At 51.0% G+C, this 71,304-nt stretch overlaps 1 protein-coding gene and 2 pseudogenes across 1 annotated transcript; 1 reads left to right on the top strand and 2 right to left on the bottom strand.

Moving 5' to 3' along the window:
* The first annotated feature begins 4,916 nt into the window (after positions 1–4,916).
* LOC139828668 (olfactory receptor 14C36-like) lies at positions 4,917–5,873 on the top strand. Its single transcript, XM_071812810.1, has one exon. The coding sequence runs from the start codon at positions 4,917–4,919 to the stop codon at positions 5,871–5,873; it is 957 nt and encodes a 318-aa protein (XP_071668911.1).
* Positions 5,874–42,983: 37,110 nt separating this feature from the next.
* Positions 42,984–44,166, bottom strand: LOC136105089 (olfactory receptor 14J1-like; annotated as a pseudogene).
* Positions 44,167–61,564: 17,398 nt separating this feature from the next.
* On the bottom strand, positions 61,565–62,496 carry LOC139828667 (olfactory receptor 14J1-like; annotated as a pseudogene).
* Positions 62,497–71,304: the final 8,808 nt, after the last annotated feature.

Below are 71,304 nucleotides of genomic sequence, written 5' to 3'. Positions count from 1 at the left end.
GGACAGGGACCTGCACTGGTTGTTTCCTTCACAGCTGTGTCAGTGATGGCCCTTCGTGGGGTCCCAAACACCCACAGAACTTGGGTTTTGCTTCTGCCTTTCACTTCATCAGAGGTTTCTTCATTCTTTCAGCGTCTGCAGTTCGGGATCACGGCAGCAGAGGGCTCACTAACATCTAAAATGCTCTTACAAGCCAAGGCTCTGTGATCACTTTCCTAAAGGCTTCAAGTCTGGTGCGGATGATTAGGGGGATTTCAGAAACAGCCAAAGAGTGAGCATTTCCATAATAAACAGCAACAAAGCAGTATTTCCTCTATTTCATTCCCTGCTCACCCTTCCCTCCCTTCCCAGAACGGGTGGTTTCAGCAGTCTGATGTTCATATTGATCTGGAGTGTCTCCTGATAAAGACTGAATATATCGGAAAAGCGGGTACCTAAATCACCACGTGGGTGAGGAGACAGGCCAAGACACCTCAAGAGGAGTCACACACCTCTGGACTGAGAGGTGGGTGTTCCTGGGAATCTCAGGTGCTGTGCACAGTGATACTTGTGTTCAGGGACCTGGTCAAATGACCCATCTCCTGTTCTATAATTTTGTCTGAGTTTCTGAAGTAACACTTGACTTGAGCCTCATCCACTCCTGGGTGTTCTTCAGTTATGTACAAGACTTCTCTGGATTCCACCAGCCTGTGCTCTGCTACTGGCCTTCTTCCCTCCTCTCTGGTGCCTGGGACCCCACTGTGTCCTGGTCACAACAGCCAAGCTGGACACTGATGTTCACATCCCTCACCAGCTCTTTCTTGTTTCCCAGTTTCAGAACCAGGTGAGCAGCCATGTCAAGAAGATGACTCAACATCCTGGACTGTTGTCACCCACTGCTTTGCCTGGCCAGTGAAAGTCAGGGCAATTACAGTTCCCCACAGGAACCTGCTCACTGACAGAAGACTTTGTCAGGTTGCTGACAGAAGATCTTTTCCATTTCTTCTCCATGATCAAGTAGTTTGTAACATCTGACACGTTGCCACCCTGTACTGGATTTACATAGTCTTGGAACAGGGGGTGAGTGTGGCTGTGCTACAGTTGTCGCCTCTCTAAGAGGACAACAGGAGTTTGAGCAATCTCAGAAAGAGTCGATTTCAGCTGATCCCACTCCTTGCCAAATCTGAGCCACTCAGTGCTGCTGGCAGCATCTTTGTGATATTGTATTTGAGAAAGGGTAAAAAATGCTGCACAACAGCTGTGCTCTTTGCCTTGTGATCATCTCCCAGGAGCCTCAGCTCCACTTTCCCATCCCTGACTGTTCCATCCTGACAAACTCTTTGTGGTTTGTAAGTGTGAAGTCTCACAGGGCACCTCACCCCACTGACTCCTCAGTCACCCGTGTCAGGAAGATGTTGTCAATGAGCTCCAGCCCCTCCTGGATGGCTGGTACCTTGCAGATACTGGGATATCTCAGGCCTGCCACAAGTACAGGGCCCTGAAAACATGAGGCTTCTTTCATTTGTCTGAAGGAGGCCTCATCTCATTCCTCTCCCTCATCAGTGAGTCTGTAGCTGATGTCCAGTCACCACAACATCGCCCATGTTGTTCTGCCCTCTCATGCTGACTCAACCTTCAGCTGATATTGTCTGTCCCCAGGCAGAGCTCCACCCATTCCTACTGCACAAAGGGAAACTTCAGAAACTCCAGACCTCAGGCATTATGAGTATCAGACCGCCAAGACCAAACAGTTTCTTTAGGGGATGGTATTTATACTGTCCCTAAACTCCTCATGGTGTTATGTTGGGAGAAACAGCCTCATCAGGATAAGCCATCTACAGGCAAACATTAAGAGCTGATCAAATGGAGCTTCATTCAAGGGAGAGTCCAGACCTTGAAAAACGTTTGCGGTCACCCCTCAGAAAGCTCTGAGAGTCCTGGAGGTTGGGGCCCCTTATATTTTGTGGCACAAGGGACTCCCAAGGCGAGTGGTCTCTGCCCTGGTAACAAGTGGAGGAGCTACAGCTGCAGCAAACGGAGAGTCCAGACCTTGAGAAAATTTGGGGTTCCACCATCACAGATGCACAGGGCAGGAAAAAAACATCATGCATCAGGACAGAGCAGGACCTGACACGCTGAGCAGTGACCCCGAGGAGAAGGGCCTGGACACGCCAAGGTCCCGACACCAGCCCGTGGTGCACGCTCACCATGAACAAGGCAGCTGCACACGGGGCTGCATGAGGAGGAGCGTGGGGACCCAGACACCTGGAGTTCTCATCCCATTCGGTTCAGCACTGGTGTGACCCCACACACACGGGGGTGTGCCAGTGTGCGGCTTCCCAGTTTGGAGAAGCAGGGAGGAACTGGAGAGTGCAGGGCTCTGCCAAGGCAGGTTCAGCACCTTGTGCACATGGTGTGGGATGCTGAGGGACCTGGGCTGCTTTGGCCCAGCAGCGCTGGGGAGGCTGCAGCACTGCAGGAGTAGCCTGAGAGTGCTTGAAGGGTGGTTTCAGAGGTGGTGGAGGTTTTCTTCCTAGTGGGAAAGAGCGTGAGAAAGAAATAATGGCCCAAAGTGCAACAGAAAGGAATGTGACTGGAAGGGCAGTGCTGTGGTGGAGCAGGTCAGCAGAGGGAGTCTGCATCAGCCCAGGGCTTTGTGCTTCAAGGAACAGCTGGGGAGGATGCAGAGATCTCAGCAAAGGAAGGAAGATGCTCAGACAAGAGCAAGGTGGGGCAGCAGGGGGGATGTCTGCAGCCTGCAGGGAAAGAGGTGCAGGGGATGCCACAGCACAGGACAGGCTTTCGTGGAGATGACCAAGGGATGTAAAGAGGCGGAAAGCCCCCACCAGACATGAGCTCCTTCTCCCCTTGGCTATGGTTGTTGTCTCCACCTCTTATGCCTGTGAGGAGACACCGTGTCCTTCCAGCCCAGGGGCCTCATGGCCTCCTTGTCCCCAGCCAGGAACCTGGGAGCTGTGGGACCATAATCTTGCCCTTGGCCTTGCAGAGCCCCACATCACACTGTCCAGGAAGGGGCCTGGGCAACGTGGGAGGGACAGGATCTGACTTCCCAGGGCGGGGGTTAGGGCTTGGCCCTTTGGTTAATGAAACGCATTCAGGTTTACTCAGCATCAGAGCCACCTTTCACTTGCTTACCCTTTGTTCTGCTTCAAGTTATCTGTCCCAGCTGCCCTGGGGATGGTTTCTCAGTTGTGTCCCTCAGTGGGATTCATTAACATTACAAGAAACTTTGAAGTTTAGATCTGAGTTTGACTTCTTCAACTTGCCCTCAGGGTCTGAGATTCATGGACTCTGCACCAAAGCCACCAGAGGGGTCATTAAAGCGCCTTGGGCTGCTCCTGTGCTGCTGAGCTGGGCTGGGCTCCTGGGACAGAGGGAGCTCCTGGCAAGCGGCAGCGCTGCAGAGAGACAGCTCTGCCCAGGAGCAGCTCCTCTGCACACGCAGCAGGGCTGAGGGCTCTGCCTGGGGATCTCAGGGAGAGGAGCAAGGCAGAGAGAGATTAAAGATGGTCAGGACTGGGAGGATGACTGAGAGCTCACTGGAGGAGAAACCTTTGCAGCCCTTGCCATGGTAAGTCTCTGGGTGCAGGGCAATGTATCTGTGGCTTCTCCTAACACTGGCACAGGCACAGCTGATGGTATCTGTAAGGACAGGGATCTTTTTCAGCAACTTACAAAATCTGAGAAGCAAGTTGTGCACCCAGGGGTGCCCAGGGCTGTCCTGCAGAGCAGGGTCCCTGCACCCCAGGGCTGTGCCAGGGCAGGGACTCTGCCGCCTGCCAGGGTCAGCGCTCAGCCTGCCCGGGGAAATCCCATGGCAGCAGCTGTGAGTGGAAGGAGCGACCCCCAGCCGGGCAGGCAGGGAGCTTGTGGGGTTGAAGGGTGCTGTGTGGGTCAGGGCTGCTCAGAGCTCCAGATCAACCCCACAGACATGGCAGAGGGTCCTTCTGAACAACGACATCAAGACAGGAACAGCTGCAAGGGAAGGAGTCTGTGCTTTCAGTTTTCCACTCTTGGTTGTCTGGTGTGCAGTGGGAGATGGGGATTTATTTCTCTCTTTGGAGAAGACACTGAGACCCCAGTACTTGTTAGGAGTTGTCTGAGCTGCTCCTGAGCCCTGCACACACAGAGCTGCCCCTGGGCAGTGCCAGGAGGTGTGAGCAGGACAGAGCTGAGCACACAGCGGGTGGGACGGGGTCTGTGACACTGACAGGGAGCAGACCCAGGGACAGAGACACAGCTGCAGGCAGCACAGGTATGGGCAGGAAGAGTTAACTGCTACCAGAAATGCTGGAGATGTGATTTAGGAACCTCTTTCACATCCTCTCGACTGCAGACACATTTCCCAGTGCAACCCCCTTGTCTTCTCCCCAGCAGAGCCTCTATCCCAAAGCCATGGGGTCCAGGTCACGAGTCTCCACCTCAGCAGCTGGACCTCCAGGTGAAGGGTTCCTGGAACGTGGTACACAAAAAAGGTGCTAAAAGTACTTGCTCTACAGTGTCATTAAGTGAGTGGGAGCAGCACAGTCGGGTAAGGAGAAGGTTCCAGAGCATGCCCGTCTGCCTTTCTGTCCTTGCTCTATTTTCTGGTAGCACTACAGTGTCCTTCCCTGTTTCTACACCTGTCCCTGGTACTCTTGCTCTCTGGAGTTGGGGTGGGAGTTTTTGTTCTGACATCAACTCAGGCGGTTTTGCCCCAGAGCTGTGTTCATGGAAACGAGATGTCCAAGCTGCATTTTAAACTGTGATGAGCTGTTTTTCTCACTTGGTAGAAAGAGAGAATGAGCAGAAACATCCCTCCATCAGGGAGGGGTTTTTCCATGAGAAACAGCCTGTTCATTTTCTTCAGAGAAGTCTCCCCTAACTTGTCACTGTCTTTTCCTCCTTGAACAGGTCCTCATACCCACAGGCAGCAAATGTCCAACAGCAGCTCCATCACCCAGTTCCTCCTCCTGGCGTTCACAGACACCCGGGAGCTGCAGCTCTTGCACTTCTGGCTCTTCCTGGGCATCTACCTGGCTGCCCTCCTGGGCAACGGCCTCATCATCACCACCATAGCCTGGGACCAGCATCTCCACACCCCCATGTACTTCTTCCTGCTCAACCTCTCCCTCCTCGACCTGGGCTCCATCTCTACCATTGTCCCCAAATCCATGGTCAACTCTCTGTGGGATACCAAGGTCATTTCCTACGCAGGATGTGCTGCACAGGTCTTCTTTTTTTGTTTCTTGTTTGGTGCAGAGTATTCTCTTCTCACCATCATGTCCTACGACCGCTACGTTGCCATCTGCAAACCCCTGCACTACGGGACCCTCCTGGGCAGCAGAGCTTGTGTCCACATGGCAGCAGCTGCCTGGGCCACTGGGTTTCTCTATGCTCTGCTGCACACAGCCAATACATTTTCACTGCCACTGTGCAAGGGCAATGCCCTGGACCAGTTCTTCTGTGAAATCCCCCAGATCTTCAAGCTCTCATGCTCCAACACCTACATCAAGGAACTTGGGCTTATTGTGGTTAGTCTTTTAGTAGCATTTGGGTGTTTTGTGTTCATTGTGCTGTCCTATGTGCAGATCTTCAGGGCCGTGCTGAGGATCCCCTCTGAGCAGGGACGGCACAAAGCCTTTTCCACCTGCCTCCCTCACCTGGCCGTGGTCTCCCTGTTTGTCAGCACTGCCATGTTTGCCTACCTGAAGCCCCCCTCCATCTCCTCCCCATCCCTGGACGTGATGATGGCCGTTCTGTACTCGGTGGTGCCTCCAGCAGTGAACCCCGTCATTTACAGCATGAGGAACCAGGAGCTCAAGGATGCCCTGTGGAAACTGATGACTGGATTTTTTTGTGAAACAACAAATTTCCCATCTCCTTCTGCATAGCAGTTTTAATGTAACTAATTTTAGGCCTGGCCTGTCATCTCTATTTTTTGTTGTTGGTGGTGTTTCTATTGTGATAATGTTGTCATCCCCTTTCAAATTCACTGTCTGCTGTTCTTATAACCACTGACTGTGCCCTTTGTGTATTTAAAGAAAATAAAGAGCCCTGTAGTGACTTTTTTTCATGAGATCCTTTCACCAAGGCCTGTTTGGAGCTGCAGGGAGAGTTCCTGTGCACGGGAGGAGGGGAAATGAGTCCAGCCTGGCAGCCCTGCCAGGGAGCACCAATGCTTGTTCTTCCAGAGCTGTTCTGGTTCCACTGCCACACTCTCCTTCTCATCCCTTGTGTTGGTGCAAGGCCTGAGTGCTCTGGCAGCTTGGTCCCCGCCCTGCCGTGTGTCAGTTTTGTGAGCGCAGGCAGGGACAGGCAATGGGCACTGCTGTGACAGAGCTGGTCTTTGTAAAAGTACTTTTATAAAGACAGATTTTCTTCTTAGGGTGGTGTCAGAAGACTTAGGTCTTCCTGAAGTTTCTGTCAAGAACATGCCCAAGAAAGTGGCCACAGATGAGACACGAGTGTACATCTGAACAGTGTGTGTGTGCAGGGCTGGCACACAGCAGTGTCCTCTCACAGCCAGGCCTCCTGCCAGAGACCTGCAGGACCAGCAGAGCAGGGGCTGGGCTGTGCCCCTGTGCACTGGATACCCCATGGATGGAGCCTCTTGTCAATCATCATGGACTGGCCCCTCACAACCACCATTCCCAGCACTGGCCTCTCACCCACAAAGGTTTTTCTTCCGTCCACAGAGGGACTCTGAATGAGTAGTTCAGCAGTCCATGTTTGCTTTGTACAGGTGTTGAGGTTTTGATTGTGGGATGGCAACTGTGGCAGATGTAGTGTTATCCCACTCTCCTCCCCCTTCCTTTTTCAGCTCTTTCCTCTCCCCCATTCCCACTAAGGACAGGTGATCAGGAGAGAAAGGAGGACAGAGAAAAGAGAGATGGAAAAATTATAAATGTTTTATTAATAAAAATAGAGAAAATACAAAATATACAAAACCAATCTTTAAAGTCCCAGCAACTGCTCAGGCAGATGAGGGGCTGACAGCCGACATCCTGGCCTGGACTGTGCAGCTGACCGGAGCTGGATTCAGTCTGTCACTAGGCCTCAGTTCACACGGACTACTAGCAAGGTCCTCTCCTAATGTTGGCCATCAGCAAAAGGGACGAGATCCTTGTGATTTCCCACTTTTATATGAAGTATTCACATGAACGGAATGTTATGCTCCATTGGTCGGTTTCTTGGTCACTTGTTTCACAGAATCAGAGAATCACAGAATGTCAGGGATTGGAAGGGACCTGGAAAGCTCATCCAGTCCAGTCCCCCTGCTGGAGCAGGAACACCCAGATGAGGTTCCACAGGAAGGGGTCCAGGCGGGTTTGAATGTCTGCAGAGAAGGAGACTCCTCAACCTCCCTGGGCAGCCTGGACCAGGCTCTGACACCCTCACCATGAAGAAGTTTCTTCTCATAGTTAAGTGGAAACTCTTGTGTTACAGTTTGTATCCACTACCCCTTGTCTTACCATTGGCTGTCACTGAGAAGAGCCTGGTTCCATCCTCCTGACACTCACCCTTTATGTATCTGTAAACATTCATGGGGTCACCCCTCAGTCTCCTCTTCTCCAGCTCCAGAGCCCCAGCTCCCTCAGCCTTTCCTCACACAGGAGATGCTCCACTCCCTTCAGCATCTTGGTGGCTGCGCTGGACTCTCTCCAGCAGTTCCCTGTCCTTCTGGAACTGAGGGACCACAACTGGACACAATATTCCAGGTGTGGTCTCCCCAGGGCAGAGCAGAGGGGCAGGAGAACCTCTCTGACCCACTGACCACCCCCTTCTAATCCACCCCAGGTACCATTGGCCTTCCTGGTCACAAGGGCCCAGTGCTGGCTCATGGTCACCCTGCTGTCCCCAGGCCCCCAGGTCCCTTTCCCCTGCACTGCTCTCTAGCAGGCTGTTTCCAAACTTCTACTGGAACCTGGGGTTGTTTCTGCCCAGATTCAAGACTCTACATTTGCCCTTGTTATATTTCATTAGGTTTTTCCCTGCCCAACTCTCCAGCCTGTCCAGGTCTCTGGATGGCAGGATTACTGGGAAAAATGTGGGATTCTGGGAGCACGGGGAGAGTTACTGGGAACATAGGTAGTTGGTGGGGCCTTATTGGGAGCACTAGGTTGTTACTGGGAGCACTGTGGGGGCTTGATGGGAGCACTGGGCGAGTTACTGGGAGCATTTGGGTTCCTTGGCAGTTATTGGAGGATTACTGGGAAAGATACTGGGAGCACCGCGGGGTTGCTGGGAGTTATTGAAGGGTTAGTGGGAACAATGGGGGTTGCTGGGAGCACTGGAAGGGTTTGTGGCAGGGTTACTGGGAGCACTGGGAGGGGTTACTGGGAACACTGAGGGTTGCTGGGGGCTCACATGAAAGCACTAGGTGGTTACTGGGATCAGTGGGAGGGCTAGCAGGGGATTACTGGGAGCAATGAGAGGTTGCTGGGGCTCACTGTGAGCACTGGGGAGGTTGCTGGGAGCACTGGGATTTTTAATGGCAGGATTACTGGAAACAGTAGGATGGTTAGTGGGGCTTAATGGAAACACTACATGGTTACTGGGAGCACTGTGGGGGCTTGCTGGGAGCATGGGGAGGGTTACTGGAAGCACTGAGGTTTAACTGGGTGTTCTTGGAGGATTACTGGGAACAATGGGGGCTGCTGGGATCACTGGAAAGGTTAGTTGGGGGTTACTGGGAACACTGGAGGGGTTAATGGAAGGGTTACTGGGAGCACTGTGGGGGTTACTGGGAGCACTGGAGGGGTCAGTGGGAGGGTTTCTGGGAGCACTGGGAGCATGAGGGTGATACTGCTGTGGGTGTCTATCACAATCCACCAGTTCAGGGTGAGCACATTGCCAAGGCCTCTCCAGCAGCTGAGAGCAGCCTCAGTCACAGGCCCTGGTTGCCGTGGGGGTTTGAACTCCCCTGTGTTTCTGGAAGGACGACTCAGCCAGACACAGTCCAGGAGGTTCACCAAGTGCATCCATGAGAACTTCCTGATGCAAAAAGTGGAGGAGCCAACTAGGAGAGGAACTGCTGGACCTCACCCTCACTAACAAGGAGGGGCTGGTTGAAGCGGTAAAGGTTGAGGGCTGCCTTGGCTACAGCAGCCATGAGATGGTGGAGTTCAGGATCTCATGTGGCAGGAACAGAATAACAAGCAGAATTGCAACCGTGGACTTCAGCAGAACAAACTTTGGCCTTTTCATGCAATTGCTGGGAGAAATCCCATGGACAAGGCTGCTTGAAGGTAAAGGGGCCCAAGATAGTTGGTTGGTGTTCAGGGACTGTTTCTGCCGGGCACAAGATCAGAGCATCCCGACACGTAGGAAGTCAAGGAAGGGAGCCAGGAGACCTGCGTGGTTAAACAGGGAACTACTGGGTGTGCTCAAGTGGAAAAGGAGAGCTTATAGATCATGGAAGGAGGGGCTGACCACTTGGGGAGGATATAAGGCTGTTGTCAGAGGGTGTAGGGAGGCAACTAGGAAAGCTAAGGCCTCCTTAGAATTAAACCTGGCGAGAGGGGTCAAGGACAACAGGAAGAGCTTTTTCCAATACGTGGCAGATAAAACTAACACCAGAGGCAATGTAGGTCCACTGATGAACGAGGTGGATGCCCTTGTGACAGAAGACACAGAGAAGGCAGAGTTACTGAATGCCTTCTTTGTCTCTGTCTGCTCTGCCGTGGCTGTCCTGAGGAGCCCCGCATCGCTGAGGCCCCAGAGGAAGGCAGGACAATGGAGGAGTTTGCCTGGGTTGATGAGGACTGGGTTAGGGAGCAGTTGGGCAACCTGGACATCCATAAATCCATGGGTCTGGATGGGATGCACCCACAGGTGCTGAGGGAGCTGGCTGAGGTCATTGCTGGACTGCTCTCCATCATCTTTGCATATCAGGGAGAAGAGGGTCATTAGGGGCTGTCAGCATGGCTTCACCAAGGGGAAGTCGTGCTTGATCAACCTCATAGACTTATATGAAGACAAAACAAGGTGGATAGATGATGACAAAGCAGTGGATGTGGTCTACATTGACTTGAGTAAGGCATTTGACACAGTCTCCCACAGCATCCTCACAGCTAAACTGAGGGAGTGCGGTCTGGATGAGCGGGTAGTGAGGTGGACTGGGAACTGGCTGAAGGGAAGAAGCCGGAGAGTCGTGGTCAATGGGGCAGAGTCCACTTGAGGCCTGGATCCAGTGCAGTGCCCCAGGGGTCAGTACTGGGGCCTGTATTATTCTATATCTTCATTAATGATTTGGATGAGGGAATAGAGTGACTGTCAGCAAGTTTGCTGGTGACACCAAGCTGGGAGGAGTGGCTGACACTGGAAGGTGTGCTGCCATCAGAGACCTGGACAGGCTGGAGAGCTGGGCAGGGAACAATTTCATGAAACAATTTCATGATACACCTGCAGGACCAGCAGAGCAGGGTCTGGGCTGTGCTTGTGGGTGCTGGACACTCCATGGAATCTGCCCCAATCATCATGGACTAATCCCTTGCAATCTTCATTTCCAGCCCAGACCTCTCACCCCAGTTCAGAGAGGTTCTTTGTCCCTACCTGAAAAGACCCTGAATGAGTAGATCAGAAGTCCACATGTGCATTGTACAGATGTGAGCGTGAATATCATGTACGAGAGGTGGGATGAACCCAAGTGAGCACCAATGCTGTCAGATATTCTGGGCTGCCATTTTGCACCTGGGACACGTCAACCCTGGTTGTACAGAGAGACTGGGGGACAAGATGCTGGAGAGCAGCTCTGCAGAGAGGGATCTGGGGGTCTGGTCAAAAGCAAGTTGAACATGAGTCAACAGTGTTCCTGGAGCCAAGAGGGACCCATGTCCTGGTGCATCCAGCACAGCACAGCCAGCCAAGCAGGGAGGGGATTGTCCCGCTCTGCTCTGCGCTGGGGCGGCCTCACCTGGAGCATTCGCTGTGTGCAGGGCTGGGGACACAGGGTAAAAATGAGATAAAGCTATTGAAGAGCGTCCAGGAGAGACTACGAATTTGGTGAAGGGTTTGGAGGAAAAGCCATATGAGGAGCGGCTGAAGTCCCTGGGTTTGTTCAGCTGGAGCAGAGGAGACTGAAGGCAGAGCTCATGGGGCTGCAGGTTCCTCAGCAGGGGAGCAGGAGGGGCAGGGCTGAGCTCTTCTCTCTGTGACAGTGACAGAACCCAGGGAATGGCAGAAGATGTGCCAGGGAGGGTCAGTGGGACATGAGGAAAAGGTTCTTCACCCAGAGGTGCTGGACGCTGGAACAGGCTCCCAGGGAGGTGTCACGGCCCCAAGCCTGGGCCCCTGAATGATGTGACAGAGTGAACCTTCAGCTCCTTTGTGGATGGTGCAAAGCTGGGCAGAGGCCTTGGACAACCTCAGCTGTTTCACGCTGCCCTGAGCAGGACACTGAGACAAGATGATGTTCAACCTGAGTTACTCTGTGATTCAAGGAATCTTTCCCTTGGAAAGGTTTTGGGAGAAGGAATAGGTGGAGGAACAAGAAAATAAAAAATAAACAGAGCAGTTCCTGTGAAGAATGTTTCTCTACTCAGATTGTTAGCAGGAAATCTATAATCAGCTCCCCAAACTCCCTGTTCTGCTCATTGGCCCCTGGGATTTACAGCACATTTCTTTACATCAGATTCTGCACTGAAGTTTGCACTGATTGTTACAGCTTCTTCGCAGGAATTGCTTCATCTTTCCTTAGAGAACTGGACGTAAACAGGCACCGGGGAATTTTTAATTAGAGGAAACAAAAAAGGAGGAAAAAAAAAAAAAAAAACACAATAGAACTTAATGATGTTTACCAGTAGTATGGTTAAATTAAGTAGTTTCCATCGAGGTCCATTGCCATAATTGAAGAGTTGCCTATCGGGAGTATGAGAGCAACTTCTGAAAGACTTTACCTGCCTGAAGCTCAAAGCAGAGTGAGAGCTGAGAGGCTCTGAATGAGCAAAGAGTGAGAGGTGAAGAACCTCTGGGGAGTGATGGAAAGTGCAAATGTCCAGACAGGCTTCTGAAAATTCATATTTTGGCAGGACAGAAATTCCACAGACATTTTATTGGAAATACTGAATTATTTCACCTGATAAAAAAATAAGAGTGGGTAGTTTTTTGTTGTTGTTGTCATTGTTGGTTTGGTTTTGTTTTTCAGTTTTGAGGGGAGCTCTCAGGATTTCAGGCTGAGCTCCATGGTCTCACTATAAGCACCCAGTGCAAACCTCGAGAGGCCCCCGTGTACCTGAGGTGTTTGCCTGGGACTGGCAGGGATCAGACCAGACTGAAGGAGCCACATCAGTTTTGTCATTTACATCTAGTGTTCAAGAATTGTGTACTTAATTAGAGAAGTTTCAGGAGTATGGGTAAGGAGGCAGGTGTGTGAAGAAGTGATAGAAGAATTTTCCAGTTTATATCATAGAATCATAGAAACATTTCAGTTGGAAAAGACTCTCAGAATCAGTGAGTCCAAAAATAACCTTACTCTATCCCTAAACCATGTCCCTAAGAACCTCATCCAAACTCCTTTTAAACCCCTGCAGGCATGGCGACTCCACCACTGCCCTGGGCAGCCTGTTCCAATGCCTGAAAACCATTTTTGTGAATTATTTTTTCCTAATATCCTATCTGTACCTCCTCTGGTGCAATTTGGGACCATTTCCTCTTCTCCGATCACTTGCTACTTGGGAGAAGAGAACAACATCTCCCATGCCCCATCCTCCTCCCAGGCAGTGCAGAGAACGAGAAGGTCTCCCCTCAGTTCCTGTTCTCCAGGCTGAACAGTCCCAGTTCCGTCAACTGCTCCTCATCACACTTGTGCTCCAGCCCCTCAGCGGCTTCATCACCTCCTCTGCACTCTCTCTAGTGCCTCAATGTCCATCTTACGATGAGGGGCCCAAAACTGAACACAGGAGTCAAGGTGCGGCCCCACCAGTTCCAAGTACAGTGGCACAATCACTTCCCTCGTCCCGCTGGCAACACTATTCCTGATACAAGCCAGGATGTTGGTGGCCTTTTTGGCCACCTGGGCACATGCTGGCTCATGTTCAGCTGTTGTCAATCAACACCCCCAGGTCTTTTTCCAACAGCAGCTTTCCAGCCGCTCTTCCCCAAGCCTGTAGTGTTGCAGGAGGTTGTTATGACCCATGTGCCTGACCCAGCACTTGGCCTCGTTGAACCTCAGACAAATGGTCTCAGTCATCCAAGATGCCTCTGTATGGCCTTCCCACCCTCCAGCAGATCAACACTCCCACACAATTTGGTTTCACCTGCAAACTTACCAAGGGTGCACTCAATCCCCTCATCCAGATGACTGATAAAGAGATTTAACAGAACTGGCCCCAGTACTGAGCCCTGGGGACACCACTCATGACCGGCCACCAACTGGATTTGGCTCCATTCACCACAACTCTCTGGGTCCGTCCTTCCAGCCAGTTCTTTACCCATCGCAGATGCACCATCCAGGCCATGAGCTGCAGCTTCTCCCGGAGATGCTGTGCGATACGGTGTCAAAGGCTTTACTGCAATCTAAGGACACAACACCCACAGCCTGTGTGGCGGATTCACTCCCCACCACAGACTTTCCCTCATCTGCTCAGCTGGTCACCTTGTCATAGAAGGAGATCAGGGTGGTCAAGCAGGACCTGCCTTTCACAAAGCCATGCTGATTGGGCCCAATTGCTCGTCTCGTATGGGTGACCTCACAGTCCTTTCCCAGCCATGTTCCTGCTGTTGGCCTATCCCCTGCAGAGGCAGAAGTGACCTTACAGTCCCCTTCACAGTATTTCATAGAATCATAGAATGTCCTGAGTTGGAAGGACCCACAAGGATCATGGAGTCCAACTCCTGTCCCTGCACAGGACACCCGACAGTTCACACTGTGTGTCTGAGGACATTGTCCAGTCTCTTCTTGAACACTGTCAGGTTGGGGCCGTGACACCTCCCTGGGAGCCTGTTCAGTGTCCTGCACCTCTGGGTGAAGAACCTTTTCTGCATGTCCAACTTTAAACTCACCTGAGACATCTTTCTTCCTTTCCTTTGGGTTCTGTCATTGGTCACTACAGAGTAGAGATAAGTACCTTCCCTTCTCCCCTTGTGAAGAAGCTGTAGCCACCATGAGGTCTCCTTTTAGTCTTTTCTTCAACTCTGATGCTCAGAAACCCCTTGATTTTCTTTCTGAATCAGAAAGAAGAAGTCGTCATGACCTCCAGGCACTGGGAAGGGGGATCTTGTCCCTCACACACGGTTCAGGGCTCTTCCTGGGACCGTGGGATGTAGGTGTGCAAGGCCGAGGGAAGGATAACACTGGTACAACAACTTCCAGCTTCCCCAAGAGGCTGCAAGGAGGCAACAAGACCCCAGTGCCATGAGGACAACATGGCTTCTCCTGGGCCTCAGTGGCAGAGACAGCTGCCATGGCCAAGGGGACAGAGACCTGGGTTCTGTGAGTCCCTTCCAGCCTTGCCAGCACCCTTTGCCATCTCCACCACAGGCTGTTCTACACGGTCCTACCCCTGCCCCTCTTTCCCTGCAGGCTGCAGACACCCATCTCACTTCCCCACCTGCTCTCACCCCAGCATTTCTTGTGGTCTTTTGCCTGACAGGAGAGAAGTAACCTCACCATGATCTTCTGAACCCCATGGCTGCTGCTGGCCTTTCAGCTTCTCTGACAGACACGACCATGTCCCTGCTGCTGTCCCGTCATGTACTCAGGTGGGATGGACATGACAACAAGTCTTCAAGGCCTCTTCCTGGGTAGGGCCTGTAGGTTCTTAGGCAGAAGTTCCTTCCCAGCTCTGTTCCTGTTTCTGGCCTGCCACCTCCAGAGACAGAACTGACCTCACAGTCCCCTTCACAGCCAAAGTCTTTGAACTCAATTATGAGTTTCTGAGACACAAGTGACCTCGTAATCCCACACCCATCCATCAGCCTCCTTATGAGCCAGGACCTGACTAGATAAAGCATGCTTGTTTTATCAAATTGATCAAATTTTTTTCCTACTAAAAACCTGAGTGGAGAAGTATTATTTAAGGGAATGTGAAATGTTGACATCCTTTCTATGTCCTCTCCTGCCTCTTTTATTTTTTGATTTTTTACCTTCTTCCTGGTTGCTAATTGCAAATTCACTAACTGAAGTGCAAAGCCAATCCCACACCCAGAGATGAGATTTTGTTTATTCCAGAGCTGTGCAAGTCTGGATGCTGGAATAAAACCAGCACAACAGGTAGAGAAGGAACATCTATTATATCCAAAATCTTATCCCTACATTCAGACCCTCACTGCAGTCCTAAAGAGCCAAGTGTTTACACATTGGCATATTGGTTACATAATCATTTTATCACCACGCAAGCTTGTTGAGAAAGGGTCCCGGGCTGACCCCGGTCTCCTATCCTAGGGATGCATATGAGTGTATAAGGAGCAAAGTTCAGCTAAAGGACACTTTATGTAACAGTCTTGAGACAGATATTAAAACAAGACTCAACCAACTGTGCAGGCTCCAGAGTGTCTGCGCTGCAAGGACAGAATTCTTTGCAGGTTCTGTTTTGGTGTTTTAAAAGTCACTTTTATCTTTGGTAGCAGGGCAGACCGACCAAAACGGAGAGGATTTACATATTTTAGTTTAGCAATTACAGGCAGGATTTGTTCTTTTAACTGGTAAGGACTACATCTTCTGTCTTCAAACACCTCTCCAAGGTAAAGATTCATTGACTCATAGAATAACTCAGGTTTGAAGAGAGCCCTGAACATCATCTTGTTTCACTCTCCTGCTCAAGGCAGGGTCAGACAGGTGAGGTTGTTCTAGGCCTCTGCTCAGCTTTGCATCATCCAAAAAGGAGCTGAAAATGTGCTCCACTATACAATGAAGGGGCAGAATAAAGCCATTCAACAGTGTTGGCCCCAGTACTCATCACTGAGGGATGCTGCTAGAAACTGGCTAAACACAGGACTTTGTACCACTGATGATATTTGGGCTTGGTCATCCAGCCAACTTCCCACCCATCACAACATCCACATCTGCATCCCAGATCTCACCAATCTGCTCTAAGGCCACCACAGGAGACCGTATCTGGGGCCTTGCAAAACTCCATGTACACAACATGCCTTTCCCTTGCCCTTCTGGGTTCAGCAATCCCTTCCTTGTCCTACAACTGCCTGGAGATGGCTGCAGGAGAATGTGACTCGTCACCCTCCCAGGGACAGACGTAGGCTGGCCAGCCTGTCATTCTTCCAGTTCTCCTTCCTGCTGTTCCTGAAGATGGGTTTGACATCTGCCTTTCTGAGGGACCTCTGAACCTCTCTGATCACTCTGGCACTTCTGAGACCACAATCCGGAATTTCCCACAGAGAAAGAGGGGCAGATGCAGGACTGTGTAAAACAGCATGGGATGAAAATGGCAAAGGTGATACAGCAAACAGGGACACTTGCAATGAGCCTGTCCAAGGGAGCTGAGATGAATCTCACTGTGCCACTGGGATTTGTCCCTGGAGTCACACACAGAAATATCAGGGTTCTGTCAGACATCCACATCTGAGCTGGCCTCATGGACTCTTAAAACACATTGAGATATTCAGGGTCAGACACTTTCCCTTTTACACACAGAGTCAGGAGTCACAGTGTCTCTCTGGGCTCCTGTTCCTATTCCCAAAGGCTGGGAGGCACCTCAGGCCCATGGTGTGTCCCCATGTTCTGCATTCATCTTTGATGTCCCTCATCATTAGGAATGGAAATTGGTTCTAGGAAACACATCCCAGTGCTGTTTTCTGGTGGTTCCTTATGGGATATCAGTCCCAACATGATGTCACCTCAACAAACTGTCTGTCACACAGGCCTTCATGGAACCACAAGAAATAGCTGATGGTGTTTTTGCTGGCTCGAGTTCATGTCAACTCACGTACATGATATGCATGCTCACATCTCATCTGTACAAGGCAAACATGAACCTCTGACCTACTCATTCAGTGTAATTGCATGGAGGGGCAAAGAGCTCTGAGCTGGGGTGAGAGGTCAGTGCTGGACATGGTGGTTGTGAAGGGCCAGTCGATGGTGATTGACCAGAGGCTCTTTCTGTGGGGTGTCCAGTGCACAGGGGCACAGTCCAGACCCTGCTCTGCTGGTCCTGCAGGTCTCTGGCAGGAGGCCTGGCTGTGAGAGGACACTGCTGAGTGCCAGCCCTGCACACACACACTGTTCAGATATACAATGGTGTTTCATCTGTGGGACACTTTTGTAGGAATAAGCTTGAGAGAAACATTGCAAGAAGATAGAAACCATCATGCACTGCCCAAAGAAGATCACTTTTCCTTGTGGAAGTACTGTTACTGAGGCCAGTTCTGTGACACAAGTGCCCATTGCCTGTCCCTGCCTGCGCTGACAGGAGTGACACAAAGCAGGACGGGGACCAAGCTGCCAGAGCACTCAGGCCTTGCACCAACACAAGGGATGAGAAGGAGAGTGTGGGAGTGGAACCAGAACAGCTCTGGAAGACCAAGCGCTGGTGCTCCCTGGCAGTGCTCCCATGCGAGAGCTCTTTTCCCCTTCACCCACCCACAGGAACTATCTCTGCAGCTCTAAAAAGCCCTTGCAGGATAGATATAGTGAAAAACAAGTCACTAAACAGCCCTTTATTCTGCTTAGAGACAAGAAGAGCACTGCTGCTCATTTAAAAAGCCAACAGTTATAAAAGAAAAGCCAACATGGAATTAGAAAGGGAATGACAACATTATCACAATAAGAAAACAACCAACAACACCAGACAATCCAGTTGACAGGCTGGGCCTGTAATTAGCTACATTAAAACTCCTATATAGAAGTTGATGGCCAGTTTATTGCTTCAGAAAACTCTAGGAAATGAGTTTCCTAAGGGCATCCTTGAGCTCCTGGTTCCTCATGCTGTAGATGAGGGGGTTCACTGCTTCAGGCACCACTGAATACAGAACAGACACCACCAGATCCAGGGGTGGGGAAGAGACGGAGGGGGGCTTCAGGTAGGCAAACATGGCAGCGCTGAGAAACAGGGAGACCACGGCCAGGTGAGGGAGGCAGGTGGAAAAGGCTTTGTGCCGTCCCTGCTCAAAGGGGATCCTCAGCACAGCTCTGAAGATCTGCACATAGGACACCACGATGAACACAAAACACCCAAATATTACTAATATACAAACCGCAAGAAGCCCAATTTCCCTGAGGTAGGAGTGTGAGCAGGAGAGCTTGAGGATCTGGGGGATCTCACAGAAAAACTGGTCCAGGGCATTGCCCTTGCACAGTGGCAGTGAAAACGTATTGGCAATGTGCACCAGGGAATAGAGAAACCCAGTGGCCCAGGCAGCTGCCATGTGGACACAAGCTCTGCTGCCCAGGAGGGTCCCGTAGTGCAGGGGTTTGCAGATGGCAACGTAGCAGTCGTAGGACATGATAGTCAGAAGACAAAATTCTGCTGAAGCTAAAAAGAAAACCAGAAAGAGTTGTGTAGCACACCCTGCATAGGAAATGACCCTGGTATCCCACAGAGAGTTGGCCATGGATTTGGGGACAGTGGTGGAGATGGAGCCCAGGTCAAGGAGGGCGAGGTTGAGCAGGAAGAAGTACATGGGGGTGTGGAGCTGCTGGTCCCAGGCTATGGTGATGATGATGAGGCCGTTGCCCAGGAGGGCAGCCAGGTAGATGCCCAGGAAGAGCCAGAAGTGCACGAGCTGCAGCTCCCGTGTGTCTGTGAACGCCAGGAGGAGGAACTGGGTCACTGAGCTGCTGTTGGACATTTGCTGCCTGTGAACATGGGGACCTGCCATAGGAGAAAAAGACAGTGACAAATTAGGGGAGACTTCTCTGAGCAAAATAAACATGCTGTTTCTCATTAAAACCTCCTCCCTGAAAGAGGGATATGTCAGTTTATTTTGTTTCTACAAAATGAGAAACATGTTTCATCACAACTTAAAATACAGCTTAGGCACCTGGTTTCCATGAATCATCTCTGGGGCAAGACCCCCAGTGTTGGTGTCAGAACAAGAATGGAACCACACTCCCACGCCAATCCCATACAGCAAGAGCACTAGGGAGAGGTGGAGAAACAGGGAAGGACACTGAAGTGTTCCTGGAAATTAAAGCAATAACAAAAAGGCAGACCGGCAGGCTGTGGAACCTCCTCCTTACCCGGCTGTGCTGCTGCCACTCACTTAATGACACTGTAGAGCAAGTACTTTCAGAATGTTTTGTGTACCACGTTCCAGGAACCCTTCACCTGGAGGAGCAGCTGCTGAGGTGGAGATTCGTGACATGGACCCCATGGCTTTGGGGCAGAGGCTCTGCTGTGGAGGAGAGGAGACCAGGGGTTGCACTGGGAAAGGTCTCTGCACTGCAGGGGATGGCAGGGGGGGTCCTGAATCCCGCCTCCCCAGCATTTCTGGTCCATCTCCCTTTCCCTGTCCATGTCTGTGTTGCCTCTAGTTGTGTCTCTGTCCCTGGATCTGCTCCCTGTCAGTGTCACAGACCCCGTCCCACTGCTGTCTGCTCAGCTCTGTCCTGCTCACACCTCCTGGTACTGCCCAGGGGCAGCTCTGTGTGGGCAGGGGCTCAGGAGCAGCTCAGACAAGTCCTAATGAGAACTCGAGTCTCAGTGTCTTCTCCAAAGAGAGAAAGAAATCCCCATCTCCCACTGCACACCCAGACAACCAAGAGTGGAAAACTGAAAGCACAGACTCCTTCCCTTGCAGCTTTTACTGCCTTGATGTTGTTGTTCAGAAAGACCCTTTGCAATGTCTGTGGGGTTGATCTGGAGCTCTGGCAGCCCTGACCCACACAGCACCCTTCAACCCCACAAGCTCCCTGTCTGCCCTGCCGGGGGTCACTCCTTCCACCCACAGCTGCTGCCATGGGATCTCCCTGGGCAGGCTGAGCGCTGACCCTGGCAGGCGGCACAGTCCCTGCCCTGGCACAGCCCTGGGGTGCAGGGACCCTGCTCTGCAGGACAGCCCTGGGCACCCCTGGGTGCTCACCCTTCTTCACAGCTGTTCAACATTGCCAGACAAGAGCCCCCTCCTTACAGATCCCATAAGCTGTGCCCGTGCCAGTTTTAGGAGATGCCTCCAGGAGCTACAGCTGCATTGCCCTGCACCCAGAGACTTACCATGGCAAGGGCTGCAAAGGTTTCTCCTCCAGTGAGCTCTCAGTCATCCTCCCAGTCCTGACCACCTTTAATCTCTCTCTGCCTTGCTCGTCTCCCTGAGATCCCCAGGCAGAGCCCTCAGCCCTGCTGCGCTGTGCAGAGGAGCTGCTCCTGGGCAGAGCTGTCTCTCTGCAGCGCTGCCGCTTGCCAGGAGCTCCCTCTGTCCCAGGAGCCCAGCCCAGCTCAGCAGCACAGGAGCAGCCCAAGGCACTTTAATGACCCCTCTGGTGGCTTTGGTGCAGAGTCCATGGACCTCAGGCCCTGGAAGAAGATGATGAAACCTCTCAAGAAGTCAAACTCAGATCTAAGCTTCAAAGTTTCTTGTAATGTTAATGGGTCCCACTGAGGGACACAACTGAGAAACCATCCCCAGGGTCAGTTACAGAAGAAAACTGGAGGCAGTGATAACAGATCAGGAAGAGCAAAGTAAAGATGGCTCTGATGCTGAGTAAACCTGGATGTGTTTCATTAACCAAAGGGCCAAGCCCTGACTTCGTACCATGGGAAGTCAGATCCTCTCCCTCCCACGTTGCCCAGGGCCCTTCCTGGACAGTGTGATGTGGGGCTGTGCAAGTCCAAGGACAGGACTACGGTCCCACAGCTCCCAGGTTCCTGGCTGGGGACAAGGAGGCCATGAGGCCCCTGGGCTGGAAGGACAAGGTGTCTCCTCACAGGCATCAGAGGTGCAGACAACAGCCATAGCCAAGGGGAGAAGGAGCTCATGTCTGGTGGGGCTTTCAGCCTCTTTACATCCTTTGATCATCTCCACCACAGCCTGTCCTGTGCTGTGGCATCCCCTGCACCTCTTTCCCTGCAGGCTGCAGACATCCCCCCTGCTGCCCCACCTTGCTCTTGTCTGAGCATCTTCCTTCCTTTGCTGAGATCTCTGCATCCTCCCCAGCTGTCCCTTGAAGCACAAAGCCTTGGGCTGATGCAGACTCCCTCTGCTGACCTGCTCCACCACAGCACTGCCCTTCCAGTCACATTACTTTCTGCTCATGTCCAGCCTGGACCTCCCCAGCTGCACTTTGTGCCATTATTTCTTTCTCATGCTCTTTCCCACTATGCAGAAAACCTCCACCATCTCTGAAACCACCCTTCAAGGACTCTCAGGCTACTCCTGCACTGCTGCAGCCTCCCCAGCGCTGCTGGGCCAAAGCAGCCCAGGTCCCTCAGCACCCCACACCATGTGCACAAGGTGCTGAACGTGCCTTGGCACAGCCCTGCACTCTCCAGTTCCTCCCTGCTTCTCCAAACTGGGAAGCCGCACACTGGCACACCCCCGTGTGTGTGGGGTCACACCAGTGCTGAACCAAATGGGATGAGAACTCCAGGTGTCTGGGTCCCCACGCTCCTCCTCATGCAGCCCCGTGTGCAGCTGCCTTGTTCATGGTGAGCGTGCACCACGGGCTGGTGTGGGGACCTTGGAGTGCCCAGGCCCTTCTCCCTAGGGTTACTGCTCAGTGTGTCAGGTCCTGCTCTGTCCTGATGGATGGGGTTATTGTCCCACCCTGATACAGCACTGCTCACTTTATCTTGTCAATATTCAGAGTTTTCTGATGGGTAAATACCAGATGCGAGGAACTCTGCCTGGGGACAGACAATGTCAGCTGAAGGCTGAGGATTCAGCATGAGAGGGCAGAACAACATGGGCAATGTTGTGGTGACTGAACGTCAGCTACTGACCCACTGATGAGGAAGAGGAATGAGATGAGGCCTTCTTCAGACAAATGAAAGAAGCCTCACGTTTCCAGGTCCGTGTCCTTGCGGCAGACCTGAGATATCCCAATGTCTGCAAGGTACCAACCATCCAGGAGGGTATGGAGCTCATTAACAACATCTTCCTGACACGGGTGGTTGAGGAGTCAATTGGGTGAGGTGTCTTGTGGGATTTCACACTTACAAACCACAAAGAGTTGGTCAGGGATGGAACAGTCAGGGATGGGAAAGTGGAGCTGAGGCTCCTGGGAGATGATAACAAGGCAAAGAGCAGGATTTCAGGAGAGCAAGCTTTGGCCTGCTGAGGGACCTGCTTGGGTGCTATGGGACATGACCTTGGTGTCTGCAGTGCTTTTCTCTCACATTTCCTCTCTCCTCTCTCCCACCTGCTGTTGTGCAGCGGTTTTACACTTTCTCAAATACAATATCCCAGAGGTGCTGCCAGCATCACTGAGTGGCTCACATTTGGCAAGGAGTGGGTCCGTCTTGGAGCGTCTGAAATCAGCTCTGTCTGTTGTCTGTCAAACTCCTGATGTCGTCTTAGAGAGGTGACAACTGTAGCACATCAATACCTACCCCCAGTTCCAAGACTTTGCCATGTAAACCCAATAGAGAGTGACAATGTGTTGGATATTACCAGCTACATGATCATGGAGAAGAAATGGAAAAGATCTTCTGTCAGTAACTCAAGCAAGCCTCCAGTCAATGAGCAGGTTCCTATGGGGAACTCTAATTACCCTGCCATTCACTGGTAGGCAAAACAGCAGCTGCCAACAATCCAGAGAACCTTGGGCCAACTGCTTAACAGAAGGGAGGGAATCATCTCTCCAAGTACCCATGAAAAGAAGCATTTCGCAGTATCACAGTATCACAGTATGTTTGAGATTGGAAGGGACGTCGAAAGATCATCCAGTCCAATCCCCGAGCTGGAGCAGGATCGCCTAGGTGAGGTCACACGTGAACATGTCCAGGCGGGCTTTGAATGTCTCCAGAGAAGGAGACTCCACAATCCCCCTGGGCAGCCTGGTCCAGGCTCTGTCACCCTCACTGAGAAGAAGTTTTTTCTCAAGTTTAAGTGGAACCTCTTGTGTTCCAGCTTGATCCCATTGCCCCTTGTCCTATCATTGTTTGCCACTGAGAAGAGCCTGGCTCCATCCTCGTGGCACTCACCCTTTATATATTTATAAACATTAATAAGGTCACCCCTCAGTCTCCTCTTCTCCAAACTAAAGAGACCCAACTCCCTCAGCCTTTCTCCATAAGGGAGGTGCTCCACTCCCTTAATCATCTTTGTTGCCCTATGCTGGGCCCTCTCCAGCAGTTCCCTGTCCTTCTGGAACTGAGAGGCCCAGAACTGGACACAATATTCCAGATGGCGTCTCACCAGGGCGGAGTAGAGGGGAAGGAGGACCTCTCTTGATCTACTAACCACCCCTCTTCTTATACACCCGAGGATACCATTGGCCTTCTTGGCCACAAGGGCACAGTGCTGGCTCATGGTCATCCTGTTGTCCACCAGGACCCCCAGGTCCCTTTCCCCTACACTGCTCTCTAATATGTAATTTCCCAACCTATACTGGAACCTGGGGTTGTTCCTGCGCAGATGCAGGACTCTACACTTTCCCTTGTTAAATTCCATCAGGTTATCCCCCGCCCAACTCTCCAGCCTGCCCAGGTCCCGCTGGATGGCAGCACAGCCTTCTGGCGTGTCAGCCACTCCTCCCAGCTTAGTGTCATCAGCAAACTTGCTGATAGTACACTCAATTCCCTCATCCAAATCGTTAATGAATATATTGAATAATATTGGCCCCAGTACTGACCCCTGAGGCACTGCACTAGGTTCAGGCCTCCAAGTGGACTCCGCACCATTGACCACCTTACTATTGTCTAGATGACACCTCCTCAACTTAGCGGTGAGGATGCTGTGGGAGACTGTGTCAAAGGCTTTACTGAAGTCAAGGTAGACCACATCCACCGCTCTGCAATCATCCATCCACCTTGTTACATTCTCATAAAAGGCTATGAGATTGGTCAAGCATGACTTACCCTTGGTAAAGCCATGCTGACTACCCCTAATGACCCTTTTATCCTTGACATGCCTTGAGATGACACCAAGGATAAGCTGTTCCATTACTTTCCCAGGGATGGAGGTGAGGCTGACGGGTCTATAATTACCCGGGTCCTCCATCTTGCCCTTTTTGAAGACTGGAGTGACATTTGCTTTCCTCCAATCCTTGGGCACCTCTCCCATTTCCCAAGACTTGGCAAAAATGATGGAGAGCAGTCTCGCAATGACTTCAGCCAGCTCCCTCAGCACCCGCGGATGCATCCCATCTGGACCCATGGATTTATGGATGTCCAGACTATTTAATTGCTCCCTAATCCAGTCCTCATCGACTAAAGCAAACTCCTCCATTGACCTGGCTTCATCTGGGGTCTCAGGGGTACAGGGCTCCCCAGGACAGCCTCCAACAGAGTAGACAGAGACAAAGAAGGCATTCAGTAACCCTGCCTTCTCTGTGTCTTCCGCCACCAGAGCACCCACCCCATTCATCAGTGGGCCTACATTACCTCTGATATTAGTTTTATCTGCTATGTATTTGAAAAAGTTCTTCTTGCTGTCCTTGACCCCTCTCGCCAGCTGTAATTCTAAGGAGGCCTTGGCTACCCTAGCTGCCTTCCTACATCCTCTAACAACAGCCTCGTATTCCTCCCAAGTGGCCAGCCCCTGCTTCCATGACCTGTAAACTCTCCTCTTCTGCTTGAGCATACCCAACAGATCCCTATTCAACCACACAGGCCTCCTGGCTCCCTTCCTCGACTTCCTACGTGTGGGGATGCTCTGATCCTGAGCATGGAAGAAGCAATCTCTGAATGCAATCCAGCTCTCTTGGGCCCCTTTTCCTTCAAGCAGTCTTGCCCATGGGATTTCCCCCAGCAATTGCTTGAAAAGGCCGAAATTAGCCCTGCCAAAGTTCAGGGTTGCAATTCTACTTGCTATTCTGTTCCTGCCACACGAGATGCTGAACTCCACCATCTCGTGGTCACTGCAACCCAGGCAGCCCTCGACCTTTACTGCTTCGACCAGACCCTCTTTGTTAGTGAGGATGAGATCCAGCAGTGCACCTCTCCTGGTCGGCTCCTCCACCATCTGCACGAGGAAGTTATCATCAATGCACTGGAGGAACCTCTTGGACTGTGGCTGGCTGGCTGAATGGTCCTTCCAGCAAACATCAGGGAAGTTAAAATCACCCACAACAACCAGGGCCTGAGACGGTGAGGCCACTCTCAGCTGCGCATAGAAGGCCTCATCAACCTCCTCAGCCTGATCTGGTGGCCTGTAATAGACACCTACAACCGTATCACCCCTGCCAGCCTGTCCCTTGATCCTGACCCATACACTCTCAACTCGTTCCTCATCCGCTCCTGGGCAGAATTTAGTACATTGCAGTTGCTCTCTCACATAGAGAGCAGCTCCACCACCACGCCTGGCTGGCCTGTCTTTCCTGCTGGCAGAATGTCTCACAGCCCCCACTGAGGAGGGCAGGGGGTTGGGAGATGGGAGCACGTTTCAGTTTCCAGATCCCAGGACAGAGCCCAAACCATCCTGCCCTTGAACTCTGGCATCCAATTCCTTGAGCTGCACAGCTGGTGGGCTTCTGTGGACAATCATGTTAAAAAGCATCCTTCAAGTGTTTGTGTAATACGTCTAGGAATGTCAGTTTTTAAAGAAAAATAAAAGTTTAGCATGCTTATATTTAAATATCTGTAAAATAGTACTCTCTATCCGTGATAGCCCCTCTGGCAATGACAATTAAATAGATATTTGCACGATAAGGCATGATACCCCATCCACAAGAACACATCTACGTGGATCAGATGAAGGGTGGTCTGGCAAACGTCACCCTTTGTGTCCCCAGGTGCACGGACACTGCTCATGTGTCTCTGCAGAGAGTGGCAGGAGCTGGATCCCCTTCTTGGGACAGACTCCTTCCAGGAGAGAGACAGACACAGGGGGAACTCATCAGGGCTTTACTGCATTTCACTTGGCATCAGTTTTGACACATTGGGTGCTGTCCTGTGACTGCCCTTTCTGCACAAATGATCATACAAAGACAACCATTTAGTAAGACATGGCCATAAAGGGGCTGTTATGGACAAGAAAGCTCACCATGAACTCTGCAGAGAGCAAAGAAGTTTATTATTATCACCATGAAGAACCAAGAAGCTCAAGGCCTCTTCTGAAGAGTGGGAAGCCCTGAGCAGCCGTGCTTGGCCATGTGTAGGTGTGGGAGAGGGTCAGGACATGTCAGGGAGAAGCAATGAGATGGCTGATGGCTTCAGTGAACCCTTCCAGCCATGTCTGAGCCCAGAAATGGAAAGCAGTTGATGTCTGCAGGTGGAGGAGGAATAGGAGGAAGATTTTCCTGGCAATATGGAAGGAAGAAAGGCCTCTCTTGGGCTACTCATGTATGGCAGTGACATTTCCATCCTGTGGGCATGGCTGTGCCTGGGAGATGGGGAATGGCTGCTGCTGGCGTGTTTGTGCTCGGTCATGGCCCATGAGCTGACCCTGCTCTGCTCCTCTCTTTCACTGCCCACACTTGGATGGTCCTCAGGAATCATCCATGAGCCTGGTGGATGCATGAACCTCCTGGAGCAATGGGATACGGATCCAAACAGAGAATTCAAGCAAGTTTGGGACTGGGACATTGAGGTGATTGGTGACCATTGCCAGGTGCGTGAAAGAAGCTGGATGAGTTGTGAAGAACTCACAGACATTTCTAACTCTACAGAAAACCGAGCCTTGCAGTTAAAGCAACAGCACTTTACATAAAACCCATCCTCAAAACACAAAACACTCACACTGATCACAAGAAAAGCCTTGAAAACTATTTGCGAATAATTTACCAGGCCCCAGCTCAGCCATTCCGGTAATAAAATCATCAAGGGCTGACGTGGCATCAGAGCCACCTCCACATAGCCCTCACCACCTGTAACCAGTGTCTCCAAGTCTTTCCTTCACCAGCCTCCAGGGACAGGGACCTGCACTGGTTGTTTCCTTCACAGCTGTGTCAGTGATGGCCCTTCATGGGACCTTAAACACTCTCAGAAACTTGGGGTTTGCTTCTGCCTTTCACTTCATCAGAGGTTTGTTCATTCTTTCAGTAGCTGCCATTCAGGATCAGGGCAGCAGAGGGCTCATTAACATTGAAAATCCTCTTACAAGCCAAGGCTCTGTGCGTCATTTTCTTAAAGGCTTCGAGTGTGGTGTGGATGATTAGGGGGATTTCAGGAACAGCCAAGCAGAGAGCATTTCCACAAGAAACAGCAATAAAGCCAAATTTCTTCTGTTTCCTTCCCTGCTCGCCCTTCCCTCCCTTTCCAGAACAGGTGGCATCAACAGCCTCCTGTTCATATTGATGTGGAGCGTCTCAGGATAAGACTGAATGTATTGGAAAAGTGGGTGCCTAAATCACCATGTGAGTGAGGAGATAGGCCAGGACACCTCAAGAGGAATCACACAACTCTGGACCAATACGTGGACGTTCTTGGGAATCTCAGGTGCCACAGCACAGTGATACTTGTGTTCAGGGAGCTGGTCAAGTGACCCAACTCCTGTTCTGTAATGGTGTCTGAGTTTGCTCAGGTCACCCCTGACTTGAGCCCCATCCACTGCTGGGTGTTCTCCAGACTCCTGCCTTCAGGAACAAAGTTCCAGGACACCTTGCTGGTGAAGATGGAGGCAAAGAAGCCATGGAGAACCTCAGTCCTGTCTGATTCTACTCGTATGAAATTCAGCAGCAGGCCCATGATCGCCCTGTCTATTCTTTTTTTTTGTAAGGAAGCAGTGTCAGCTCATCTTGCTGCCCTCAGCCTCCCCTTTAGGTATCTAGTCCAGGGCAGTTTTGGAATCATCTCTGCATCCATGGCCAAGGTTTCTGAATTCCTGCTTTGCAGCTTCCCCTGATTCCACCTCCTGTGTGCTGCCTTTGTCTGCTGGTCTTCCTCCCTCCTCTCTGGTGCCCGGGACCCCACTACTTCCTGGTCACGACAGCCAAGGTGGAAACAGATGCTCACATCCCTCACCAGCTCTTCCTTCTTTGTCAGTACCAGATCCAGGTGAGCATCACCCTTGTTGCCCATCAGGCAGGCATGTTAATAAGTTGGCCCAAGATCCTTTGAACTGTTGGCACCTGAAGCTTTGCGTGGCCAGTGAATATCAGGCAACTACAGTTCCCCATAGGAACCTGCTCGTTGACTGGAGACATTCTAAGGTTGCTGACAGAAGATCTTTTCCATTTCTTCTTCATGATAAAGTAGTTTGTAACATCTAATGGATTTATGTGGTAAAGTCTTGGAAATGGGGGTGAGTGTGGATGTGCTACAGCTGTCACCTCTCTGAGAAGCCAACAGGTGTTCGACTGACATCAGACAGAGCCCATTTCAGCTGCTCAAAGATGGACTCACACCTTGCCACATCCGAGCCACTCAGTGATATTGGCAGCACCTCTGTGATGTTTTATTTGAGAAAGGGTAAAAAACGCTGCACAACAGCAGGTGGGAGAGAGGAGAGAGGAAATGTGAGAGAAAAGCACTGCAGACACCAAGGTCATATCCCATAGGACCCAAGCAGGTCCCTCAGCAGGCCAAAGCTTGCTCTCCTGAAATCCTGCTCTTGGCCTTGTTATCATCTCCCAGGAGCCTCAGCTCCACTTTCCCATCCCTGACTGTTCCATCCTGACCAACTCTTTCTGGTTTGTAAGTGTGAAGTCCCACAGGGCACCTCACCTCACTGACTCCTCAGTCACCCATGTCAGGAAGATGTTGTCAATGAGCTCCAACCCCTCCTGGATGGCTGGTACCTTGCAGATATTGGGATATCTCAGGTCTGTCATGAGGACACTGCCCTGGAAACATGAGGTTTCTTTCATTTGTCTGAAGGAGGCCTCATCTAATTCCTCTTCCTGATCAGTGAGTCTGTACCTGATGTCCAGTGATCACAGCATTGCCCTCCTCAATGTTCAGCTGACGTTGTCTGTCCCCAGGCAGAGCTCCATGCATCTGTTATTTACCCATCAGATAACTCTGAATATTGACAAGATGAAGTGACCAGTGCTGTATCAGAGTGGGACAATAACCCCGTCCATCAGGACAGAGAAGGACCCAACACGCTGAGCAGTGACCCTGAGAAGGGCCTGGGCACTCCAAGTTCCCCACTCCAGCCCGTGGTGCACGCTCACCATGAACAAGGCAGCTGCACACGGGGCTGCATGAGGAGGAGCGTGGGGACCCAGACACCTGGAGTTCTCATCCCATTCGGTTCAGCACTGGTGTGACCCCACACACACGGGGGTGTGCCAGTGTGCGGCTTCCCAGTTTGGAGAAGCAGGGAGGAACTGGAGAGTGCAGGGCTCTGCCAAGGCAGGTTCAGCACCTTGTGCACGTGGTGTGGGATGCTGAGGGACCTGGGCTGATTTGGCCCAGCAGCGCTGGGGAGGCAGCAGCAGTGCAGGGGTAGCCAGAGAGTGCTTGAAGGGTGGTCTCAGAGGTGGTGGAGGTTTTCTGCATAGTGGGAAAGAGTATGAGAAATAAATAATGGCCCAAAGTGCAGCTGGGGAGGTCCAGGCTGGACATGAGCAGAAAGCAATGTGACTGGAAGGGCAGTGCTGTGGTGGAGCAGGTCAGCAGAGGGAGTCTGCATCAGCCCAAGGCTTTGTGCTTCAAGGAACAGCTGGGGAGGATGCAGAGATCTCAGCAAGGGGAAGAAGGTGCTCAGACAAGAGCAAGGTGGGGCAGCAGGGGGGATGTCTGCAGCCTGCAGGGAAAGAGGTGCAGGGGATGCCACAGCACAGGACAGGCTGTGGTGGAGATGATCATGGGATGTAAAGAGGCTGAAAGCCCCCACCAGACATGAGCTCCTTCTCCCCTTGGCTATGGCTGTTGTCTGCACCTCTGATGCCTGTGAGGAGACACCTTGTCCTTCCAGAACAGGGGCCTCATGGCCTCCTTGTCCCCAGCCAGGACCATGGGAGGTGTGGGACCATAGTCCTGTCCTTGGCCTTGCACAGCCCCACATCACATTGTCCAGGAAGGGCCCTCGGCAACGTGGGAGGGACAGGATCTGACTTCCCAGGGCTGGGGTCAGGGCTTGGCCCTTTGGTTAATGAAAGACAACCAGGTTTACTCAGCATCAGAGCCACCTTTACTTTGCTTTTCCTGACTAGTCATCACTACCTCCATTTTTCTGCTCTAACCAACCCTGGGGACATTTCCTCAGTAGTGTTCCCCAATGGGATCCATTGACTTTGGAGTTTGAATCTGACTTTGACTTCTTGAGAGGTTTCATCATCTTCCTCCAGGTCTTGAGGTCCATGGACTCAGCACCAAAGCCACCAGAGGGGTCATTAAAGGGCCTTGGGCTGCTCCTGTGCTGCTGAGCTGGGCTGGGCTCCTGGGACAGAGGGAGCTCCTGGCAAGCGGCAGCGCTGCAGAGAGACAGCTCTGCCCAGGAGCAGCTCCTCTGCACAGCGCAGCAGGGCTGAGGGCTCTGCCTGGGGATCTCAGGGAGACGAGCAAGGCAGAGAGAGATTAAAGGTGGTCAGGACTGGGAGGATGACTGAGAGCTCACTGGAGGAGAAACCTTTGCAGCCCTTGCCATGGTAAGTCTCTGGGTGCAGGGCAATGCAGCTGTAGCTCCTGGAGCCATCTCCTAAAACTGGTACAGGCACAGCTGGTGGGATCTGTAAGGAGGGGGCTCTCTCAGGCAATGTTGAACGGCTGTGAAGCCGGGTGAGCACCAAGGGGTGCCCAGGGCTGTCCTGCAGAGCAGGGTCCCTGCACCCCAGGGCTGTGCCAGGGAAGGGACTCTGCCGCCTGCCAGGGTCAGCGCTCAGCCTGACCAGGGAGATCCCAACAACACCGAGGGGAGAAGATGTAGGTAGAAGGAGCAAACCCTATTAGGGCAGTAAAGGTGCTTCTGCTGTGGAGAGGGTGCTGTATGAGTCAGTGCTGCTCACAGCTCCAGATCACCCCCAGGACTTTTCCAGGGGGATGCCTCAAGAAGAAGATCAATACAAGGATTACCAGACAGATAAGGAACTTTCCTGAGCCTGTCTTTTCAGTTTCCTCTCCCAAGGGGTGAGGGGTGCAGGAAAGGATAAAATGAAAATGAGCTCTCATGCTTAAACAAGTCACTGAGACTCCTGAACTGCAACTCTGAGTGATCAGCACATCTGCCAGAAGGCTCATAACATCCCTTCACCACCCCTCTGCCTGTGCACAGCACCTGCATCACCTTGGCTGGACCCCTCAGCCTAGTCTGACCTGTCCTGTTTTCCAGCCTGCAAACAGGAAGATGCCCCCAGGCAGTGCCCTGTGAACAGGCAGGATCTGTAGGGCCAGGAGGAGGGCACAGAGGGTGGGAAGGGGTCTGTGAGCACTGACAGGGAAGAGACATGGACAGGGAAACACCTCCCAGGGGGAGAATCTCCATGCAGCAGGGAAATGATCAGAAATGAGAGGAAACTAAACCCGGAATTGTTATGAAAGGGAGAACAGAGAAAAGTCCCTGTGATCCCCTGCAGTGCAGATCCCTCCTGTGAGCAGCCCCCTGGCCTCCTGTCCCACCCAGCAAAGCCTCTGCCCTCAGGGCCGGGGGCTCCAAGGCATGAAGCAGCTCCTGTGCAGCCAGAGCTCCAGTTCCTCTGCAGAGCACAGGGGCTGAGAGCAGCTGCCCGGCAATGTTGGTGTCTGGGAGGTGGCTGCAGAGCTGGGGAAGGGTGACGCTGTCTGAGTGCCCGGCTGCCTCTGCCCTGGCCTCTCTCACACCCACCCTCACCGCATTGTCCTTCTTGCTCCCGTGCTCTGGGTCACTGCTGTTGGGATCTTGTTCTTGCTGTCAGGCTCTCAGGGGATGGGAGTTTCAGCTGCAGAGTCACAGCCTGATCTTGCGGGTCCTTTCCTGCAGGTGTGTCCATGCGAACACGTGTCCAGCTTTGCTCTGACCTGTGGGGTGTGGGCAATTCAGTCTGTGGGGCTGAGGAATGAGCGGTGTGTTTCTTGGGTTAAACGTGGGGTGCTGAGACCTTGGGAAAGGCTGAGACAAGTCATGGTGTGAGGTGGATCCCTCTGCTCTCAGCAGTGCCTGGTGGCTTTTCAGGGTAACATGGGAGTGTGATCAGGCTCCATCTCAGAAAGGTGCCAACCCAGGGCAGTTGGAGCAAGACAGAGGGACAGAGCAGCTGCCCTCACTCTGCACTGACCCACAGGCATCCTCTGGTCTCACAGGTCTCGCTCTGTTCACGGTGAATGAGTCAGAAATGCTGAGGGTTTCTGGGATATAAGAACACTCTCCTGGGAATATGCAGAAAGCTGTAAAAGACCCAAATGTCTCAAGCTTCATTCTGCCATCCTTTGTCATTCTTTCTGAGAGTGCAGATGCTGACAGGCCCTTCTGCACCAGCAGCAGTTTCAGATGACAACTTCGAGCCCCAGGTCTGTCTCCTGCCCCCCGTTCCCATGACCCCTGCTGCAGAGCAGGGCTGGCTTCCCAACAGCCAGTGGACACAGGCCCTTCTTCTCACAGCACCTCCAGCCAGCACCAGCCAGGGCTCAGACACGGAGCTGGAAGAAGGTCTGAAAAGGACAAGAGGGTCTGGAGCAGGGGAGGGTGTGTGAGAAATGGCTTTGATTTTCCCCAGAGAAGTCTCCCCTAACTTGTCACTGTCTTTACTTCTTGAGTCAGTGCCCCATGTCCAGAAACAGCAAATGTCCAACAGCAGCTCCATCACCCAGTTCCTCCTCCTGGTGTTCACAGACACACGGGAGCTGCAGCTCTTGCACTTCTGGCTCTTCCTGGGCACCTACCTGGCTGCCCTCCTGGGCAACGGCCTCATCATCACCACCATAGCCTGGGACCAGCAGCTCCACACCCCCATGTACTTCTTCCTGCTCAACCTCGCTCTCCTCGACCTGGGTTCCATCTCCACCATTGTCCCCAAGTCCATGGCAAACTCCCTCTGGAACACCACAGCCATTTCTTATATGGGATGTGCTGCCCAGCTCTTTCTCTTTGTCTTTTTCCTTTCAGCAGAGTATTCTCTTCTCACCATCATGTCCTACGACCGCTACGTTGCCATCTGCAAACCCCTGCACTACGGGACCCTCCTGGGCAGCAGAGCTTGTGTCCACATGGCAGCAGCTGCCTGGGCCACTGGGTTTCTCTATGCTCTGCTGCACACGGCCAATACATTTTCACTGCCCCTGTGCAAGGGCAATGCCCTGGGCCAGTTCTTCTGTGAAATCCCCCAGATCCTCAAGCTCTCCTGCTCACACTCCTACCTCAGGGAAATTTGGCTTCTCGCTTTCAGTGTTTTTCTGGTTTTGGGATGTTTTGTGTTCATTGTGGTGTCCTATGTGCAGATCTTCAGGGCCGTGCTGAGGATCCCCTCTGAGCAGGGATGGCACAAAGCCTTTTCCACCTGCCTCCCTCACCTGGTCATGGTCTCCTTGTTTATCAGCATTGGTGCATTTGCCTACCTGAAGCCCCACTCTGTCTCCTCCCCATTCCTGGACCTACTGATGTCTGTTCTGTACTCGCTGGTACCTCCGACATTGAACCCCCTCGTTTACAGCATGAGGAACCAGGAGCTCAAGAATGCTCTGAGGAAGCTGATTACTGGATGTTTTCAGCAGCCATAGACGGCCTACTTTCTCTGCAGTGGGCTCCAGTGTACATCATGACAGGCTAAGTTTGTTTTTCTTTCTCTACTTCCCTTTTCCACACATGATGTTATCTTCAAAGTTATGTCACTATTCATCCCATTAAGTATCCTCACATTTTGTGTGACTGAGGCACTTTGTGTAAATGGGGAGTTTCTCATTGTATTTAAGTGAAATAAATGAACCTACAACAGCTTTTTTTGTTTGTTTTCAGTCCGAGATCCATCCTCAGCATAGTTAGAACAAATGTGAAATGAAAACACCTTCCTGACTGCACCAGCTTTGGGAAGGCTGCTCTGTGCCTGGAGCAGTAAGAGCTCTTGAGGTCCTCAAGGGTCAGGGCTTTTCTGCTGGCCTGAGGAGAGGGGATGGCATGGAGGGGCTGCAGACCTCTCAGGATGTGCTGGAGAGGAGAGCAAATGACACAGGTGCCTCCTTTTCCTTTTGCCATGTGTGTTCGCCCACCTCTGGGGTGACTCCTCTCTGAGCTGCAGGAGCTGCTTTGCCCTTCAGAGTGGCAGAGGCTGTGGGGTGACTGCCCAGAGCACCCGCAATGGGCACTGCTGTGGGACCAGCCCTGACTGAGCTTCGCTGGGGAGAGGGTGCTGGTGGTGGAGAGAGGGCAGGGGAGGTGGCAGAACCTTGAGAGAACTGGACTGGGCTGGAAAGTACCTGGGAGTGAAAAACATCAGCGTGTATCTCGTGGTGCATGACCATGCAGGGTGAAGACTCACACCAGGGGTTGTGGTGCAGAGCCAGGGCTTCTGGAAGGGATCAAAGACATGCAGGTGCAGGAGAGAGGAGACTGCTCTATGCCCTTGGTGACATGGACAGACCAGGAAGGTGGCCCAGAGCCTTCATCACCCCCCAGTCACTGGCCATCTCTCATGGGCCATTTCCAGCACTGGCCGCGCACCCCAGGTTTACAGGTAAGGTTCCCTGTGAGGCCATGTCCATCCTCCTGCTGGGCTCAGGGCCTGTCTCAGGGAATGGCCAGCCCTGCCCAGACTCTCTCCTGGCCCAGACCCTGGCAGACCCTGGAGCAGGGCTGCCTGTGACCCTACAGGTGACACGGCCTCTCCAGGAGCTTGGAGAGGCTGCACAACAGGAAGGCCATGGGGTGACAAAGCACCAAGGACTGCTCTGGCTATCAAGTCAGGAGACCGTTCCCCACCCCGAACGCACCCTGTCCTGTGCTGAACCTGCACCATGGGGCTATGGGACCACATGTGGGGCAGCAGGGCTGTGCTGTCACAGCACAAGGTGCAGACAGGGGCCACAAAGCAGCTGCCAGGGGTGACAGCAAGGACAGTAAAGACAAGAGTACATGTACATTGGCTTTACTGTGCAGGGATGGCTTCGGGAAAGGCAAAGCTCACCTGGAGTTGGCGGCTGCAAGAAAAGTCAAGAGCAAACTAAGAGCTTCAACAGCTGTGTTAGAGACCATGGCTGAAGAAAGGGAACACAGAGCTGCTACTGAGTGAAGAGGGAAATTTAGTAACAGCAGACACTGACACTGAGGGGCTCAATGACTTCTGTACCTGGGTCTTTACTGAAACCATCTCCCAGGCCTCTATGCTCAATGAAGGGGTTCAAGGAGGAGAGCAAGTCTTTGGAGGACCCTCAGGAAACCCCAGCAGGACAAACACCAGTGTCTGCCCCTGCAGGGGACTCACCTGGCAATGGCACAGGCTGGGGATGTCTGGTTGGGAGCAGCTCTGTGGGAAAGGTCTGTGTGGGCAGGGAGCTGGACAGGAGGCAGCGTGTGCCCTGGTGCAAGGGAGGCCAGGAGCACCCTGGGCTGTGCCACCAGGAGCACGGCCAGGAGGTGGAGGGAAGGGATTCTCTGGAATAGTCCATCCAGATCTCAGATCCCAGTTCAGGAAAGATATTGGCAAGCAGAAGTGGGTTGAGCAAAGGGCCTCAGGACAGCCAGAAACTGGAGCACTTGGCCTGTGGGGAGAGGCTGAGGGAGCTGGGCTCGTCCAGCCCAGAGAAGGGAAGGCAGACAGGGACCTCATCACAGCCTGTCAATACCAACAAGGAGATCATGGAGAACACACAGCCAGGCTCTTCACCATGGTGTGTGGCAGAAGAACAAAAGAGAACGGGTGGCAGGTGAAAGAGGAGAGGTTCAGCCAGGACATAAGGAAAAGCTTTTTCCCTAGGAGGTGAGTGTCAACTTCATTTTCACCAGGGATCACATCAGCCTCATGGTTACCCTCAAATGGCAGAACATCATTTTAAAGGACTGTATAAATTTAACTACTCCTACATTTATACATTCGGCCCTTTAAGGCAACCGTGAGGCTGATGTGACCCCCGGTGAAAATGAATTTGACACCCCTGCCCTGGGAGCTCAGCCAAGTGCTGTCGCAGGTCACCCAGAGAGGCTGAGCAGCCTCTGTCCTTGCGGGTTTTCAATCTCTGATTGAATGAAGGCTTGAACACCTTGTTCTGACCCAGTTTCTGACAGGTTGGACTGCAGACTCCTGAGGTCCCTTCAACCTCAGTTCTCTTATGATCCCATTGGGATGTTGGGCTCTGTTTCTAACGGGAGCAGAGGAGATGATTAAGCGGCATGAATGCGCCTGTGCTGTAGGTGACCATCTAAACCAACATCTAAACCCAGCCAACACCTCAGTGTGACTCGCTCTAAGCCAAGTGTGAGGAGTCCTGGGTAGGGAAGGTTTAGAGGGCATGGGGCTCTATGCATGACACAAAATGGTCTTGGCTTCATGCCTGCAGGCCCATCCGATGTCAGTTAATGTCAATGAAAGTTAAAATATGAACTGAAGACAAAGTTTCAAAGCCAAGGAAGGTTTCAACGTACTTTTCCTTTTTTTTAAGTCTTTGGGGAGTTATTTTCTTCAAAAAGGAAAGTGTTTTCCACAACTAGAAATGGATATAAGACACACATGTCCTCAGCTACATGGATAGCTTTTTACATATTGATTTTTCCTATGGCACACATTACATTCTTACATATTAAACATTTTTTATTTTCTTTTTAAGTATTTTGGTGGATTTGTTTCTTTGAAAAACTAAGAGTTTTCCAGAACTGGGCATGGATTTAGGACACAAATGTCTTCAGCTCCAGGGACACAAACACCTGGTGCCAGTGTAGATGCCCTGGGAACCCTTGCCTAACTTCCACTGCATTGCAAGGTGCTCTGGTCTCCCCAGGTCCTCTGTGATAGATGCCAATCCCAGGCCAGCACCTCGGATAAAATGGGTCCCCTAAAATGGCACTGGCTGTTTATGGTGAGACAACTAATGACTGATGTCTGTTGGAAACGTGGACGTGTTTATATTTTTGTTGTGTTTTTTGTTTGTTTGTTTGTTTTTTGTTTGTTTGTTTTTGAGGGTGTTTTTTGTTTGTTTGTGTGGGCTTGGTGGTGGTTTGTTTAACATATTAACTAAAAAAATAAAAGGACAAAAAGTGAATCACCAGGCCGTGTACTAAAGGCAGGAGAAGAAATATCGGTCTTCCCCTGTACTTCTATTACCAACACGCTATTATTTCATCTCCCTTGTCATTTAGGAGTTTCCACCTCTCCTGACTAAATGTCCATGTCAAAGGACATCTTTCCAACAGTCTGTCTGGATGTTCGCCCTTCCCAGTGCTCTCAGGTTTCCTCCTCCACTTGCTCTTTGGTCATTCAGTTGCCTCTCCACTGTCTGGTTTCTGCTTTGAGCCTCAGGCAGTTACAAATTACCCCAGGCTTCAGAGGTCTAATCAACATGGTACACAGCAAGTTAATTGTGTTTATATCTATCCTTTCCTATCTCTCTGTCTAAAAGTAGTTCTTGTGTGGATGTGCCTTGTGGATGGTGGACCTCATCAGATCCAGCTTGCACACACAGCTGAGGAAAGTGTTTTACTGTTTATTAAACTGTGCAGTGTTTGCACAGGAGAGCAGGAGGAGCTGGTGCACAGGAGCTGCAGCATCTCCTGCAGAGCTCAGTGGAGAAGTCTGATGTGAGGAAAAGTGATGAAAGTCTCTGGTGGCCAATGAGGGAACCGGCAGACTGGGGGTGGAGGGTGAGGAGCGAGGGTGTCCATACAGTGTCCAGCCTCAAGGGACTGTTCTCCTGCCTGTGCAGATGTCTTCAGGAGACCCTCTGGATCAATGTCCAGTGTAGAATGCTGCTGTCACTTCTTCTATACAATGAAAAATGACAGAAAACACCCTTGAAAGAAAAAACCCTCCTTCATGAAATCTTCTTTGAAATCTTCATCAGCAAGTGTCCCATTGAAACCTCTCCAGGTAATTCTACAAGTCTTACAGATTTGAATGAGATTACAGAAAGAAGCATTGCTCCTTAGGGTTTTCTGTGTTTTAATGAGCTCCATGGTGTATTTGGTGCTGAGTCCATGAACCTCAGATACCAAGCACGGACTGAAGAATCTGCTCAAGAAGTCCAAGTCAGAGAAAACTCCAAAGTACCTTGAAGCATTAATGGGTCCCACTGAGGGCTGTTACTGACAAAGGCTCCCCGGGGACTCGTTAGTGCAGAGAATTGGAGACAGTGATTGCATCAGGCAAAGGCAAAGTGCAGCAGCTCTGGTGCTGAGAAAACCCTTGGTTTGTTTGATGAAGGACAATGGCCAAGCCTTGAGCCCCTGCCCCTAGGAAGGGAGATCCTATCCCTCACGTGTGGCTCAGGGCTCTTCCTGGGGATGTGGGGAGTGTGATGCCCAGTGCAGGACAATGGTGTGACACTCCCTGGGGGTGCAAGGAGGCAATGGGTGCCATGGCCATGACAACCATGTGTCTCCTCTTAGGCCTCGCTGTCAGGGACATCAGCCATAGCCAAGGGGACAAAGACCTTGGCTCTTTCAGGGACCTTCAGCCTTGCCAGTGTCCTTGGCCATGTCCACCACAGTCCATCCTACACTGTCCCAGGCCTGTGGCTGTTTCCCTACAGGCTGTAGACACCCCATGCGCTTCCCCACCTTGTTGTCACCCCAGTGTGTCCCCACCTGTGCTGCTATCTCTCCATCCTCACCAGCTGTTCCTGGAATCACAAAGTCATTGCTGATCCAGAGTCCTTCTGAATGACCACAGCACTGTACTCAGAATGACATTTCTTCATCCTGCTGTCCACTCTGGACATCCAGAGCTGCAGTTTCTGACGCTTTTCCTTTCTCATGCTGTTCCCTCTACCAACAAAAAAAAAAAAAAAAAAAAAAGAAATTGCCATCATCTTAGAAAGTGATTTTCAAGATTTCTGAAGCTACTACTGCCCTTTCTTTTCATGATTTTACCACAACCACCAACTAAGACCATGACAGCTGCTCACATCCTGCTCGCAGTCCCCAGGTGGGACAAGGGAGAGAACTGAAAGGGAAGGGAGAAACTTGTGGGTTTATAAAATAAAAAGAATAAGACAATAAAAATAATGCACTACTACTACTAATATACTAAAATATACATACTAAGCTATACATAAAGTAAAATATATGATATTCAGTACAATCCCCTACATAACTCCAGTTGTGCTGAACAGACAGCCCAAAAGAAGAGAGCACCCTGGTCCTGAAGAGCTGGTCCCAGCAACAGAAATTAGAAGTGAAAAAGGCAGGGAGGCCCAAGGCCAACTGAAAAACAGCAAAACATCAAAAAAATGAAATAACACTGGACTCCCAATAGAATGGAACTTCTGAACAGAGCCAACCAAAGTAGCCAGAAAACCAAAACTAACTGGCTGGAAAAGGCATCTCCAGCTTTATACCGAGAATGACGCTAATGGTAGAGAATAGCTTGTTGATTGACCTGGATGTCAGTCAAGGTGCTGTTCTATCTGTGCCCCCTCCTACCAATTTGATCCTGCAGCTGGACAGCAGAGAACCCCTTGGTTTCACTGACAATAGTCAAGGAAAATTAAATAGAAATAGATAAATTAAATTAAGAAAATATACTCAGTGCTATCCCCCGTGTAACTCCAGTCACACGGAACAGCCAGTCCTGCAGAAGGGAGCACCTTGGTCCTGAGCAGCCCATCCCAGCAAGAGAGAGCAGAAGGGCAACAGACAGAAAGGCCCAAAGGCCAACTGCAGAATGGTAGAACCGCAAAAGGCCGAACTGACATCGAACTCCTGACAGAATGAAACTTGTGAATGGAACAACCAAACCAGCTGGAAAACCCAGAGTAACGGATGTAACAAGCCCTAAAAGCCGGCTCCAGCTTTAGACTGAGCATGACGCTAATCATAGATGATATTTAATCGTTAAGCCTGCATGTCAATCCAGGTGCTGTCCTGTCTGTGTCCCCTCCTGCCAATCTGCATCTGCAGCTGGATGGCCAAAGAAGTCCTTGGTTTCCCTGACAACAACCAAGATATCAGTGAGTTCTGACATTCCTTTCATAGCAAATGCCAAACACTGTGAAGCTGCTAAAATGAAAAATGAACTCTATCCCAGGGAAGAAACAGCATTATCTCACTATTCTCATAGTAAATCTAAACAAAAGACTGTACTGGATGTGAAGGAAAATGCATGAATAATATTAACTCAGTTTCAGTAAAAACAGCACATTTCCTCAGCCTCCTCTTCACCAGGCTGAAGAAGTTTGGGTCTCTCAGCATCTCCACATGTGACCCAGACTTTCTCTGGCCACATGGCAGCTCCTCCCCGTTCCTCCAGAATGGGGAACCTCACACTGGGACACACCGCTCCAGATGTGACCACATCAGTGCTGAGTCAAGATGGGCAATAACTGCCCTTGTCTGGGTGGCCACGCTCCTCCCAGTGCAGCCCAATGTGCTCATGGGCATATTCATATTTAGCACCACTGAGAACTGGCTGAACATCCAGGCTCAGAGGGTGGTGACCAGTGGCACGAAGCCCAGCAGGAGGTACCATGAGGAGCACTGAAGGACACCATATCCCTACCCAACATCTCCTCCTACAGGTGTGTCTTGAGTCCCTGGAACCACCTCAGTGCCAAGGGGGAGAGCACTGCCTGTATGGGTTGGAAGAGATGGGGTCTGGAATGAGGGTCCTGGGGCAGTTTCTCCTCGTTGTTCATGCAGCAACAAGTTGGACTAGATATTTGGAGAGAGGAACACTTCCTAAGGGCCTCCAATGGGCATGGGGATGTTGTACAGTTTCCTGCATGCTGCCTTTTCTGGTGGAGATCACAGAGGCTGCCAGCCCTTTGGAGGACCCAGGACAGGCCTTGTCCTTCCTCTGGTCACAGCTGAACCACAGTTCTCCAGCTCGGCCCCAGCTCAGGAGCCGTGTCTAGGGGTGGCTTTTGGGGTAAGGTTGATAAGAGGGGTGCATAAGTTTGTCTTAAGGACATGTGATGAGCACCAGGACTGAAGTACCAGAGCAAAATGATGTGGCTTCTGGGTGAATACTTTCTTCAGTGCAAGTCCTGACACAGGGTCTCAGACTTGCTTTCCATGCCACCCTTCATGAGGGATGATGCACTAAGAGATGGCAAGTGGGGGACACCAATCCTTCTCCAGCTACTTCCCAAGCCTGGTGAAGCACCAGGACAGCAAGAACTTCTGGCCCTGCACCCTAAACTCTGGGTATAATCTGGGGCAGGTGAACACCAGCATTTTTCTCTCCAAGGCAATTTCCAGCCCAGGTCAGCTCCTGTGTGATCTCCCCCATCCCTCCTCTGATCTGCTCTGGTGCTCCTGGTCCCATCCTGTTCTCCCCACAGGGCCCAAAACCGGCACTGATGCTCTGCAGAGCAGGTTGGCTGCAGAACCATGGGGTAACTGCACACTGGTTGTGCTGCTCAGTGAGGGACACAGATGCAGCTGGATGGGCTGCACTGTCACTGAGCTCTTTCCTGGGGGTCTCAAGCTCTGGAATGGGTCCAGAGCATTTTTTGGGACTCATTGGGTTTTCCGCTCATTTCTGTTCAGCAATCCCTTCCTTGTCCTTCAGGTTCCTGTAAACTGGTGCAGGAAGACATGGTCTATCCCCTTTCCAGGGACAGATGGATTTGACATCTTCCTTTCCTGAGGACCTCAGAACTTCTCTGATTCTGCTGTCAATCTCGGTAGCACAATCCAGAATCATGGGCAAGGGCGACAGAGCACTTGAAATTAGCCTGTCCCAGCAGCTGAGATGAATCTCACTGGGCCACTGAGGTTTGTTCCTGGAATCACACACAGAAATGCCACGGTTCCAACAGGCATCCATATCTGAGTTGGTCTCAGGACTCCTTCTGCACCCAGGGATGCTCACAGACAGAGTCTGACCCTTTTGCACATAGAGGTCGTAGTCTCAGTTTCTTTCTGGCCTCCTGTTGCCACACCAAAGGGATGGGAGAAACCTCAGCCCTGTGCTGTGCCTCCTGCTCTGCACTCATCTGAGGTGTCCTACATCATGAGGAATGGACACGGGGAAATCAGTTCAAGGAAGAAGATCCCAGTGGGTTGTTTCCCCTGGGCTGTTACTCCCAATGTGAAGTGACCTTGAGACACTGTCTGTGCCACAGGCCTTCATGGAACCCCCAGGAAGAGCTGCTGTCGTTAGTGTTCACCTGGATTCATCTCACCTCTCGTACATGATGTGCATGCTCACATCTCATCTCTACAATGCAGACATGGATTTCTGACCTACTCATTCAGTGTCCATCCATGGAGGGAAGAGCAATGTCTGTGAGCTGGGGAGAGAGGCCAGGGCTGGTAGTGCGGGGCCAGACCATGACGATGCCCTGGGGCAGATGCTGTGGTGTGTCCAGTGCACAGGGGCACAGCCCAGCCCCTGCTCTGCTGGTCCTGCAGGTCTCTGGCAGGAGACCTGGCTGTGAGAGGACACTGCTGTGTGCCAGCCCTGCACACACACACTGTTCAGCTGAACAGTGGTGTTTCATATGCGGGTCACTTTCTTGGGCATGTTCTTGAGAGAACCTTTGTAAGAAGACCTAAACCTTGAAGCCCTGCCCATAGGAGATCACCTTTCTATCCGGAAAGGCTGTTGTGAGGCCAGCTCTGTCACAGCAGTGCCCATTGCCTGTCCCTGCCTGCGCTCACAGCACTGACACACAGCAGGACGGGGACCAAGCTGCCAGAGCACTCAGGCCTTGCACCAACACAAGGGATGAGAAGGAGAGTGTGGGAGTGGAACCAGAACAGCTCTGGAAGAACAAGCGCTGCTGCTCCCTGGCAGTGCTGCCATGATGGACTCTTTTCCTCTCCACCCACCGCAGGAACTGTCCCTGCAGCTCCAAACAGGCCCTGGGGAAAGGATCTCAGGAAAAAATAGATGCTGCAAGGCCTTTTAATTTGTTGAAACACCCATAGAGCACAACTTCTCATTCACACAGCCCCTCAGTAAGCAAAGAAGACAGTGAATTGGAAAGGGGATGACAATATTACCATATGTGAAAAGCCATAAGCAGCAACAAAAAATACAGAAGACAGGCTGGACCTACAACAATTTACACTATAACTGTTAAACAGAAGATGATGGGCAGTTTATAGCTATAAGGAAATAATCCAGTCATCAGTTTCCTCAGGGCATCCTTGAGCTCCGTGTTCCTCATGCTAGTAGATGAGGGGGTTCACTGCTGGAGGCACCACCGAGTACAGAACAGACACCACCAGGTCCAGGGATGGAGAAGAGATGGAGTGGGGCTTCAGGTTGGCAAACGTGGCAGTGCTGACAAACAGGGAGACCACGGCCAGGTGAGGGAGGCAGGTGGAAAAGGCTTTGTGCCGTCCCTGCTCAGAGGGGATCCTCAGCATGGCCCTGAAGATCTGCACATAGGACACCACAATGAACACAAAACACATGAAAACTAAACAGGCACTAAAGACAATAAGGCCAGATTCCCTGAGGTGTGAGCAGGAGAGCTTGAGGATGTGGGGGATTTCACAGAAGAACTGGCCCAGGGTATTGCCCTTGCACAGTGGCAGTGAAAATGTATTGGCCGTGTGCAGCAGAGCATTGAGAAACCCAGTGGCCCAGGCAGCTGCTGCCATGTGGACACAAGCTCTGCTGCCCAGGAGGGTCCCGTAGTGCAGGGGTTTGCAGATGGCAACGTAGCGGTCGTAGGACATGATGGCTAGAAGTGAATATTCTGCAGTAGCACAGAACAAGAAAAAAAAGAGCTGGGCAGCACATCCTATGTAGGAAATAGCGCTGGTGTCCCAAAGGGAATTGGCCAAGGACTTGGGGAGAGTGGTGGAGATGGAGCCCAGGTCAAGGAGGGCGAGGTTGAGCAGGAAGAAGTACATGGGGGTGGGGAGGTGCTGGTCCCAGGCTATGGTGGTGATAATGAGGCCGTTGCCCAGGAGGGCAGCCAGGTAGATGCCCAGGAAGAGCCAGAAGTGCAAGAGCTGCAGCTCCCGTGTGTCTGTGAACGGCAGGAGGAGGAACTGGGTGATGGAGCTGCTGTTGGACATTTGCTTTTCCTGAGCATTGGGGCGCTGTCATGAGAAAAAAAAACGCAGTGAAAAGCCAGGGGAGAGTTCTCCAAAAAATAAAACCAACTCCCCTAGACCCTCCCCTGTCACACACAGATACCCTTTTCTTTTTGTAGGAGAACTTTCTCCAGCACTGTGGCTGGAACCCTGCTTGGCGCTGGAAAATGTGCAACCGAGAGCAGGGACTCTGCCCATGGGCTCTCAATAATTCAGCCCAGCTCTGCAGAAATGGGGCCACGGGAACAGTGGGGACTGTCCTGGTTCTGCTAATACAGAAGGGCTGTCAGCACTTGCTTTCCAGTGATAAGGAACAGAGATGGTGAAGGCAGTTTAAGAGTTCCAGGATTCTTTACATCTCCCCACATATTCACTGCAGAGTATTGTTGGGCGTCAGAAACCCTCAGCATTTCTGCTGCACTCCGGGAAATTAGAGCAAGTCCTGTGAGGATGCCTGTGGGTCAGTGCAGAGTGAGGGCAGCTGCTCTGTCCCTCTGTCTGGCTCCAGCTACCCTGGGCTGGCACCTTTCTGAGATGGAGCCTGATCACACTCCCATGTTACCCTGAAAAGCCACCAGGCACTGCTAAGAATAGAAGGACCCACCTCAGAGCATGACATGCCTCACCCTTTCCTAAGGTCTCAGCACCCCACATTTAGCCCAGGACACGCACGACTTCTTTTCACAAAGCAAACAGCATTTTCTCTGATGCTTCATCTCTGTGCTTCTACATGGCGATTCAGATAACACACAGATGCTGTAGGACAGGTTTGCATCCTGGATGGAAGCTCACAGCTTGGAAGGAAACCTTAGTGAGACAGCCAAGGGTCCTAATGATGGCATTTGATTCAAGGAGACTCAGTTCATTCCCCAGCCCCACAGACTGCATTGCCCACACCCCACATGTCAGAGCAAAGCTGGGACACGTGTTCCCATGGACACACCTGCAGGAAAGGACCCACAAGATCAGGCTGTGACTCTGCAGCTGAAACTCCCATCCCCAGAGAGCCTGACAGCAAGAACAAGATCCCAACAGCAGTGACCCAGAGCAGGGGAGCAAGAAGGACAATGCGGTGAGGGTGGGTGTGAGAGAGGCCAGGGCAGAGGCAGCCGGGCACTCAGACAGCGTCACCCTTCCCCAGCTGCGCAGCCACCTCCCAGACACAAACATTGCCGGGCAGCTGCTCTCAGCCCCTGTGCTCTGCAGAGGAACTGGAGCTCTGGCTGCACAGGAGCTGCTTCATGCCTTGGAGCCCCCGGCCCTGAGGGCAGAGGCTTTGCTGGGTGGGAGAGGAGGCCAGGGGGCTGCTCACAGGAGGGATCTGCACTGCAGGGGATCACAGGGACTTTTCTCTGTTCTCCCACCCATAACAATTCTGGGTTCAGTTTCCTCCCATTTCTGATCATTTCCCTGCTGCCTGGAGATTCTCCCCCTGGGAGGTGTTTCCCTGTCCATGTCTCTTCCCTGTCAGTGCTCACAGACCCCATCCCACCCTCTGTGCCCTCCCCCTGGCCCTACAGATCCTGCCTATTCACAGGGCACTGCCTGGGGGCATCTTCCTGTTTGCAGGTTGGAAAACAGGACAGGTCAGACTAGGCTGACGGGTCCAGCAAAGGTGATGTAGGTGCTGTGCACAGGCAGAGGGGCAGTGAAGGGATGTTATGAGCCTTCTGGCAGATGTGCTGATCACTCAGAGTTGCAGTTCAAGAGTCTCAGTGACTTGTTTAATCATGAGAGCTCATTTTCATTTTATCCTTTCCTGCACCCCCAACCCCTTGGGAGAGGAAACTGAAAAGACAGGCTCAGGAAAGCTCCTTATCTGTCTGGTAATCCTTGCATTGATCTTGTCCTTGAGGCATCCCCTTGGAAAAATCCTGGGGGTGATCTGGAGCTGTGAACAGCCCTGAACCACACAACACTCTCTCTACAGCAGAAGCATCTTTTCTGCCCTGATAGGGTTTGCTCCTTCCACTGATATCTTCTCCCCTCCTTGTTGTTGGGATCTCCCGGGGCAGGCTGAGTGCTGACCGTGGCACACGGCAGAGTCCCTGCCCCGGCACAGCCCTCGGGGGCATGCATCCTGCTCTGCAGGACAGCCCTGGGAATCCCTGGGTGCTCCCCCTTGCAGTCATCTTCAGGAGAAGTTGCCGTCATGCCCTTTCCCATTGATGGTGCAGCAGGGAAGCCCTGCTCTGGACCATGTTCTTCTCCTCTACATGAGAAATACTGTGTGGGAGACCTGGCAGATCCTGTAATACTGTGGGATGTGCCAACTTGAGGAGATACCACCAGGACATGCAGCAGCATTCTCCTACAGCCAAAGACTTACCATGTTAGGACTGAGAAGATTTGTCTCTCAGTGAGCCCTCAGCAACCTACAACCCTACATTGCCTTTCCCCTCTCTCTGCCTGGCTCCTGTGCCCTCGGTGCTGCAGGCAGAGCCCTCAGCCCTGCTGCGCTGTGCAGAGGAGCTGCTCCTGGGCAGAGCTGTCTCTCTGCAGCGCTGCCGCTTGCCAGGAACTCCCTTGGTCCCAGCTTAGCAACAGAGGAGCAGCCCATGATGTCCCTTTCTCTGTCCTCTCTGGGCTCCCTTGTGGTGTCCCTGGAGCTCTAGGGGAACCTGCTGTGAAACAGGCTCAAGTCAGCACTGATTTCCTTGTCTCAGCTGAGGAGAGACACTTTTTTCCTGCAGAGTCATTTCTCTCATTTGAAAAATATTATGGTCCAGGAATCAGCTTTTTACTTCCCGTCTTTGGACATGACGACCAGACAGGGGCACGAAATGATCTAATTTGCCTTTTCTGAGGGGAGGGAAGAAATTCTACCCCCATTCCATGTCTGTAGTCCTCAGCTACCCCCACGCACAACACAAACCCACAGGAGATGGATTCCTCTGGCCTCAGTTCAGGTGCACACGCAATAGACACTGACTTGTGAGCTCCTTGTCTCAGGTCCCGTGCTAATGAATGGAGGCAGAGGCCAAGACTGATGTGCTGAGATGCAAAGACGAGGTGACATGTGAAGTGCCAGAGGTGATGCACAATACACGGAGCTGGCTGCAAGCTGAGTGGAGCGATGCCAAGAGGAGAGGCCGCATCTGGGGGCAACTTCTTGTAGGTCAATGGGGAATCACTTTGGCCAATAGAACTGACATCAGATAGACACTTTTAGGATGAGAGAATCTATATTTCTTATGTTTGGGCAGCCTATGCAGGGATTTAGTTGATGAATGGAGTCTGCAACCACAAAGAGAGCTAAGTTTCTCTCTGTCTTTTCCATCAGCTGGGTTGACTCCAGCTCCTTTGACTGTAATGGCAGCGGTGTCATGAACATCCCCACATTGTCTGATCACACTCAGGGAAGTTGTTCCTTCTATTGCCAGTAACAGACCTGCAGTGTTACGTGAGGTGCCAAGGCTCTCGCACACCCCTCATGCATTGGGCAGGGACAGTGATGGTCCTGTACGGGGCAGCCATCCCCGTTCACACTGATGTGTGACCAACACCCCAGACAGCACTGCAGACAGATTCGGTGTCTTTGTGAAACAAACTGGTTGCCACCACAGGAGTGTGGCATGTCCATCATTTCTCTATCCAGTAGACGTAACGCGGTCCATAAATAGGAAGCACACTGCACTGGAGTCTCCACGTATGTGTCTACACATTGAAAGTTCTGTTTTTTCTCTCCACCAGCCTTCACTCACCCCCCTTGATGATACAGCTGAGGAACGGACCAACACTTTTCACAGTGGGCCTGTCAGGAGCACCTTGTCAGTCAGGCGATCACCTTCATGTCCATCAAGGCCCTCTGGGGCAGCAGAGACACCACTGCCAGGTCTGCACTTCCCAGCCCTGTTTCCCTCTGACCTTGGGGACAGCAGGGTTTGCTCACTCTCTTGACATTCAGTTTCAGCTTTATGTTTTTCTCTACCAGTCACTCTTTCTCTTCTATGAAGGAAACTTTTGCACACATGGGAACTTGTATTAGAAACATCGAATCATAGAATCATTTTTCATGGAAGATACCCTCAAGATCTTCGAGTCCAACCATAACCCAACTCTAGCATTAAACCATGTCCCTGAGAAGCTCATCTTAAAGTCTTTTAAACCCCTCCAGGGGTGGTGACTCCACCACGGCCCTGGGCAGCCTGTTCCACTGCCTCACAACCCTTCCCATGAAGAAATGTTTCCTAATGTCCGACCTGAACCTTCCCCGGCACAACTTAAGGCCATTTTATCTCATCATATCACTTGATACATGGGAGAAGAAACCAAGAACCTCTATGCTACAATTTGCTTTCAGAGAGCTGTGCAGAGTGAGAAGGTCTCCCCTCAGCCTTCTTTTGTCCAGGCTAAACTGCTTCAGCTCCCTCAGCCGCTCCTCATCAGACTTGCGCCCCAGACCCTTCACCAGCTCTGATCCCTTCTCTGAATTCACTCCAGCTCCTCATGGTCTTTCTTATAGTGAAGGGCCCAAAACTGAACCCAGGATTCAAGGTTCGGCCTCACCAGTGCCCTGTACAGGGGGCGATCTCTTCCCTGGTCCTGCTGGTCACACTATTCCTGATACAAGGCAGGACGCTGGTGGCTTTTTTGGTCACCTGGGCACACACTGGCTCATGTTCAGCCACTGCCCATCGACACGCCCAGATCTTTTTCCACCAAGTAGCTTTCCAACCACTCTTCCATGATCCTGTAGCGTTCATGGGGTTGTTATGATGCAAGTGCAGAACCCAGCACCTGTCCTTGTTGAATCTCATAAAATTGGCCTCAGCCCACTGATCCAGCCAGTCCAGATCCCTCTGTAGAGCCTTCCTACCTGCCAGCAAATGAACACTCCCACCCAATTTGGTGTCATCTGCAAACTTATTGAGGGTGCACTTGATCTCCTCATCCAGATCATGGATAAAGAGATTAAATAGAAATGGCCTAATTCTGAGCCCTGGGGACACCACTCATCACCGGTCCCTAAATGGATTTGGTTCCATCCACCACAGCTCCAGCCACTTCTTTACCCATTGTAGATACACCCATCCAGGCAATGAGCTGCAACTTCTCCAGGAGATGCTGTGCGATAGGGTGTCGAAGGCCTTGCTGAAGTCTAAGGACACAGCATCCACAGCCTTTCTCTTATCTTGTTGATCACTTTGTCATAGAAGGGGATCAGGTTGGTCAAACAGGACCTGCCTTTCATAAACCCATGTTGACTGGGCCTGATCATATGGTTCTCTTATATGAATCCTGTGATATCACTCAAGATCATCTACTCCATAACCTTGCCCAGCACCAAGGGCAGACTGACGGGTCTGTAGTTCACCAGGTCATCCTTCCAGCTCTTCTTGTAGATGGGTGTCATCATGGCCAACATCCAGTCAACCGGGACCTCCCCACTTAGCCAGGATTGCTGGTAGATAATGGAAAGTGGCTCGGTGATCACCTCCACCAGCTCCCTCAGCACCCTTGGGTGTATCCCATCTGGCCCCATAGACTCATGGGTGTCCAAGTGGTGTAGCAGGTCACCAACCATTTCTCTTTGGATGATTTGGGTTTCATTCTGCTCCCCATCCCTGTCTTCTGGCTCAGGGGGATGGGGACCTGGAGCACAACTGTTCTAACTGTTAAAGACAGAACAAAGACAAAGAAGGCATTTAGCACCTCAGGCTTTCCCTCATTTTCTGTCACTATGTTTCCTACTGTATTCACCAGGGGATGGAGATTCTCCTTGGCCCTCCTCTTCTTGCTGATATATTGATCGAAATCGTGGGAGATTTGAGGGATTTCCTTGAAGTTAATGGACATTGTGTGGAACTGCAGTGAATAGGCATCTGAGGCCTTTGTATCGAGCAAGAGAGCAAGAGTTGAGCAGCCTCCATGCCTTAAGTGACTTTGTGCAGCCTTGAGCACGTGAAAAAGAGTCAGCAAGTCAGCAATTTAGTAGATACTTTTTGCTTAGCACTAGAGCTCGTGCAGATTTGTAAAATACAATTATTTGTTAGTTTGCGGCACGTGAACAGTAGCTACTGACCAATTACAAGCAGCCTTTAGATGCGTGGATGGCACGTGGACAGGTCAAAAAGATACTCAAAGAGAATTGTAACAATAAACGGCTTTGCTTGAATTCACATTGGATTGTGTGGAGTCCGTGACTGTCGCCCTCCCATGTAATTAGTCCTGACACTGTATCCACAGCAGTGTGTGCATATTGCCACCCCCTAGATGCGTTAGGGGGCCGTTAAAATCAACCTGACAGGTATGCAAGGCCCACTGACCGTGTTTTATCTTTTCCCATGGCCTACATAATGCCCTTAAATGTACCCGAGTACAAGTAGCACAAAGATCTGCGCATGTTTTACAAGTCTAAAATAGCAAAGGGCTTTGATTGTGAGCCACGTTCCGTGCACGTGAAGTATAAGCCGATTGATGTCCACAATCTATATGCACGTTTAGATCTTGAGCATGCAGCTTGGCAGAGGCCATATTATTTACTTCCCTGTTGTTTTGTGACTTAAATGTATCAACTTTATTGTGCTCTTCTATTAACCCTTCACAAGGGGAATCCACCTCCACAGAAAAATGAAAGGGATGAAAGTTTTGCAATGCCCTAAAAATCCCCCAAAGGCATGCAATTGTGTTACTGTGGCTGGTACGGAAAACTGCCGGACTGTTTGGTATTTCTCTAAGCTGTCCATGCCAAACTATTCCTAAAAATAGTGCAGTAGCACTAGGGCCCTGTGTTTTCATTGGATTAGTTGCCCGGTCTTGGTCCTGTAAATGAAATTTCAGGATTTGCCAGCTACTTCAGTTTCTTATTGTGACACTGCCATGATCATCAATATAATGGCAAACAGAAATGGTACCTGACCAGAGTGCAACATTAGCTGCTATCATTTGGTGGCAAATGGAGGGACTGTGTTTGTCAGGCAACATGGGGGGACTGCAGAGATGCTGCTCGCTATTGTAGGAGGAAATTCATGCTGCCAAAGCTCCATTAGAATTGAAGCTGTTCAATACTGTGAAGGGCAATCAAAAGAGCTTTTTAAATATATGAATAAAAGCAAACTAGAAATAAACTAGAAATAACTTTGGCTCATTACTTGATGAGCATGGTCACCTTATTAACAGGAACATAGGCAAAGCTGAGATGTTTAGTGCTTTCTTCACCTTGGTCTTCAACACTGATGATGGTCTTGTGGGCCCACACCACCCTGGACTGGAAAACCACAGTTGTGAGAACGGTAAACTCCAAAACGATCCGGAATTGTACTGGGTCTGCCACTCCAGCTGGAACCCTGCAAGTCGATGAAGTCTGATGGGATTCACCCGAGACTGCTTAAAGAGTTGGGGATGTCATGACAGAACCCAATGGAATGGCAGAAAGATGTGCCAGGGCATGGTCAGGCTGGACGTGAGGAAAAGGTTCTTCACCCAGAGGTGCCGGACACTGAACAGGCTCCCAGGGAGCTGTCACGGCCCCAACCTGACAGTGTTCAAGAAGAGACTGGACAACATCCTCAGACACACGGGGTGACCTGTGGGGTGTCCTTTGCAGGGACAGGAGTTGGACTGCATGATCCCTGTGGGTCCTTCCAAAGCAAGACGTTCTCAGATTCTGTGTATCCCTGAGGCAATACTTGGACAGTACATTGCTTTTGTTGCCAGGTAAAGGCAAACTGGTCTGGTATTGAGCTGACAGGTGGGGTGGGCACAGTGCAGGTGATGGGGCCAGGCACAGTTGGCTTTTTTGCATAAGCATTAACTTTTGCCATCAGCAAAACTTTTCTGATGTTCTGATCCCATCTATTTCTGACTGTGGGATACCAGCTTGTACAAGATCATTCTACATCTGTGTCCTCGTAACCCATGCAGTAATTCCATTTTGTTTTGCTGCCTTTCCTTGATTTACCACCCAAACAGAGGGTCCCAAAATTACAGCCAAAATTTCCCCCAAGGAATTTACTAGAGCACCTCCCATACCTGTAGCAGTTGTCACTGCTGCTGTAGTCAAGGGTTTGAGTGAGGCAGGCAATCCTCTCAAAAACTGCGTTTTGACACTCATTACTGCTACTCTGTCCAGACTGGATCCTAAAAGCAATGCATGAGCCATCCCCATCTGCCACATCACATTAATACCTTTTTGCTTCGCACACCAGGTTCTGAGGAATGACACTGATTTGACAGGTTCAGCATACAGTGACAAAACTTTTGCACACAACCTTTGATATGTTGTAATGTGACAGCTTCACGATCAGGAGCTCTAAGATGGGTAAATAATTACCAAACCCATCTGCTGGCTGACTTGTGAGAAGAAGCCAGTGCTGCTTCCCATGGCAACACACGCAGAGATGTTTCAGTTGTCTGGGGGGTAACCACTGCCCCATTATCAATCTCTGACCATGTCTCTGGTGGAGCCACTTGATCCAGGAAAGTGGTCACAGGGGCCCAGTGTTCAGTACTGGGCCATCCCTGAACACAGGGAGTCAGCAGCACGGCCACCCCAGTCCCTGACCTTTTTGCAAATCATGGCATGGCTGTTTCTGGTGGTGCTGAACATGCCGAATGTGTGAGCTGACACAGGCAGGTCACAGGAACAACCACAAACCGCAGATGAAATGCAAAGTGTAAATTATTTTCTTTACCTCACTAACTGGGGGATCCCCAAAAAAGCACCTAAGCACCTGGGCAGAGGTGACACAAGCAAGAGCACAAGTGCTGCAGAGCTCAGTTCTGGCTGGATCCCAGGACCTGCTGGTTTCACCTGTACATCAGGGATTCATGCATGCACAGTTTACCACACGGCTTTCATATTTACCTGCGATAGAGCAGGAATTTCAAGGATGTTTGAGAAGATGTCTTTAAGATTTCACAAGTCTATGTTCTCTAAAGACACAGGCTCCACTTGTGAAGCAAGCACACAAGGCTAAACAAATATCAGTGTGATTTGTGTTTTTCTACACCCAGGTACAGTCACTTAAGTGTATTTACAAATCTCCTCCTTGCCAATCTCCCCTTATATTCTCACACCTACAATTAGTGTCATGCTCAGTATAAAGCTGGAGCTGGATAGGTACTTCCATTAGTTCAGGTCTTCCAGCTACTTTGGTTAGTTTTGTGTGGAAGTTCTGTTCTGTTGAGAGTTTTGAGGGAGTTCAGCCTTTTGCTGTTCTGCCATTTTGCAATTGGCCCTTGGGACTTATTGCTCTGTCTTGCTGGGATTGGTTGTTTGGGACCAAGGTGCTCCCTTCTCCAGGACTGGCTGTTCCGTGTCACTGGAGTTACATGAGGGAATGCACTGAGTTATTTTCTTAGTTTAATTTAGTTTGATTTGTTTGTATTTCATTTAGTATTTTAATTTAATTTTATTATATACATAGTAGTATTAGCATGTTAGTAGTATATTCCAAAACACTATTTTTATTGTCTTATTAAAATGCTTTTTCTGAACCCATGGATTTCTCTCTTCTCTTCAGTTCTCTTCCGTATTGCACTTCATAGGTTGGGGGACTATATGAGCAGCTGCTGTGGTCTTAGTTTCTGGTTGAGGTAAAACATCGACAGGGAAGAACAGCAGTAGCTCAAAATCTCTTGAAAATCATTCAGAGGAACCCTGGATCAGCCATGGCTTTGTGTTTCGAGAAACAGCTGGTGAGGATGGAGAGACAGCAGCAGAGGTGGGGACACACTGGGGTGACAACAAGGTGGGGAAGTGCATGGGATGTCTGCAGCCTATGCGGAAACAGCCACAGGCCTGGGACAGTGCAGGATGGACTGTGGTGGACATGGCCGAGGGTGCTGGCAAGGCTGGATGTCCCTGCAAGAGCCATGGTCTTTGTTCCCTTGGCTGTGGCTGATGTCCCTGACAGCGAGGCCTAAGAGGAGACACATGGTTGTCATGGCCATGGCACCCATTGCCTTCTTGCACCCCCAGGGAGTGTCACACCATTGTCCTGCACTGGGCATCGCACTCCCCACATCCCCACCAAGAGCCCTGAGCCACATGTGAGGGACAGGATCTCCCTTCCTAGGGGCAGGGGCTCAAGGCTTGGCCATTGTCCTTCATCAAACAAACCAAGGGTTTTCTCAGCATCAGAGCTGCTGCACTTTGCCTTTGCCTGAAGCAATCACAGCCTCCAATTATCTGCTCTATACGAGTCCCTGGGGAAGCTTTGTCAGTAACAGCCCTCGGTGGGGCCCATTAATGCTTCAAGGTACTTTGGAGTTTTCTCTGACTTGGACTTCTTGAGCAGATTCTTCAGTCTGTGCTTGGTATCTGAGGTTCATGGACTCAGCACCAAATACACCATGGGGCTCATTAAAACACAGAAAGCCCTAACGAGCTGTGTTTCTTTCAGTAATTTCATTCCAATCTTCAAGACTTGTAGAACTAACTGGAGAGGTTTCAATGGGACACTTGCTGATGAAGATTTCAAAGATTTCATAGAGGAGGGTTTTTTCTTTCCAGGGTATTTTCTGTCATTTTTCAGTGTATAGAAGAAGTGACAGCAGCATTCTACAATGGACATTGATCCAGGGGGTCTCCTGAAGACATCTGCACAGGCAGGAGAACAGTCCCTTGAGGCTGGACACTATGGACAACCTCGCTCCTCACCCCCCACCCCCAGTCTGCCGGTTCCCTCATTGGCCACCAGAGACTTTCATCACTTTTCCTCACATCAGACTTCTCCACTGAGCTCTGCAGGAGATGCTGCAGCTCCTGTGCACCAGCTCCACCTGCTCTCCTGTGCAAACACTGCACAGTTTAACAAACAGTAAAACACTTTCCTCAGCTGTGTGTGTAAGCTGGATCTGATGAGGTCCACCACCCACAAGGGACATCCACACAAGAACTGGTTTACACAGAGAGATAGGAGAGGATAGAAATAAACACAATGAACATGTTGTCTACCATGTTAATTAGAGCTCTAAAGAATGGGGCAAGTTCGTAACTCCCTGAAGCTCAAAGCGGAAACCAGACAGTTGAGAGGAACTGAATGACCAAAGAGCAAGTGGAGGAGAAACCTGAGAGCACAGGGAAGGGCAAATGTCCAGACAGTGCTGGAAAGTTGTCCTTTGACAGGGACATTGAATCAGGAGAGGTGGGAACTCCAGAATGACGAGGGAGATGAAATAATAGAGTGTTGGTAATAGAAGTACAGGGGAAGACCGATATCTCTTCTGCTCTTAGTACACTTCCCATTAATTCAGATTTTGGCTTTTTTTTTTCTTTGTTTGTTTTAATATGTAAAAAAATCCAAAACCAAAACCAAAAATCACACCAAAAAAACACACACAAAAAGCAAACACAAAAAACATAAAAAAAAAAAAAAAACCAGAAAAAAAAAACCGAACCCACACAAACAAACCAACCCCCAAAAAAACCATTGAAAACCAAAAAAGAACAACAAAGACATGCACCTTTCAAGGCAGACATCAGTCATCAGTTGTCCCACCATAAACAGCCAGTGCTGTTTTAGGGGCCCCAATGTACCTGAGGTGCCTGCCTGGAATTGGCATCTGTCGCACAGGACCTGGGGAGACCAGAGCACCTTGTAATGCAGGTGGAGCCTGGGTAGGGGTTCCTGGGGCACCTGCATTGGCACCAGGTGTTTGTGTCCCTGGAGCTGAAGACATTTGTGTCCTAAATCCATGCCCAGTTCTGGAAAACTCTTTCAAAGAAATGTACCCCTCCTAGAAAGACTCTCAAATAAATAAATAAATAAATAAATAAATAAATAAATAAATGAGAAGTATGTTGACACCTTCCTTTGCTTTGCATCTTTGTCTTCAGTTCTTCTTATTTTAATTTTCATTGACATTAGCTGACATACAATGAGTTTACAAGCAAGAAGCCAAGATCATTTTGTGTCTTGCATAGCGCCCCATGCTCTCTGAACCTTCCTTGCCCTGGACTCCTCACACTTTGCCCAGAGCAAGTCACACTGAGGTGTTGGCTGGTTCCCTGGCTGAGATGTTGGTTTAGATGGTCACCTACAGCACAGGTGGATCCTGCCCCATCATCGTCTGCTCTGACCAGTTAGAAACAGAGCCCAACATCACCATGGGATCATAAGAGAACTGAGGTTGAAGGGACCTCAGGAGTCTGCAGTCCAACCTGTCACCAACTGGGTTACACCAAGGTGTTCAAGCCTTGATCCAATCCGAGCTTTAGCAGGACTAGAGAAGTGATCATCCCTTTGTAGTGGGCACTGGTGAGGATGCACCTTGAATCCTGGGGTCAGTTTTAGGCCCCTCATGGCAAGGAAGACATTGAGGTGCTGGAGACAGTTCACAGGAGGGTGACAAGGCTGGTGAAGGGTCTGGAGCACCAGTCTTATGAGGAGCGGTGGAGGGAGCTGGGGGTGTTCAGCCTTGAGTAAAGGAGGCTGAGGGGAGACCTTGTCACTGTCCACAACTGCCTGAAAGGAGGTTTGATCATGGTGGGTGTTGGTCTCTTCTCCCAAGTAGCAAGTGATAAGACAAGAGGAAATGGCCTCAAGCTGCACACGGGGAGGTTTAGATTGGATATTAGGAAAAAATTATTTGGGGAAAGGGTTTAGAAGCAACAGAACAGACTGCCCAGTGAGTTTGTGGAGTCACCATCACTGAAGGTGTTTAAAAGACATATAAATGATGCACTTAGGGATATGTTTTAGTGCCAGATTAGGTTAGGGTTGGACTTGATGATCTTAAGGGTCCCTTCCAACCACAATTATTCTCTGATTCTATGATAACTCATTTTTGATATTTTCTTTCTCAGAGGACCATGCAACCTCCCTGAGAGCCAGGACTTTTCTGAGGTGTTGGAGAGATGTCTCACGGTCACACCAGCCAGTTCCACCAGCACCTGTCTGTCCCTTCCCAGACCAAACCTTTTCTCCATATCCCAACCTTCCAGGCAAATTTCTGGGACACAGCAAATGCTGCCCAGGTCTTCTGGGCCTGTTCAGAAGAGAGCAGCAGGCCAACATGTTGATGGGCTCCCTGTGCACTTCAAAGCTTTCCTGACCATTTTTCTCAATGCCCCACTTGCATCCAAACTTTCTGGTCCTTAAGCTGTGGATGAGGGGATTGAGCAGGGATGTGGGGATGGTGCAAAAAAAAGGCTTTGTCAAACTGTCTGGGGAGGGCTGTTCTGGACATCCCACAGTCAAGGATGAGGTTGCTGGAGAAACCAGTGGCACTGGTGAGAGGTATAGGTGGAGAAGGCCTTGTGCCTGTCTACACTGGAGGAGAGCAGTGATGCATTCATGGGATGCCCATGCGAACAGGAAGGGAACAAATGGCTCCAGCGGACAAAAGGCCTTCCAGCCAGTTCTTTATCCATCACAGATGCACCATTCAGGCCATGAGCTGCAGCTTCTCCAGGAGATGTTGTGGGATACGGTATCAAAGGCTTTACTGCAGCCTAAGGACACAACACCCACAGCCTGTGTGGCGGATTCACTCCCCACGACAGACTTTCCCTCATCTGCTCAGCCAGTCACCTTGTCATAGAAGGAGATCAGGCTGGTCAAGCAGGACCTGCCTTTCACAAAGCCATGCTGACTGGGTCCGATTGCTCGTCTGGTATGAGTGACCTCACAGTCCTTTCCCAGCCATGTTCCTGCTGTTGGTCTATCCACTGCAGAGGCAGAAGTGACCTCACAGTCCCCTCCACAGCCATTGGCTTCCTACTGGACTATGAGTTCCTGAGACACAAGTGACCACATGGCATCGTACCAGCCATCACCCTCCTTGTGGTCCAGTGTGTGAGCAGATCAAACTGAGCTGCTTTCATCAAATGTATCCAATAGATTTCCTATCAAGGGTTTGAGTGCAGAAACGTTCCTCAGAGGACCTGCTGTATTTACTCTGGGGCATTATATATCTCTCTTGATAGATTTCTCCAAGGAAAAGATTCATGGAATCCTACAATAGCGCAGGTTGGAAGAGACTCCTGAACATCATCTCTGTCCCACTGACCTTTATGGCACCCCAAGGTTCATTTGTGCTCCCTTGGGTTCATCTCACCATGTGCACACATTGGACATGCACATGATGTGTATGGTTACATCTCATCTGAACAATGAAAACATGGACTTTTGACCTTGTATTTCATAGAATCATAGAATGTCTTGAGTTGGAAGGACCCACAGGTTCATGGAGTCCAACTCCTGTCCCTGCACAGGACACCCCACAGGTCACCCCGTGTGTCTGAGGACATTGTCCAGTCTCTTCTTGAACACTGTCAGGTTGGGGCCGTGACACCTCCCTGGGAGCCTGTTCAGTGTGCAGCACCTCTGGGTGAAGAACCTTTTCCTCATGTCCAACCTGAACTTCCCCTGGCACACCCTTCTTCCATTCCCTTGGGTTCTGTCATTGGTCACCACAGAGAAGAGATCAGTACCTTCCCTTCCTTCTCCCCTTGTGAGAAAGGTGTAGCCACCATGAGGTCTCCTTTCAGTCTTTTCTTCAGCTCTGATGCTGAGAAACCCCTTGGTTTCCTTTCTGAAGCAGAAAGGAGAAGCCATGACCTGTAGGCAATGGGAAGGGGGATCCTGTCCCTCACACACGGCTCAGGGCTCTTCCTGGGTCCGTGGGATGTGGGTGTGCAAGGCCCAGGGAAGGACAACACTGGGACAACAACTTCCAGCTTCCCCATGGGGCTGCAAGGAGGCAGCGAGGCCCCAGTGCCATGAGGACAACATGGCTTCTCCTGGGCCTCAGTGGCAGAGACAACTGCCACGGCCAAGGGGACAGAGACCTGGGTTCTGTGGGTCCCTTCCAGCCTTGCCAGCGCCCTTTGCCATCTCCACCACAGGCTGTTCTACACGGTCCTACCCCTGCCCCTCTTTCCCTGCAGGCTGCAGACACCCATCTCGCTTCCCCACCTGCTCTCACCCCAGCATTTCTGCACCTTCACTGATGTGTCTGCACCCTCACTGGCTGCTCTTGGAACACAAACCATGGGCTGATCCAGCTCCCTCTGGGTGACCTCTTGCACCACAGCACTGCCCTTCCACTGACATTTCTTCCTCTGATATCCAGTCCTCACTTTCCAAACTGTCCTATGTGATATTTTTTTCCCTCTTCTGCTTTTTCCCACTACAAAGGAATACTCAGCCACCTCAGGAACTGCCCTTCATGCAGGGAACCCAACCCATTAGGCTTCTTGTGGTCTTTTACCTGACAGAAGACAAGTAACCTCACCATGATCTTATAAATCCCAGGACTGCTGCTGTTCTTTCAGTTTCTCTGACAGACACGACCATGTCCCTGCTGCTGTCCCGTCATGTTCTCAGGTGGGATGGACATGACAACCCGTCTCCAAGGCCTCTTCCTGGGTAGGGACTCTGGGCACTTAGGCAGAGGTTCTTTCCCAGCCATGTCCCTGCTGCGGGGCTGTCACCTCCAGAGACAGAACTGACCTCACTGCCCCTTCACAGCCACACGCTTCTGTCTGGATTATGAGTGTCTGAGACACAATTGACCTCATAATACCATAACCATCCATCACTGTTTGGTCCAGGACCCTATCAGAAAACAGTATGATTGTTTTATCAAATTTATCAAATATATTCTCTACTAGTAATTTGAGGGTAAAAACACTCTTCTGAGGAACCGTTGTATTTATGTTGACACCTTTAGAACTCCTTTTCTGTCTCTTATTCTTTTTGTTTTTCCTCTGCCTATTCTGTCTTCAAAATCCTCTTCAAGGGAAAGATTCATTGAATCGCAGAATATCTTGAGGTTTGAAGAGAGCCCTTGCCTCACTTGTCTCACTGTCCTGCTCCAGGCAGGGTGAACCAGGTGAGGTTGTTCAAGGGTTCAAAGTGCACTCGTCACATCATACAGAGGGAGAATAAAGACATTCAGCAGTATTGGCCCAAGCGCTGGTCCCTGAGGGATTGCACTGGTAACCGGCTACACTGAGGGCTTTGTACCACTGATGACATTTGGCTCGATTGTCCAGCCAACCTCCCACCCAGCTTCCAGTTCTCCAGCCCAGAGATCACTGATCTGGCTACTAGGACACCTTGGAACACCATGTCTGTGACCTTGCAAAATTCCAGGCATGGAGGCAGGCTGACCAGTCATTAATTCTCCTTCATGCTTTTCTTGCAGATGGGTTTGACATTTGCTTTTCCTGAGGGCCTCGGAACCCTTCTGACTGTTTTGTCACTTTTGAGAGCACAATCCAGAATCACAGGCAAGGGTGGCAGAGCAGACTGGAGCACTTGCAATGATCCTGTCCAGGGCAGCTGAGACGAATCTCACTGGGGCAGTGAGGTTTGTTCCTGGAGTCACACACAGAAATGTCAGGTTCTGTCAAGCATCCATGTCTGACCTGGACTCGTGAACTCCTTCTGTACCCAAGGGTGCTCAGATACAGTGTCTGTCCCTTTTACACATAGAGGCTGTAGTCTCAGTTTCTCTCTGGCCTCCTGTTGCCACTCCCAGAGTACAGGAGGCACCTCAGCCCTGTGGTGTGTCAGCTGCTCTGCACTCATCTGAGATGTCCCCCATCATGAGGAATGGACACGGGGATCACAGCTGGAGGATGCACAACCCGGTGCTGCATTCAGGTGGTTTCCCAAAGGATGTTTCTTCCAGTATGAAGTGACCTCAAGAGCTTGTTTGTGCCACAGGCCTTCATGGAATCCCCAAGAACAGCTGATGACGTTTGTCCTCACTTGGCTTTATCTCACCTCACATACATGATGTGCGTGCTCACATCTCATCTGTACAATGCAAACATGGATTTCCGACCTGCTCATTCAGTGTCCATCCACAGAGGGAAGAGCTGTGAGCTGGGGAGAGAGGCCAAGGCTGGAAATGGTGGTTATGAGGGGCGTGACGATGCCCTGGGGCAGATGCTGTGGTGTGTCCAGTGCACAGGGGCACAGCCCAGCCCCTGCTCTGCTGGTCCTGCAGGTCTCTGGCAGGAGGGCTGGCTCTCAGAGGACGCTGCAGTGTGCCAGCCCTGCACACACACACTGTTCATGTGTACAATGGTGTTTGAATCTGTGGCCACATTTGTGGGCATGTTCTTGAGATAACCTTTAGAAGAAGACCTAAACCTTCTGGCCCTTCCCATAGGAGATCACCTTTCTATCTGGAAAGGCTGTTGTGAGGCCACCTCTGTGACACAAGTGCACATTGCCTGTCCCTGTCTGCGCTCACAGCACTGACACACAGCAGGACGGGGACCAAGCTGCCAGAGCACTCAGGCCTTGCACCAACACAAGGGATGAGAAGGAGAGTGTGGGAGTGAAACCAGAACAGCTCTGGAAGACCAAGCGCTTGTGCTGCCTGGCAGTGCTGCCATGCTGGACTCTTGTCCCTCCACCCATGCACAGGAACTGTCCCTGCAGCTCCAAACAGGCCTTTCAGGAAAGATACAGTGAAAGAAGAGTCACTACAGAACCTTTTATTTTGTTTAAATACACAGAGATCATGGTTCCTCATTTGCCCAGCCAGTGATTATAAAAGAACAGAGTGAATTAGAAAGGGGATGACAATGTTTTCACAACCGAAAAAAACACCGGTAACAACAGAAAATACAGATTACAGGCTGGGCCTGTAATTAGTTACATTAAAACTGCTATATAGAATAAGTTTATTGGTTTGGTAAACACCCAGATATCTGTTTCCACAGGGCATCCTTGAGCTCCTGGTTCTTCATGCTGTAGATGAGGGGATTAATAACTGGAGGCACCATCGAGTACAGAATTGCCACCAGCAGGTCCCCGGAAGGTGAGGAGATGGAGGTGGACTTCAGGTACGAAAATGCACCAGTGCTGAGGAACAGGGAGACCACGGCCAGGTGAGGGAGGCAGGTGGAAAAGGCTTTGTGCCGTCCCTGCTCAGAGGGGATCCTCAGCACGGCCCTGAAGATCTGCACATAGGAGAAAAGAATGAAAATAAAACAAACAAATGCTAAACAAGAGCTGACCACAATAAGCCAGACTTCCCTGAGGTAGGAGTGTGAGCAGGAGAGCTTGAGGATCTGGGGGATTTCACAGAAGAACTGGCCCAGGGCATTGCCCTTGCACAGGGGCAGTGAAAATGTATTGGCCGTGTGCAGCAGAGCACTGAGAAACCCAGTGGCCCAGGCAGCTGCTGCCATGTGGACACAAGCTCTGCTGCCCAGGAGGGTCCCGTAGTGCAGGGGTTTGCAGATGGCAACGTAGCGGTCGTAGGACATGACAGTGAGAAGGAAATATTCTGCTGTAGCACAGAAAAAGAAAAAAAAAGCTGGGCAGCACACCCTGCATAGGAGATGTTCCTGGTGTTCCAGAGGGAATTGGCCATGGATTTGGGAACAATGGTGGAGATGGAGCCCAGGTCGAGGAGGGCGAGGCTGAGCAGGAAGAAGTACATGGGGGTGTGGAGGTGCTGGTCCCAGGCTATGGTGGTGATGATGAGGCCGTTGCCCAGGAGGGCAGCCAGGTAGATGCCCAGGAAGAGCCAGAAGTGCAAGAGCTGCAGCTCCCGTGTGTCTGTGAATGGCAGGAGGAGGAACTGGGTGATGGAGCTGCTGTTGGACATTTGCTGCCTCTGCTGGGGACCTGTCCAAAGAGGAAAAGACAGTGACAGTTTAGGTGAGACTTCTCTGAGGAAAAACAACATGTCATTTCTCCTTGAACATCCCGTCTCTGAATGAGCAATGATTCCTCTCATTCTCCATGACTACCATCTGAATGATATCGTTCATCACAGTTTAAAACGTAGCTTTAGCATCTGGTTTCCCTGAGAATACTTCTGGGACAGGACTCCCAGTGTTGGTGTTCAAACAAAAAGTGGCCCCCTTCCCCTCCCCATCCCAATACTAGACAGTAAGAGAACCAAGGACAGGTGGAGAAACAGTGAAGAACACTGCAGTACTCCCGAAATTAAAGGAAGGACAGAAAGGTAGACAGGGATGCTAGGAAGCCTTCTCCCTACGCAGCTGTGCTCACTGCCGCTCACATGATGTCACTGCAGGGCAAGTGCTTTTAGCATCTTTTTTTTTTGTGTACCTCATTCCAGGAACCCTTCACCTGGAGGTCCAGGTGCTGAGGTGGAGACTTGTGACCTGAGCCCCATTGCTTTGGGGTAGAGGCTCTTCTGGGGAAGAGAGCAGACAAGGGGATTGCACTGGGAAATGTGTCTGCAATCGAGAGGATGTGAGAGAGGTTCCTAAATCCCATCTCCAGCATTTCTGGTAGCAGTTAACTCTCCCTGTCCATGTCTGTGCAGCCTGCAGCTGTGTCTCTGTCCCTGGGTCTGCTCCCTGTCAGTGCCACAGACCCCATCCCACCCGCTGTGTGCTCAGCTCTGTCCTGCTCACACCTCCTGGCACTGCCCAGGGGCAGCTCTGTGTGTGCAGGGGCTCAGGAGCAGCTCAGACAAGTCCTAACGAGAAGTGGGGTCTTAGCACCTTCTTTGGGGCAGAGAAATAAATTCCCGTCTCCCACTGCCTACCCAGCCAACCAACAGTGGAAAGAACTCAAAACTCAAAATCATCCCTATGAGATAAATACTTCCTCAGTGTCCCTGATCCACGCAGTTCCCTCTCAATGGCAGAAGGACCCTGCCATGCCAGATCTTGCTCTTTCCACCAGATCTTCTTTCCTTGGTGTTTTTGGGATCTCCCCGGGCAGGCTGAGCGCTGACCCTGGCAGGTGGCAGAGTCCCTGCCCTGGCACAGCCCTGGGGTGCAGGGACCCTGCTCTGCAGGACAGCCCTGGGCACCCCTGCCTGCACATTTACATCTACACCCCACAGCCACCCTTGGGAGAACACAGCATTCACGTCTTGTCACTCTGACAGTGCAGAAGGCAATCCCTGCTCGCAGCACATCCTCTCCTCTGCGTCAGAGAATCTCTGAAAGTTGTACTTACGTGTCTTGCAGGGTCTGCAATGTGACAGCTTTCTGAGATCCTACCAAGATTTGCAGATACAGTGCCCTGCAGCCACAGGCTTCATGTCTGAGTAGATTTCATTTCCAGTGATCTCTCAGCATCCTCCCACCCCAGACTGCATTTCCCTCTCTCTGCCTGGCTCCTGTGCCCTCGGTGTTGCAGGCAGAGCCCTCAGCCCTGCTGCGCTGTGCAGTGGAGCTGCTCCTGGGCAGAGCTGTCTCTCTGCAGCGCTGCCGCTTGCCAGGAGCTCCCTCTGTCCCAGGAGCCCAGCCCCGCTCAGCAGCACAGGAGCAGCCCATGATGTCCCTTTCTTTGTCCCCTCTGGGCTCCATCCAGGTGTCCCTGGGTCTCCAGGGACACATCCTTTGAAACAACCTCAAGTAATAAGTGATGTTGATTCTGTCTCCTCTGCAGCAACACTTCTTTCCAGCATTGTGTTCTTTGTATTAAAAAATAAATTGGTATGAGAATCATCTTTTATTTTCCCATCATTAGACAGGGCACCAGGAAGGTTACAGCAAATGATTTGATTTCTCCAAGCTGAGGGAGGAATATCTTCAGTTGAAGGAATGTAGGTATTTTGTTCTGGTTTTATACTCCCAGGTCTAGAGAGACATTCCTCAGTCTTTGGCCATCTCATGTCTGTGCTCTGAAGCAAAGCCTTTGCACACATGGACTCCTGGGCACTTGGTACCAGGTTTCTTGTGGCAGGTCAGAGCTGGGCTGGTGCCACAGCTGGGGTGGTCCAGCCCAGATGTGAGGCAATGGCCTCAGCCAGGGACCTGACTGGGGAGCTGGAGCTGTCAGTGCTGCAGACAGAGCTGTGACACGGGTGGAATGAACTGCCAGGCAGGGTGGCAGAAGTGAGTTCATCTGGTCTGCAAGGACAGCAGCCTCCAAGCACAGCAACAGGCCAGATCAGAACTCAGTCCAGACCTGTAAGGCAATTCAAGGGCCCATAATGATCTGTTGCTACTGCAAGAACACTTAAAGGAGAAACAAAGACAGTGTGTGGCCACTGATGAATTTCAATAAGGGAAAGAGGTGAGAATCTCTGTGTCCTGTTGTCCTGTATCTTCACCAGCAATGTGTCCAGGCCTCTGTGACTTGAGACAGGAATGTGGAGAACAACCAGCAGTGGATGGGGATCAAGTCAGGGGTCACTGGAACTAACACAACCCTTTCCAGTCTATGGGACAGCAGGGGCAGCATCCCAGGAGCTGAGACAGCAGGACAGTGTCACAGTGAGGCCACTCTCCACCATCTTGGAAAGTTCATGGAGACTGAGGGGACTCCATGACCACTGGCAGCTCCCATGCAGTGTTTGCACTTTTCAAAATGGCCAATGGGTGAGCAGGGGAACTAAGGGCTGTGCCCCAGAACATGTCCACTGGGACCCCATTTCTGGGTGTCTGGAAGAGAAGGTGACGGGGGTTACCCAGGGCAGGTTGTGCCTGTCCATCCTCTTTGCTTTCTGTGAGGAAAGGACAGGGTTTGGATGTGGGCGTAGCAGTGGTGGTCTGTTACCTGGAAGTCAGCAAGGCATTCAGCGTCGTCCCCCACAATATTCTTGTGCCCAAGGTAGGATATTATGGTCTGTGTCAGTGTGCAAGTAGATGGGTAAAAGGCAATCTGGATGGTTTGGCTTAGAAGGACAGTAGATAAAGGGAGGAACTTTCCAATCCTGAGGACAGTCAAGCACTGGAAGCTGTTTCCCAGCAGTGTGCATCCACTCTACATCAGAATGTTACCACAATGTGTTTGTATAGACCCCTCACTAATCTGGTCTGACCCTGCTTTTAGGAGGAGGTTGGTCAAGACACCTCTTGAGGTGCCTTAGAGACTGAATGACACTGTACTTCCTTCCTTCCTTCCTTCCTTCCTTCCTTCCTTCCTTCCTTCCTTCCTTCCTTCCTTCCTTCCTTCCTTCCTTCCTTCCTTCCTTCCTTCCTTCCTTCCTTCCTTCCTTCCTTCCTTCCTTCCTTCCTTCCTTCCTTCCTTCCTTCCTTCCTTCCTTCCTTCCTTCCTTCCTTCCTTCCTTCCTTCCTTCCTTCCCCTTCATGTTTCTGATTTGGAGAAAGCTCTCAGGTTCCCTCTGATCACAGAAATAATTCACATGAGGCGCAAGACTGCCTTACAAGTAACCATAAACAACCCTGATCACAACCTTTGTATCCTTTTTCATTTCCTCTAATCCAGCTTCCTCTTGTTTGCTGTCCTAATACCCTTCCAGAAAGAAAACACCACCTTGTTCATCCTTTCAGAGCAGGTTGCTCAAGAGGTGTCAGCATCCATGTACAGAGTCTGCACATCAGCCAGGCAGCAAAGCCACCATTACAGAAATACAGACGAGGCTCTTGACCAGCTCCTTGAACCCAGATATCAGCGTGATGTGTCTGCTGAGATTCCCGGGAACACCTGAGCACGTGAGTGCTGGTTGGGTATCCTGGATTATCTCCTGAGCCATGTGGTGCTTCAGGCTGTGAAGAGAATCAAAACCAACTTTTTCACTGGGTTAATTAATTTACAGACTGTCACACAGGGAGTTGAAGGGAGCTCAAAACTCCAGTCTCTGCTCTACTATAAGGCTTGATACCCCATCCACAGTCCCTCACAGCATCCTCACAGCTAAATTGAGGAGGTGTGGTCTAGACAAGAGAGTAGTGAGGTGGGTTGCAAACTGGCTTAAAGAGAGAAGCCAGAGAGTGGTGGTCAATGGTGCGGAGTCCAGTTGGAGGCCAGTATCTAGTGGAGTGCCTCAGTGGTCAGTACTGGGGCCAATATTATTCAATATATTCATTAACGATTTAGACGAGGGAATTGAGTGTACTATCAGCAAGTTTGCTGAGGACACTAAGCTGGGAGGAGTGGCTGACACGCCAGAAGGCTGTGCTGCCATCCACCGGGACCTGGACAGGCTGGAGAGTTGGGTGGGGGATATCCTGATGAAATTTAACAAGGGGAAGTGTAGAGTTCTGCATCTGGGCAGGAACAAGCCCAGGTTCCAGTATAGGTTGGGGAATGACCTATTAGAGAGCAGTGTAGGGGAAAGGGACTTGGGGGTCAGGGTGGACAACAGGGTGACCATGAGCCAGCACTGTGCCCTTGTGACCAGGAAGGCCAATGGCATCCTTGGGTGTATTACAAGGGGGGTGGTCAGTAGATCGAGAGAGGTCCTCCTTCCCCTCTACTCCGCCCTGGTGAGACCCCATCTGGAATATTGTGTCCAGTTCTGGGCCCCTCAGTTCAAGAAGGACAGGGAACTGCTGGAGAGGGTCCAGCGTAGGGCAACAAAGATGACTAAGGGAGTGGAGCATCTCCCTTATGAAGAAAGGCTGAGGGAGCTGGGGCTCTTTAGTTTGGAGAAGAGGAGACTGAGGGGTGACCTTATTAATGTTTATAAATATATAAAGGGTGAGTGCCATGAGGATGGAGCCAGGCTCTTCTCAGTGGCAAACAATGATAGGACAAGGGGCAATGGGATCAAGCTGGAACACAAGAGGTTCCACTTAAATTTGAGAAAGAACTTCTTCTCAGTGAGGGTAACAGAGCACTGGAACAGGCTGCCCAGGGAGGTTGTGGAGTCTCCTTCCCTGGAGACATTCAAACCCGCCTGGACACATTCCTGTGCGACCTCACCTAGGCGTTCCTGCTCCAGCAGGGGGATTGGACTGGATGATCTTTTGAGGTCCCTTCCAATCCCAAACATACTGTGATACTGTGATACTATGATATCTAAATGGTCCAGATAGAGGGTTATCTTGCCAAAGTCACCCTTTGTGTCCCCAGGTGCATAGACGCTGCTCATGTGCCTCTGCAGAGAGTGGCAGAGGTTGGATCCCTTTCTCAGGAGAAACTCCTTGCTGGAAAGACACAGCTACGGGGCTGGCTGAACAAGGTTTTATTGCATTTCACTCGGCATCAGATTTGACATATTTGGTGCTTTTCTGTGATCACTTCTTCTGCACAGATGATCACAGAAGGACAACCATTTCATAAGAGTTGGTTACAAAGGCCCTGTCATGAACAAGAAATCTCACCGTGAGATCTGGAGGGAGTGAGGAAGATTATAACAAGCACCAGGAAGAGCCAAGAAGCTCAAGGCCTCTTCTGTAGAGTGCGAAACCCTGAGCAACAGTGACCGGCCATGTGTGATGTGGGAGAGGGTCAGGAGATGTGGGGTAGAAAACGGTGATGGCTGATGACTTCAGCAAATCCTTACAACCATGTCTGAGCCACAAGACGAATGTGGCTGATATCTGGGTGTCGAAGAGGAATAGTAGAAAGATTGTTGTTGATTTTGGAAAGAAGGCAGGCTTTTTTGGACTAAGGATATATGGCAGTGCCATCTGCATGCTGTGGCCTTGGCTATGCCTGGGAGATGGGGAATGGCTGTTGCTCGGGTGTTTGTGCTCAGTCATGGCCCATGAGCTGACCCTGCTCTGCTCCTCTCTTACACTGCCCACACTTGGATGGACCTCAGGAATCATCCATGAACCTGGTGGATGCATGGACCTCCTGGAGGGATGGGTATGGATCCAAATAGAGGATTCAAGCAAGTTTGGGACTGGGACAGCTCAGGTGATTGGTGACCATTGCCAGGTGTATGAAAGAAGTTGAGTGGGTTTGGGGGACCTCACAGGCATTGCCAAGTCCTCAGAAAACCAGAGCCTTGTGGTTAAAGCAACAGCACGTGGCACCAAACCCACCCCCAAAACACAAAACACTCACAGTGACCACAGGCAGAGCCTGAGAAACCTTTGACTGAAAGGGTCTCCTTTGTCTGGTACTGGGGTCAGGGCTTGGCCATTCTGGTGATGAACAAACGTCAAGGGCTGACGTGGCACCAGAGCCACCTCCACATCACCTTTACGACTGCTGACCGTTGTCTCCAGGGACAGGGACTGCTTGTGTCAGCAATGGTCCTTCGTGGGGTCCCAAACACCCTCAGAAACTTGGGGTTTGTTTCTGCCCTTCAGGTCATGACGGGTTTGTTCATTCTTTCAGTACCTGCAGTTCAGGATCGTGGCAGCAGAGGGCTCAGTAACATCCAAAACGCCCTTTCAAGACAATGCTCTCTGCAGCACTTTCCTAAAGGCTTCAGGTCTGGTGTGGATGATTTCAGAGATTTCAGAATTGTAGCCAAACAGTGAGCATTTCCATAATAAAGAGTAATAAAACCAAATCTCTAATATTTCCATCACCCTCCCAAAACCCTTATTTCCACAACAGCTGGTATCAACAATCTCCAATGAATATTGATCTAGAGAATCTCCTGAGAACGACTGAATGTGTCAGAGAAGTGGGTGCCTAAAGGATCACTTGACCGAGGAGACAGGCCAGGACACCTCAAGAGGAGTCACACTCCTCTGTACCAAGAGGTGGGTGTTCCTGGGAATCTCAGATGCCACAGCACAGTGATACTTGTGTTCAGGGAGCTGTTCATGTGACTCATCTCCTGTTCTGTAATGGTGTCTGAGTTTGCTCAGGTCACCCCTGACTTGAGCCCCATCCACCGCTGGGTGTTCTCCAGACTCCTGCCTTCAGGAACAAAGTCCCAGGAGACCTTGCTGGTGAAGATGGAGGCAAAGAAGCCATGAAGAACCTCAGTCCTGTCTGATTCTGCCCCTATAAAGTTCAGCAGCAAGCCCATGTTCTCCCTGTCTATTCCTTTTTTTTTTTTTTTGTAAGGAAGCTGTATCAGCTCATCTTGCTGCCCTCAGCCTCCCCTTTAGGTATCAAGTCCAGGGCAACTTTGGAATCATCTCTGCATCCGTGGCCAAGGTTTCTAAATTCCTCCTTTGCAGCTTCCCCTGCTTCCACCTCCTGTGTGCTGCCCTTTTGCTCTGCAGCTCCATCAGTTCAGAGAAGCAGCCTCACAAGATAAATGCTTCTTTTTATGTGTACTCGGAGGGATCATTCTTGTGCTTGGAGCAGCCTGTCCTATAAGGCTGATCAGATTTCCTGAGCTCCTTCACCCTCCATGACTTTACCACATCACCAGCTCTACCTGCCATCCCCTAGTATGTCAAAGTCTTCTCCTCTGGAGCCCACCAGCCTGTGCTCTGCTGCTGGCCTTCCTCCCTCCCCTCTGGTGCCTGGGACCCCACTGTTTCCTGGTCACAACAGCCAAGGTGGACACTCATGTTCACATCCCTCACCATCTCTTCCTGCTTCGTTGGTACCAGATCCAGGTGAGCATCACCCTTGATGGCCCATCAGGCAGCTCTCTTAAGCATTTGGCTCAAGATCCTTTGGACTGTTGGCACCTGCAGCTTTGCCTGGCCAGTGACTGTCACGGCAATTACAGTGCCCCATAGGAACCTGCTCATTGACTGGAGACTTTCATGCGTTGCTGAAAGAAGATCTTTACAATTTCTTCTTCACAATCAATTATTTTGTAACATCCAACGCACTGTCACCCTGTGCTGGGTTTATGGCAAAATCTTGGAATGGGGGGTGGGTGTGGTTGTGGTACAGTTGTCACCTCTCTGAGAAGACAACAGGAGTTTGACCAACGTCAGACAGAGTCGATTTCAGCTGGCTCCAAATGGACCCACTCCTTGCCAAATCTGAGCCACTCAGTGATGCTGGCAGCACCTCTGGGATATTGTATTTGAGAAAGGGTAAAAAACACTGCACAACAGCAGGTGGGAGAGAGGAGGGAGGAAAAGTGAGAGAAAAGAACTGCAGACACCAAGGTCATATCCCATAGGACCCAAGCAGGTCCCTCAGCAGGCCAAAGCTTGCTCTCCTGAAATCCTGCTCTTTGCCTTGTTATCATCTCCCAGGAGCCTCAGCTCCACTGTCCCAACCCTGACTGTTCCATCCTGACCAACTCTTTCTGGTTTGTAAGTGTGAAGTCCCACAGGGCACCTCACGTGACTGACTCCTCAGTCACCCATGTCAAGAAGATGTTGTCAATGAGCTCCAGCCCCTCCTGGATGGCTGGTACCTTGCAGATATTGGGATATCTTAGGTCAGCCATGAGGACACTGCCCTGGAAACATGAGGCTTCTTTCATTTGTCTGAAGGAGGCCTCATCTAATTCCTCTTCCTGATCAGTGAGCCTGTACTTGAGGTCCAGTAGCCACAACCCTGCCCATGTTGTTCTGCCCGCTCAGGCTGACTCCTCACCCTTCAGCTGACATTGTCTGTCCCCAGGCAGAGCTCCACACATTTCTGCTGCTCTCCCACATGAAGAGAAACTATCCCTTTGACTCCAGACCGCTGCCATTATGAACACCAGACACCCAAGCCCCCAGAGTTTCTCTAGGAGGTGGTATTTGTAGTGTCCTGTAACTCCTCATGCTGTTAAGATGTGAGAGACACCCTTATCAGGATAAACCACCTGTGTACAAACATTAAAAGCTGAGCAAATGGAGCTTCAGTCAAGGGAGAGTCCAGACCTTGAGAAAATCTATGATATGCCCAACAGAAAACTATTCCTTTG

This window comes from Patagioenas fasciata, chromosome 9, assembly GCF_037038585.1.
Source record: "Patagioenas fasciata isolate bPatFas1 chromosome 9, bPatFas1.hap1, whole genome shotgun sequence".
NCBI lineage: Eukaryota > Metazoa > Chordata > Aves > Columbiformes > Columbidae > Patagioenas > Patagioenas fasciata.
Note: the sequence above shows the minus strand (reverse complement) of the source record. Positions and strands in the feature narration are given on the sequence as shown.

Coding starts and splice junctions, on each gene's coding strand:
- LOC139828668 (XM_071812810.1), top strand. CDS start 4,917: ATGTCCAACAGCAGCTCCATCACCCAGTTCCTCCTCCTGGCGTTCACA.